The sequence below is a fragment of the Hemitrygon akajei genome, unplaced genomic scaffold (assembly GCF_048418815.1).
Source record: "Hemitrygon akajei unplaced genomic scaffold, sHemAka1.3 Scf000085, whole genome shotgun sequence".
NCBI lineage: Eukaryota > Metazoa > Chordata > Chondrichthyes > Myliobatiformes > Dasyatidae > Hemitrygon > Hemitrygon akajei.
Window position 1 is genome coordinate 1416027 of NW_027331971.1, and position 72089 is coordinate 1488115.

Genomic DNA, 72089 nt, shown 5'->3' on the forward strand with positions numbered 1-72089 from the left:
GACATCTGTGGAGGCCGGGTTATTTGATATATAAAAGGCAGAAATTGATAGATACTTGATTAATCGGGGCATGAAGGGTTACGAGAAGACAAGATTGGGCTGAGAGAGATCGGAGCAGACTCGATGATCCAACTGGCTTAGAGCTTTTTTCGTATATTTTACGGTCTTATTGTCTAAAACAGAGCTAGACCGGAAGGGTCAGTTGGGAGACAACCCGACAGGACGCGTCTGATCGCAGAGTGTCAGCAGAGGATGGAAACCGGAGGGATTCGGCGAAAGGTATTTGCCGGGGAGGGAGTTGAGTGATGATTGCAGAACACAGCAGAAATTGGACAAGGGGCATGGATAGCGAGGGTGACACTTCACATTGGTTTAGAGCGGAACAAGTTTCAGGCTTGAGCGCGGCACGGGGTCATTTGTTCCCTCATGTAGCTGCATCCACTAGTTAAAGTGGAGACGAGTGCATACTTAAATGATGGAGGAGCTGTGAGCGATGGTGTCCGGCATAGGAGTGGATCTGAGACATGGGAGGATTAACCATGGTCATGCAGATTGCCAGCGCTAATTTTAGGGGCCGTTTGGCCTCCTGTGCTGTGCTCTGCTGCGAGTACCGGAACAACCACAGGGTCGGTTCATTGCAGTTCGCAGGCAGCCTGTGTGCTCCGCGTCCCTCACTGTGTTAACGAGATGGGTGGACAGTCAATCTCCCAGAACTGCTACTCCTCGCTGAACTCTCAGTGATCAACCCTCCGACGCTCCACCCATTCCTCAGGGGGCCACTGCGCAGGATCGGAAAGGCTACAGAAAGTTGCAGTCTCAGCTAAATTGATGTCGGGCATTGTCCTCTCGCTCCAAATGCATCTTCGACAGGCGATGATCAGAGATAGGGCATCGATCACTATGTATGCCCATCACCCAGGACACGCACTCTTCTCATTGCTACCGTCAAGGGGGAGTTAACGGTGCCTGAACACCCACATTCAACATTTCAGATACAGTTTCTTACCCTACGCCATCAAATTTCTGAATAGAAAATGAGTCCATATGTACGCCCACATAATTTCCCTCCCTTTATGAACTACGTATACATTGAAAAATACGTAATTAATATATATTTCTCAATGTAATTTATTCTTTTATAACTTTGTATTTTCTGTCTTAGTGCCATAAGACAACAAATGTCTAGATATGCGCCAGTGATATTAAACCTGATTCTGACATCCCCACCGTCAAACACACGGCGCTCCCTCCCGGGACCCTCGGTCATAAGACTCTCCGAACTCATCCACATCCCCCCCCCCATCACTTCCACAGTCACGCCCAGCCACAGCTCCCTTCTCAGATCTGTTACTGATTACGTCTCCGAGCCCCTCGTCCACCCCAATCCTTTCTCTCTAAACAATTATCACCCCGTCCGACAGCAACATCACCTCCAACGGTATCCACACCAAGCCCCTCCCTGGCCCCAAATCGAATGTCCCCTCTCCACACGCAGATTCTTAATATCACTGTTCTCTCATTCTCACACCTCCCATTCCAGATGTTACTGTCTCTCTGCAAGATACCGTTATGGGTTTGGTGCTTCTTTCAGAGTAGATTGACAACCATGCGAAAGGATGGAAGTGGTTAAGAGGGGGAATGTTGTGGGTATGGCGTCTGTCCAGTGATAGCTGGTAAGTCTGGCATTACCCCACGGACAGGTTATCCTCCTGCGCTCTGACTATCCGAGCCATCAACTCAGAACTATCTAACCTCACGGCATGTGATACCAATATGGTGGGAGAGACCATTTGGGCTGTAGGCCCACGTTAGTAACGTGACTGCTCGCATTTTCCCTGACGGTGTACCGCTCCGATTCCACACGACCCTCCCCGCACCCCAGGCGGCGTCACTATCAGCTAACAGTTTTCCACAGAGTGGCTCAGTGTTGGAAGGGAAGAGGGGTGAGCTGTTAGTGTGGGTGTGTCAGCATGCTGTTTTCACTGCCCTAGGAGCTGGTTATTCCCGGTGGGGCTGAATGTACCTTCCCAATGAACAGTCGGATTTGACAGCAGCGAGCGTTTGACAAGAGATGCAGACCAAGTTAATGCAAACAGCGTTGACTTTATTGATTCATGCAATTAGTTTGGGAAATGGTTATACCACCGCGGGACAGATGTCAGAAAGGCAGTGTGGTCAGTAGTGAGCTCCGAGAAGGAGCTGCCACATGCCGTGGAAAAAGAAATATTAGAACCCCTGCTACCATCAGAGTACACGAGAGTGTTTACAGCTACATCAACACAGGAAGTGGATCATATCAAACATCCGCCGGCTGTTCTGCCCAGTATTTACACAGCTCTGGTGCCGAAAACCCGTGCGGTCCGACAAAAGTGGCCCGTGTCTCTTGACTTTCCGCCGTGCACTCGCATAAGAGACACAGACATCCACTCGAACCTCAAACGTCAGTCTGGGATTCCTCGCAGTTTTGGACGTGTTCACTATCGTACTGTTACGCCGGGAATGAAAGAGATCCTAGGAAACGTCCAATCTGTCTGGTAATCGTGACAAATCGAACCAGGCCGACAAGGTAATATCATTTCTGGGCCACATCGCATTACAAAGGTCAGATAGTCCTGGGTCAGCCGAAGGACCACAGTTGCCAACGTCCCAGAACTGGGCTCCGAATACAGCCACTCTGCGGCCCCTGTGAGAGTAGGTGATGATCCCACACGGGTTGGTCACGGGTATTCGATGTCTGGCATTACCCCACGGGTGAGCAGGCCAGTGCTGAGATTACTGAGTGACGGTGTTGGGAGTGAATTAACAGTGGAGAGCATGTAGAAAGCGGCGGTTAACAGGAAGCAAGCGGAGGATCCAAAGCGTCCTCGTTGGCCTCACGGGACCGGGCAGTCGAATCCACCGGTGGCAACGAACCATATCTCATCACTGAAAGATATAACAGAGAGTTGAGGGGAATGTTTCTGAGTGTGGAAGAGCAGTGCCTTTACTGAAAGTATTGTTCAATTCATCATTAAACCAGTCCCCCTCCAAAGAAAAAAAACAGCGGCGTCACAGAAGCAACGGGTGACTTATTGCTAGAATTTTCTAATCTAGAAACTCCCGTGTCTGTAGTATGACTTCCTACGCCCATGGGATTCTTTGTTTCCGGCCTTTCAAGCAAAATCACATCCCTTCAATATTGTAGTGACCACAGGTGTACACAATCCTGCAGGTGAAGTCTAAACAATATGATGAACAGTTGTCAGGTGACCTCCCAACTTAGGGTGCCAATGATTTTACAGCTGCAGGGCAACAGGTCAGACATCTTCACCATCTCTCTGTCTGTGTCTCCAATCCCACCGATCCACCTATATTTATCCTGAGGGATCCGTTGTATGTCACCTTTCAGCTATCTTACAATTTGGGACCGTGTCAGACCTCTTGTTTGCCTGTTCCAAACACCTGATCAAATTTATGGAACGTGATTTTCCTCCTACAAAGACACCCTGGCTATGCCTAATCACTCCAACCTTTCCAAATAGAGGTGGATCCTGAATCCCAAACCCTGCTTCGGTAATTACTTCGCCTCATGAACTGGAGGGAAATCTTGCAGACAGGTTAATAGAGGTTGCTGGGAACGGAAACATAATCCGGGAGGGGAATGGGATATGTCAGAGGTAAAATCAGAGTCGTATTGGGACATTGTGAGGAAGGAGAGATGGTGAACCTACAGACAGTAGGTTAGATTGCACTGCGCCTATTTTAATGCGAGATATGTGGGAACAAGGGAGCTGTATTTCAAGAGCAGCTCAGTACATGGAACTACGGAGTTATGGCCATAACTGAGGCTTTGTTGTTACAAGGGCAGAAATCGCTTCTGGATGTTCCAGAGCTTCTATGATTCAAACGGGACTGGGGGAAAAGTGCAAGAGTCGGAAAATCTCACAGCAGCACAAATAGAGGAGTCGTGATCGGATCATTCAGTGAGTCAATGTGGATGGAGGCAGAATCCGGAAAAGTAGATATGCTACTGGAAGTATGAAGTTGACGGACCAGTTAAATAGCCAAATAACGACCGAGGAACAATTCAGGAGATTAGTTTTGGAAATATGTAAGCATAAAGACGTTTAGTATTGTGACATTAACTTCCCTTATTTTGATTGGAACCTCCGTAGATAAAAAAAAGTTTAGATTGGTAGAATCTGTTCGAGGAACCCATAAGTGGTTTCTGACTCATTAGTGGCAGTACATCTGAAGGAAACGCCATATTAGACCGATGAACCAGGTCACCTGCCATATTTCCCGATGCGATACTGCCAGACCTCCTATCACAGACAGTGACCACAACTCCTATTCTTTACCCTGGCATTGAATGAGGATTGGAAGAGACGGTATTATAAATCAGTTGATTGGTGGGAGAGCGAATTACAATGCTATTAGTCAGGAAGTTGGAAATGTAAATTGGGAAGAGATATACACAGGGTAATGCACAACTGAACTGTGGAATTTTTTTTAAGGAAGAGCTAGCATGTTCTTCTGGATAGGTTTGTCCCATTGAGACAGGGTCGGCGATGGTAGAGTAAAGGAGTCATGGTTGACAAGAGATAGTTCAGAGAGAGGAAGAAGCAGACTTAAGATTTAGGAAGCAGGGATCAGAGAGGTTTCAAATGAACTACAAGTTAGTCAGGCAGGAGTTTAGAAACCTGAAGATCATTTACACCTATGTGAAGATCAGACGGATGACTGCGTAGGACCGATCAGGAATAATAGAGGAAATATGCGCCTGAGTTCGGCCCAGATAGTGAAGGTCTTTAATGTATATTTTCTTTTCAGTGTTCTCAACTGAGAGGGAATTTTTCAAATGTGAGCATGATGTAGAAGAGGCTGATATATTTGAACATATCGATGTTTAGAAGAAGGATGAGCTGAAATTTTCGAGAACATTAGGGTACATAAATTCCTATTGCCGGAGGGGATGTATCCCAGTTTTCTACAGGAAGGGACGGAAGATACTGCTGCGCCTTTGGTAATGACCTGACTGTGTCATCTGGCTATTGCAATAGTGTCACAGGATTGGACATTGCCAGCTGTTATTCGTTTGACCAAGGAAAGAAACAGGGAAAACGCTGGGAATTACAGACAAGTAGGCCCAACGTTCGTGCGGTCAAACTGTTGGAGGATATATTTCGACAGTATCTCTGGACAGTTGAAGAAACATAGTCTGATCATGGCTGTGAGAGGGGCAGGACATGTCTCAGGAACTGAATCAAATTCTTAATTATTAGACAAAGTACACTGATGAAGATTTTAGGAAAACTTTCTCAGCTATGGGCGGCAGACAAACGTGGCTACTGTAGCTAGAACATAGAGGTCTAGTGTTCTATATTTTCTGTTTCTGACCGACCGTCAGCATGAGCACCCAAATGATACCGCAGCGTCTCTGATTCATTAACTGACCCGATCACAGTCACAACATTCCCCTGCACTTACCCTTCCGAGAAGCGACTGAACGCCATTGACTTCCTAATCGTGGTTGTGGGAAAAACAAATAAAGAATTAGAGACCGCACATCAACCAGTTAACTGTGACCAACTCTTCCCTTATCACTGCCACCCAACGCCGAACCCTTCCAATGATGCTCAGCGGCAGCTCCGGGATACCAGCCCACCTTCCCTCTGGGCACACTGACCCCTTAGAAGTCAACATCAAGTTCAACAATCCCACCAAATTCCTTCCCTCTATTGATGCCGGAACTGTTGAGTTCTCTGGAACACTGACCGAGCTTCTCTCTCGGGACAAACAGTGTAGCCTTTCACACCGTTTCACCCCTCGGAGGAGCAGTGTGATAAGCGAGTCTTCTCTCTGACGGCGCCAGAGCGTTCCCACCATTCCGTAGGGACGGACACTCAACCGATACTGCAGCGTCTCTGGTTCATTCACCGCCCCGATCGCACACAGAACATTCCACATCCATTTGCACTCTTTTACCTAAAGCTACAGTCTGTTTCAAGGATAAGATGAAGGTATAAAATTAGCGAGAGACTCTCAGCTCAACGATAGATGTAGTTTTGAAGAATGAGCTGGAAAATCATGGACCATTGAACGGCCTGGTTAGAGTAGCTGGAGAGAGGACGTTTCCTATGGGGGATTGGGGATTGGAGCAGAGTGCGTAGCCTAAGAGTGGATGAAGAATTCCTTTCGCTAGAACATAGAAGATAGAATAGTACAGAACAGTGCAGGCCCTTCGGCCGCAATGTTGTTGTCGACTCTTAAACCCTGCCTCCCATATAACGACCCACCTTAATAGAACATGCTGTAGTACAGCACAGCATATGAGGATCAGAAGATGCTGTATTTGAAGAATTCATTGCCATGGATGTGGAGGCCATGTTTGTGATTTTATTTAAGGTGGAGTTTGATCGGCTTTTGATTAGTAAAGGTAACAAAGTACAGAGATTAAAACAGGAGAAATGAGGCGAGCGGGATAACAAATGAGGCAAGATAACATGGTGGAGAGTCTCGATGGGCCGAATGGTTCAATACTTCTCCCACATCTCATTATCTTATCGAAAACTAATTGTAAATCGTCCGTGTACCGCTACCCGCTGATGAGATTTTTGAGTCATTATTGAGGATGAAACTTTGGAGTATCTTGTGATAAAACAGTCTCAAGCCAGCAGTGTTTTGTACTGGGGAGATCTTGACTGAGAAATCTGTCCGGAAAATTTGAAAAGCTTAAGAATTTATTGCAGAGCTCTGTGAATGAACAGCATTCAGCCATTCACTTTTAGAGTTGAGGACAGTCGTTCAAACAGTCCCTTCCCTTTGAAAGATCAGCGTGAGGAGATGGGGTTCACCACGGGAGAGTTTCCACCCCTCTGTCAGCGTGAGCACCCTAATGATACATTGCCTCTGATTTATTTATCACCTCGCTCACAGAGACAATCTTCCTCATGCATTTAGTCGCCAATTCCGAGCCTTTTGCCGCTGATTGTTTTTTGGCGCCAGAATCTGAAGAAGCCTCAGTCGTGTGCAGCGAGGTGAACCCAGAGACGTGGTTCACTGCTCGCTCAGCAGGACGTGCACAATGCAGCCTCGCACAACACGGGGATTCATGGTGCCTTCATGCGAGGTGTTGTCTTTAGATGGGACAGTGATAATGGTCTGATTCTGACAGTGCATGAAGTGACTTTGCAGGAAGGTGGGACAAAGATGCTGACTAACTGTGTCTGGGCATCCAAAATGGGACACTACATGGTGGCTCTGCTTTATGCTCTCCGTTGTCTCTGAGCACCAGCAATGAAATTCAGATTTTTTGCCCGGGACAGGGATTGGGAGAGGGAAGAGTGGTTGTTGGTTAACCTTGGTGAAATCTCGTGTTTCACTTTCCAGTGCTGTATCTGCATGGGGTTAAGATATGTGCTATTGGTGACGTGGTGAGAGTAATGGATTCACCCTCGGAGTAAGTGTTCCTCACACCACGGGAGTGGGGTTGTCCTGTGTGGAGGCATGCTGCTGTCATTGGATATTGGGAAACTGTGGGTTCTGATGAGGAAGCTGTGCACATGATCTGTTAGCTCCGGAAACATGGCGAAATCCTGCGAGCGGCCCCAGTACATTCTAGGAAAGCCCGTTGGCCACTGATCGTAGAAAAACCTAAATAAACGTGTCGCTGTATGACCTACCTGAAGCAGGAATACACGAAGAAGTTGGAATTGTTGACATGGACATTCTGCGCAGTGAGCGTGCGGTTGAATTCAACTGCATCGGAAAAGTGAAACCGATGGGTTTTCCTGGCGAACACATCCATCATTGGTAAACGAGTGACGAACACCTGAGAGATGCAAACAGCGAAAAATGGCAACAGGGAAATTCCGATTCACCAGCACCCCGCTTTCCACCCTGTTCTTCCATTCAATCAGTTGTCAAGTCATATCTGAGATGACTTTGCAGTTCCACTCACCGCCCAGATTCCAGACCCGTGATACTTCCCCCTACACCTCCTCTCCCTTCAGTATCCCGGAACAGAAATAATCGGTTAGAAACGCACCCACCATGACTCACTGCATCTACCTCAGGTTCAGATTCAGATACACTGAATTATCACACTTGCTCGCCTTTTTTCAGACCGGCCTGTCGTTTCCTCAAAGAATACCTGCATATTTGTCAGGCATGATTTCCCGTTAAGATAATCATGCTCTGTTCGTCCTTTTGCACAGTGTGCATTTAAGTAACCCCAAACTCTTCCTTCATATTGGACAGCAAAAGCGTCTTGAGGTGTCGAATTCCACACCCTCCTGGAAAACATTGACATTGTTCGGTGCTGACAGATCTCTGGGACTTAATCTCAAACACCTGAACCAACTCCAGTTTTTCCTCCTGGTCAAGTACTTGTGTCTGATTACAGATGCTGATAAAGAAGTTACATTCAGACGATTCTGCAGGACTCCTTCCTGAACACCTGCCTCTCTAGAGATTGAAGGGGATGGGGGTCAGAAACAATACAACGTATTGTCCGCTTTCAGCTGGTACTCACTCCTGGGTCGGTTGCTGTTGGAGAATTGTCCCAGAGCTCTTCGGGAAGCATGTAGTTAATTGCAGGCCCTCCATGCCCGGAGAATGAAAGGGGAACTTGTCCAGTCAATTGGATATCCATCCCTAAAAGTGTTGTAGAATATTATAATCCTTAATACATGTCTTTGGAAACACTAATATACTAAAGTGTTAGTTTCAATACAAACCCTACGTTCCGCGGTGTTGTGACTACATTACAAGCTATTTTAAGATCAATCTGAATATTCACTCCCACACAGACCTCCAAATGCTTATCAAGGAGTTTCCTAAGTGATCTATTGTGCCTGCCTCTGACACCACCCCGGGCAACATACCACACGCGTTCTCAATAACCATGTCAATTTCTGCTGCAGGTTTAATGGATCTGTGGTGCGGATCCCAAATTTCCTTCTACAATCTAACTTCATACTTGTCGGGGTTGATCAACACCTACTCTTTATTAGCCTACCGCCACATCCTGTCTCTGTCCTGCTGCAGCCTACAGCAATACTCCACATTATCTCCAAGTCAGCAAAGCTTCTTGTCATCTGCAAGCTTAATATTCCAATTTACACTGGCTCATCCAGTTCAATCTGAGTCATGGAGTCATCGAATTATACAAGAGAACAGAACAGAAACAGGCCATTCGGCCTATCTGCTCCGTGCTGAACGAGTTAAAGTGCCCGATTCCTTCAATCACCACTGGGATCCTAACCCTTCATATTCCCCCCCCATCTATGTTAGTATCCAAACTTCGCTTAAACTTTGAAGACGAGATCGCATGCACCAATATTTGCTGCCAGGTCTTTAAACGTTGCCAGAACTTTTGAGTTAAGACGGATCCCCTCAAACTTTTCACCTTTCACTCTTAACCTCTGCTTGTATTCCCACCTAGCCTCAGTGGAAAACGCCTGAATGGTTCAACCTATCTATACCCATCATAATTATTAAAACTCTGTGAAATTTCCTCTAAATATTCTGTATTCCAGAAATTAAAGTCCTAACCAATTCAATATTCCCTTATAGCTAAGGTCCTTAAGACTCAGGAATTCCCTATAAAAATTCTTCTGTCCTCTTGCAAACTTGTTTATTTCTCAGTTTTGACAACTTAAACATAACTTCGCATCTCCTTTACTCAATAATTTTAGTTAAGACCAATCTACAAACATCTTTTATTACGACCCGATCAACCTGTGACGCTATTTTCAGTCAATTATGGACCTGTATTCCCAGATCTCTTTGCTCTGCCGCACTCCTCAGTGCCCTGTCTTTCACTGTTTAAGATCTACCGTGGCTGGTCCGACCGAAGTTGCAAATCCCGCACTTGACTGAATTAAGTTCCATCTGCCGTTTTAAGCACAATTTCCAGCTCGCCCAAATCCCGCTGCAGGCCATGACAGTATTCCTCACTGTCTACTACATTCCCGATCTTAGTGTGGTCCCTGAATTTTACTAATCGAGTTAATGACGTTATCATTCAGTTCCCTTATATAGATGGCAAACAACAACAGACACGGCATCAATCCCTACGGCTCTCTACTAGTCACAGGTCTCCAGCCAAAGAGGCAACAATGTACTTCGCTTCTCCACAAAGCCAGTGTCTAATTCAAATTCCTACCTAATCTTGAATGCATCGAAACTTCTTGACCAAACGCCCACGCGGGCCCTTCTCAACTGGAATACTGAAATCCATGTATACAATGTCCATAGCCTTGCTTTCATCATCTTTAGTGGCAACGGCCTCAATAATGTATAGGCAGGAAGCTAAGCTGATTAATCCTCATCCATGTTAAAACAGATACTTATGTATCCATTTGATTAGAATACCTTCAACTAATTTTGCCACTATTAGTACCCGGCTGACCGCCCGATAGTTTCCTGCTTCATGATTACAGCAACAACATTGCCTATACTCCAGTCCTCTGATACATCACATACTGCTGCCTATCACTTTTAACACGCCGGTGATGTTTCCACTTGCATCCCTAAGTTGCGACAGGGCAACAAACACGTCCTCCTCTGTGAAGATGTTGCCGCCTTGCCTCTGTGCTATAGATGCTGTAGCGGTCTACTGACTGAATACAGATGAAAAAGAAAAATCATTTATGACCTCCCCACTTCTTTTGACTACACACATGGAATACCATTCAGTTTTTCCAGAGGAATAAAATTTGTCCTTTGCAATGCTTTTGTTCTTAACATATATGTAGTATCCCCGATCATTCCCTTTACTTGTATTTTGGGGGAAACTCATGCCTTCCTTTGGCGCTCATGATTCCTTTTTATGTGTTCCATTGCATTAGGGTTACTCCATAAATACATATGTTGCTCCTATCTGCTTATACGTGATATACATCTCCAGTTCTTCTCAGCCGGCGCCTCCACATCTCTAGATAACCACGGTTTTCTACACTTGTAATTTTTACCTTTTACATACAAGCATTGTACTCCCATAACGACAATTTTCAAAGCCTCCAACTTAACAAATACATAAGTGTCTGAAACAGCCTGTCCCAGTTGACAGACCACAGATTATTTCTGATACCATCAAAATTGGGCGTTCTCCTACCTTCCGAGTTTCGCCGTTTGAAATAGTGGTACAGCTGTGACACGTAAGGTCTGTGAATGATGACCCGGCTGACGTCTATTCCAACCCAGACCGATTCATTGTAACGGCGGAACTGTTGACAGAGGATGGAGTTCTTACTGGACGGATTTGTAAGAGGGTTTCGGTGATGTGCGTTTCGGAATTGAGGAGGAAGGCTAGCTTACGCGGAGACAGAACGATATGAGCATAGAAACGAACAGAATGTCTTGACACTGACCAGCATAAGGGTTTAAAGTGACAGAAGTTCCTCTGAACCATATATGGCCTGCGAGATAATATCTAATTACTATTAAAGCTGGCCCCAGTAATCGAAGCGCCTATGGCGTATGATATGGCTAATGCTGAGTTTATTCAGGTACCAGGTTTTCAGGGTTTTTAGTGTTTATTCGGCAGTCTTCTACATAAGAAACGGAATTTGTAAAGTGAAACACTTCGTAGTTATAGCAGAGACTGAGACACATGAGAGCAGGCTGAAAAAACGGAGGCAACGAAAGCTGCGTTCGCACGTGTCCGACTGATCCGGCCCGCATGAAGCTGCATTTTGCCCGTGACCTAAAATGAGTTTGACACCCCTGCTCTGAACAGACACACTCAGTAACGCGCACATGGGTCAATAGTCCCTTCGTGGTCCGAAGGTACCCTGGCAAGGCGGCAGCGTATTGTAACAACCAACGTAGAGTTTTATAGCACTCGCAAATCGGTTCAATTCCCCGCCGTCCACATCATCATTGTCGGCTGTAAAGAATTCTCCGTTCTCCCCGTGATCACGTGGGTTTCCTCCGGGTGCTCTGGTATCCTCCCATATTACAAGGATGTATTGGTCATGGAGAGTCATTGGTGGGAAGATATGTTGGCACTCGAAGCGTGCCAATCCTGGCGAACTACCGCAGCACCTCCTCAGAATGTGTTGGGAGCAAATGATAACGGCGGATTTACTGTCTGTAACAAGGTAGCTGTTGTATGAAGAAAGTCTGGCAGCTCTTGGGCTGTATTCCCTGGAGTTCAGGAGAATGAAGTGGGATCTCCTAGAAACATTTAGAATGTTAAAATGCCTGATCAGAGTAGATTTTGCAAAGTTATTTCCCGTGGTAGAGGATTTGAAAACAATTTGCTCCGACTTCAGAATTGAAGATCGTCCTTTTAAAAACTGAAATGCGGAAAATTACTTTAGGTCATAGGGTGATAAATCTGTAGAATAGGTTGCCACAAGCAGCTTTGGAGGCAAAGTCATTGGGAGTATTTAAGGTAGAGATAAATACGTTCTTGATTAGTCAGCGCATCAAAGGGTATAGGGTGAAAGCAGGGGAGTGGGGATGAAGGGAAGAATTGGATCAGCCCACGTTTGAATGATGGAGCAGTCTATATGGGCCTAATGGCGTATTTCTACTGCTATATTTTATGGCCTTATGGTCTAACAACACAGGTCGCACGCTCGAAGCATTCAGCTCACTCGGGGTGAAAAACCTTGTCTGTAAAATCCCATGGAGACATAGAGAAGTACAACACAAGCCCGTCAGCACATCTAATCCATGCAGTGACCAGTTGAACTGTTACTGCAGTCGATCTGCACCGAGACCAAAGACTTACATACCCCATCATCCATGTAATGATCTAATCTTCGCTTAAACGATCAAATCCAGTTCGCATGCCTCACTTGTGCGGGTCGCTCATTCCACACTCTCATGATCCTCTGAGTGAAGAGGTTTTTCCTCATGTTCCTTTTAAACTTTTCAACTTTCACACTGGACCCAGGATGCTGGTTGTAGTCCCACTCAACCCCAGTGGAAAAAAGTACTCCACTCGTAACATTGTAAACATCTTTCAAAACCACTCTCAATCTTTTAAGAAATACTGACGAAACTTTTTACAATATTTCCTTGTAATGCAGATGTTCCGGTCGCGGCAATATCTTTGTAAATTTTCACTGTACTGTTTCAATCTTAATTACATCTTTCCTTTATGAAGGTGACCACAACAGCAGACAATACTCTAGATTGGGCTTAACCAATGTCTGAAACATGTTCAGCTAAACATCTCAGCTTCAGCACTCAATGCATTGATTAATGAAGGCCAATGTGCTGAACGATTTTTCTACGACCGTAACTGCACATGACGACACTTTCAACGAACTATGGACCGTATTCCAGATCACTTTGCTCTACCACATTCTTCAGTGTCCTGATGTGTGTTTAGTCCTGCCAAAGTGTAAAGCCTGGAACTTGTCTGCATTATGTTCTACCTGCCATATTTTAGGCGATTTTGCCAGCTGGTGCATATCCCACTGGAAGCCAAGATAGTCTTCCTCGCTGTCCACTACACCCCCAGACTTGGTGTCACCGACATTTTGCTGATCCATTATCATCGGTCGTGTTGATATAGATGAAAGAAAACAACAAAGAACACAGCACAGTCTATAACACATCGATACTCCCCTGCCCCAGTCTGAGAGACAAACATCTACTGCCACTACCTGGTTTCTCCCACAATGCCTTGCCTTCATCCATTTATTTTCCTGGTAACTTCCTGATAAACTTACAAATTGGTTAGAAATCAACTACCAGGCACAAGCCCATGCCGATGGTACTTAATTAGTCAACGTCTATCCAAATACTTTTACATCAGGTCCCTTGGAACAATTTCCAGTCACGTTTCCTCAACTGATGACAGAAATTCCTGTTTATAATTTCGTGCTTGACGTTTAAAGCCTTAAAAACAGCAGAATAACATTGGTTATCCTCTCATCCTCTGGTATCTCTCCAATTGCAAATGATGTTTTAAATGTTTCTGCTCAGGCCCAAGCAATGTCTGAGCTGGCTGCCTTTGGCTTCCGAGGGATCGCATTATTAGTTCCTGGGTATTTATCCACTCTGGTATGCCTCAGGTTAGAAAACACCTCTTCATCTGTAATCTGTACAGAACCCATGATGTTTCTGCCGCTTCGCCTCACTTCCATAGAATCCGTGCGCAAATCTTCAGGAAAAACAAACATCCCCCCCCCCCCGATCTGTTTTGGCTCTACACATGGATTCTAATCTTCCAGCAGAGCAATTCTGGCCCTTGGCAATCCCTTTGCTCTTACCATTTCTATATACTTGCTTAGGGTTCACCTTGCCTACTTGTTATTCCTTCCTTTAGCCCTCCAGAATTCTTTCTCAAGTGCTATCTTGCAATTCCTGTACTCCATAATCACCTCATTGGTTCCTACGTGGCTATACTTGTGAAGTACATTTTTTTTTCCTTTTTCTTAATCATGGCCTCAATAACTTTTGAAAACCAAGTTTCTCTACACTTGTTACTCTTCACTATTATTCTGACATGCTCATAGAAGTTTTGTAGTCTCAACATATTGTTTCTGAAGCCCTTCCACCGACAGAGAAAAAAAAACTCACAATTGACGGCCTCCTGCATACTTCTTTGCTATTACTGCCTCTCACGTAAAACACATGTCAGAGTTACTTCTCAAATATTTAAACCATTAATGACCTCGCCTCAGCTACCGCCGCTTCAAGAAAGCATTCCGAGTGTGCGCAAATTCCTACTAGAGCACGGACCCACTAATTCAGTAAACATCCTAGTAAAGCTCCTTCATACCCTCTCCAAAAGACACAACAAAATTTACCCTTTATCCTCCCCTCCTTGGGTGAAGTGGGGCCAGGGTGGGTAGTCAGCTGGTTGCAGTTCTCCAGCTGTGTCTGATTCCCCGGTGTTGATGGATAAGCAATTCCAGGGTTCAGAACCAATGACGGAGGAGCGGAGACAATTCGTCCCTACGGCCTGAGGAAGAATGACGTGGACGTGAATCTGCACGTGGCGGTGTCGGGTAATTATAGGCTCAGGTGCCAACAGTGAACAATGACCTGTGACAGGGACGTTCTCGGGAGAACGGATGTGGCTGACGGAGTAATAGTCAGCGATCATATTACCTCATAATCCGCCGTGGTGCAGAGGACATCATATCCCAAGCAATGACTGGAAGCAAAAACACAATGAGAAAATCAGAAACTCAATAGACAATGCAAACAAGCATCCCACACTTACCACAAAACAGTGGATTCTCTGATGTGTGCCATCAGAAGAGAAGGGCTCTCAGATCAAACCCAGCAGTGTAACAAGGTACAACATTAAGAGAGCCGTGCGCTAAACATGGGGGATGTTATCTGGTGGGAGGCTGGTTTGCAGAAAGACGCCGTGCTGGATAGGGGACCGCAAATGAATTTTGTTAAAGGAACTCGGTTCTTAGCTCTCATATTGTATGTTGCGGAGAGTCTACAGTTACTGATGTGGCTCGGTACAAATGTTTAATCCAACTACTCAGTTGTGGTTCTTGCCTCGGTTTCCGTCGCAGGGAGAATCAGGATTTAAGCGATATGGATTGAAGAGGGGGAGTTTTTGAATGGAAACCGGGTTGGGGAGGGCGGCTGTCCCGGAAAACTGATTGAAGGAGGGAGGCGAGGCAGGCAGTGCCTGGTCGGAGGCAGTGCAACACATGGAGGCAGCACTGGCAGGGATACAAGGAATCGGGATAGAGCGGCAGATGGTGGGACTGCGGCAGGAAAGGAATTTGACTCTCGTCTTACTCTTTGCTCAAGCCTTCCACGCTGGCCAGCGAGGCGACAAGCAGAAACACGGGCAGCATTGTTACCCTATGAGAAACAGAAACAGTCACTATCCAGTATTTGCCATGGACATAAGGCCATTCACAGGGTTATACAGCAAACAGCCCATCAGCCCGCCAAGCCAGGTCTAGTACTCAACATCATTGTATTGGGAAATAATTTGTACTTTGGCTATAATCCCAGAAATTTAACTGGCTCATCTCGATACAGGGGATGGAGTGTCAGTGTATCTCTACCCAAGCACTATCCTTCCCACTGCACAGCAGAGGATTCTCGTTAGCATCCTCGACACCAGGAGAGCCAGCCCCAGTTGATTCCGGTCTCGTAACAATCCTGGTGAGCCTCTCACTCCGCCTTTTAGATCTATATTGTGTGCTACTGAAGCCTCTGCTACATGGGATAACGTTCCCGCCGTGTGAACTATGCATGCCCTTCATCGGTTAGAACACCTCAGGTAGCCTCCTCCACTCCAGGAAAAGACAGAGTTTCTGTCACAGAGATGGGGAAAGAGGGAGTGCGAGAGAATAGGCGGGAGAGGAAGAGTGATTGAGTGGAATTGGATGAACACGGTAAGGAAGGTGTGAGAGTGGGTTGAGGGTAGGGCTGGTCGGACAGAAGGAGGGGGTTTGGTGTGGAATGTAAAAATAAGCTTTGCACTGTATCTCGTACATCAGATAAACCAATTCAGTCAAATCTCAGCCGAGCAGAGATGTTTCATTTCTAAAGCGCCTTCCCACCTTCGCTGCTGCCCAGACCAACTTACATTTCTCTCCCTCCTCAGTTCTAATGAAGTGTACTTCATCTAATGTCTCTCCCCTTCCTCTCCTGACAGCTCCTGTCTGCCATAAGTATTTTTTATTGCAATTTACAATTTTTCACTCTCACGCCGTGCTGTTGGGACAGAAGAAGAAATTGCACCAAATATGTGAACGATGATACACTTCATTCTGAGATTGATTGCCAATGTAATCCCTTGATGATGGAGCAGGTCCCTGATCCAAAACATCTGAGTCAGGGAAAACATCCTCGCTGACTCCATCCTGCTGAGACTTTGCCCATTGGAGCGTGTCCATCTGTTTATCCAATTATCTATCGATCTATTGATCTACCCATCAGTCGGTCGGTTTATCTATCTATCTATCTCCCTTTACATGTACTTATTGGGAATTTTCTGTCTTTGCACTGTATTGCAGCTACAAAAACACGTTTCACGTCACACAGTGAAAGTCAGTGATAATAAATATGATCCCGAATTCTCAAACAAGACAAAACCTGCAGAAGCCGGAAATCAGAACAACACACACAAAATGCTGGAGGAACTCTACAAAGCAGCAGCATCTATGGGGGGATAAAATGTTTGGTGCAAGAGACAGATGGCCATAGAAGAAAGAAAACAAAATTGGGGAGGAGCACTAGAGGGAGGTGACAGGCGGGCAAGGATATTAGGTGAGAGGGGGAAAGGGGGATGGGAAATGGTGAAAAGGGGAGGGGGCGTGGGGACATTGGTTTTGGTGCCGTCAGGTTGCACCTACTCAAATGGAATATAAGGTGTTGTTCCCCCAACCTAAACGTTGCCTCATCACGACAGCGGAGGAGGCCATGGATGGACATATCGGAATGGGAATGTGAATTGGAATTAAAATCAGTGGCCAGTGGGCGATCCCGTTTGTTCTGGTGGACGGAACGGAAATGCTTGGCGACGCTGTCTCCCAATCTACGTCGAGTCTGGTCAATATACTGGAAGCCTCACCGGGAGCGACAATGGTCTTCATTCTGAGACAGATGTCCATGGAAGAAAGAAAAACAATGGGGTGTGGGGGACGGGGGGGGGGGGGGGGGGCTACCAGAGAGAGGCGATTGGCGGGAAGCAGATAAGTTGAGGGGCGGGGGAGGGGAATAGGAAATGGTGAAAAGGAATTAAGCGTGGCCTCATCACGACAGTGAGTGATGGACATATCGGTACAGGAATTGGAACAGGAATTAAAATCGCTGGACACTGGGAGATCCCACTTGTTCTGGCGGACTGAGCGCAGGTCTTTTACAAAGCCGTCTCTCAATCTACGTCGAGTCTTGTTGATGTACACGAGGCCAGACCGGGAGCACAGAACACAATAAAAGATTCCAACAGACTCACAAATGAAGTGTGGCCTCATATGAAAAGACTGTTTACAGCTCTGAATGTTAGTGAGGGAGGTGTAGGGGCAGGTGTAGTACTTGTTCCGCTTACAAACGTAAGAGCCGGTAGGGAAATTCAGTGGGGAGGGACAAATGGACAAGGGAGTTACGTAGGGGCGATCCCTATGGAAAGGGGGGGGGGGGGGGTTAAGGAACTATTCTTCGTTCAACCCTGCTACATGTAAACACTCCATCCCCTTCTCTCAATTCCTACGTCACCGCTGCATATGATCTCAGGATGAGGCTTTTCATTCCAGTGGTCATCCATTTTAATTCCGCTTCCCATTCCCATTGCTGTATGTCCATCCATGGCCCCCTCCGGTGTCGTGATGAGGGCACACTTAGGATGGAGGAACGCACCTTATATTCTGTACGGGTGGCCTCCAACTGAAAAACTGAAAATCGATTTTTCAAATTTCCAGTAATGCCCTCCAAACCGCCGACCCTACTCCACCGCGCCCCCCCCCACTTTCTATGTCCCACCTCCTTTTCCCTCTCTCACCATATCTCCTTGACCGCCCATCGCCTCCCTCTGGTGCTCCGACAATTTTTTTTTGTCTGTTTTAAATGGTCCTGGCTCTTTCACATTCCAAGCTGATTACTTCATCACCACTGCCTCCCCTCCAGGTTTCACCTAACACCTAGTGTTTCGCTTTCCCCACGCGGCGCCTTTTAAATCTACTCCTCAGCTGTTTTTTTTTAAATCTCCAGTCCTGCCGAAGTGTTTTCGGCCCGAATCTCGGACAACACTTCTTTTTTTCACTGATGCTGTTTGGCCTGCTGAGATCCTCAAGCATTTTTTTGTGATTCTCATTCTGGTTATCAATAGAGGAGAAACCAGTTTCCATCCCTCAGGAATTTTCACCAAAGCTGTCAACGATACGACAGGTACATCAGCAAAATACAATGCGCGAAATTAGACGCGTTGACGTGCCCGGGGAGAAGTACTAGGTATAGACTGGGTTAGCGACTGTTCCCCTATGGTGATCTTTATTCTCTGGGTATGGTACAACAGCTCCACTAACTGGGCATCACCAGCAACAGATCTCTTTTCATTTGATAATGACTATGTCTTCTACACCAAAGACGATGCCCTTATAGCGATCCACAGGGTTTTCCATTGCCACCTTCCCACACACTCACTCAGACGCTCCGTATCCCCTTTCATCATCCCACGCCCTGCCCTTCGCTCATACCGTCACTCTGGTGAGTGTGGTCAGAAACCTTGGTAATAGAACCTGTGACACCCCTCAGTTCATGGGCTGACGTCGCTGTGACCTGAGCACCACTGACCGTGATTTCTCTCTTCTCATAGACTGCGCACATGATAGAGATGCATGTAGACTCACTGTTCGTTGTGTGGTTATTAACCAAGCCCCAGGTATAATCTCACCAACGTCTCCCACAGGCTGATTTGTCTGAAACAGAGTCTCTTTGGATGGGATGAAGACGATATTGGAGGGTAAAGATCGAGGTGGATACATATATTCTAGTAGAAACGGAGGGCTGCGGTGCGGAATATTGCATAATGGGGACAGAGACGGAGGGACGAATGGCAGAGAGAGACAGAAAGAAAGAGAGATGAAATTGTAAGACGGATACTGGAGGAAGTAGGAGAGAAAGGAGCCGGAACAGAGATAGAGAGGTAGGAGACGGTGTGAGTAAGAGAGAGAAAGAGAGGACAGAGAGACATAGAGAGAGAGGGGGAGGGAGAGTGGGTGAGAGAGAGAGAGAAAAAAAACACAATACGTACAGCATAATCACTTGTCTACTGCCAGACGCTAAGTGCTACGGCTTACCTCAGTGTCGACTTGCTGTACTGGGTGTGCGCTTGTCCAGAGCCTCTATATATGGAGGGATGACACGTGCTGTTGCTATCCAGAACAGCCAATGCAGGAGAAGAAAAAACAACTCGTGATTTTAAGTATTCCAACCGCAATATTGCATCATCGAATGGAGCGACATTGTGCAAACCGAAGCTCATTATTTAACTAGGACACCACATCAATATCACAAACATGAGCGGATCCAGACAGCAGCTGAACCCGCCACCTACTTTGCCTACTGTGAGAACAGTATGTGAGACCCCTCACAGTTTTCCACAAAGCTTCCAAATTAACCTGAATCACTTAAGCAAATGAGAGAAGGCATCAACATCGTTAGAGTCCCAGGTTGGTCGTCATTGCTTTTCCGCTGCACCTGTTCTGATGTCCAGGTAATGACGCTCAGTGTCTGTTATTGGAGTAGAGTCCAGGGTAGAACTGTCCACCCACAGGTCGGATCCAGTGGCAGGAGTTGAGGAAACGACCTCAGATAAAAACCCTCTGTGCAGCAATGCCGACTGCGTAACTGTGCGCTCATGCAGACTCACGGTGAAGAATGACCCCGGCACGTTCGACCCCACAAAAGACGATGGCGCAGGTTCCCCATGCGTTTCAAATTAAACCAAAGCATTTTTCCCGGCGACACTCAGTGCCGATTAGGGTTTGGACTGTCTGCGAACAAGCACTGTAATTGACTGAATCAGAGAAGCATAGGGCTTCAGATCAGAAACAACCAAGCGATCTTACCATAACAGACTTTCCTGGACGATTTGAAATTAAATGCTACATCACCAATAAAGCTAAAGCAATTAATACAATAGCAGATCCCTTTTCGAAAATTAGGAACATATGCGTGAGTGCGTACAATGCGCTGCCGGCAATGGTGGTGGAGGCAGATACGGTAGGGTCTATTAAGATATTTAGGTAGGTTCATGGATCTTAGGAAAATAGAGGGCTATAGGTAAGCCTAGTAATTTCTCAGGTAGGGACATATTCGGCACAACTTTGTTGGCCGCAGGGCCTGTATTGTGCTGTAGGTTTTCTATGTTTCTATGTTACTCTGGACAAAGTAAGTACAGAACATTAAACAGTGAGAAAGAAGTAATAGAGTTAGTTGAATTTAAAACCGATTAGCGTGATACCATACAACAGATAGATGACACTGAAATATATAGGTATCTAGGTGTCAAAGCAAACAAAAAAAAATCCGACTGCTACAGAGTCAAAACTTTCCACAGAATTTGCTTCAGGCTTAAGAAAACCTGGCAAACAAAGCTCAATAGTAAACATAAAACAATTGCAATAAACACTTCCGGTATATTCTAAATAACGTCTTCGTTTGGCAACAAATTTTGGCTTGATATCAATCTGGAAAACTTACAAAGAAAATTAAGACCTCAAAGGAGAAACTTTTTGAAAGAAAAGTGTACACTCTAGCACACTTAGATTAACATTACCGAGGACAGAAGGGGAAGAATAATAACAGACATTAAACAATAGCATGAAACCCCGCTGGTTTCCCTGGCTGCGTAGGTCTAGATTAATATACACTCCGGTCTTGCCGAACCCGTGATACTCAGAGAGCTCTCCCACCGCAAACCCCGTTCAGTGTGGATGCTGTGTACTTTGCTGCCCTGTTATAAAGTCAGTGCCAAGAAATAATAGACAGCACGCGGCATAAAAGGAATTATATTTATGGATCTTAACTAAAGGTTTAGAAAATAAAATAAGGATAGAAAAAAACACAAAAGGGCCAATTATAATTAAACTTAACTCTTCCAAGTGACATATTGACCAACTGTGAACCCTTGCTCCATCTAATCATGATTACCCTAACAAAAGATCCAGTTCACTTTCGAAAACACCCTTTATCGCTAACCATAATCCAAATTCACTTGCTACAGAAGAACCATTACATTAGCAGTGGAACCTCTTCCAGGGTGTTAAATACTAAACACTCAGATAACACTTCTAATAATATAGTTTCATCAAAAAAAACGGAATTCATACCTGATGTGCACATATACATTCTGACAAGAAGTACACGCCATTACACCTAAAGGAAAGAACAACTCAGAAATCTTATGACATAGTCACTACAGGAGAAGAAGTTAACAAATGGGGGAACATGACCCTCCCTGGAACACTAGTTCGTCATCTGAGCAGACTAGATGTCTACAACGAAGCTTCCAAAGCCTGGCTCACATCGGGAGACCTCATCCCAGAAACAGAGGGGCCCCTTGTGGCATTACAGGGCCACCCGGTGAATACAGAAATATCAAAAATACAGAATAAACAAACAAGAAATATGTCAGAAATTGCGTGTGAAGTTGCCATTGGAAGAGAGAAGGTTCTTTGGATATCGAAGCCTGAAGTTTTAAAAGTCTCCTGGACAAGATATTATGCCCCACCAGGGTCCTAATACGTGGAGCACGTGATTGTGGAAGCAACAATAGTTGCTTGCTTCTTTCAAGTGTCAATTGAAACTGGCATGGATCCGGAATAATGGAAAATTGCAAACGTCACTCAAACTGTCAGGAAGGGGGAGAGCCACAAGAAAGGACAGGACAATTAGGCTGATTTCAGTGTCTAGGAAGATGTTTAAATTCAGTATTACAGTCAACATATTTTCTGACAAATGTCAGCAAGTTTTCCTCAGGGGAAGGTTTTGCTTGACAAAGCTTTTGGAACTCCTTCAGAGATTATCAAGCAGAATAGGTAATGTAGAATCGGTAGCTGTTCTGTTCTTTGATTCTTAGAAGACCTCTGATAAGGCATCAGACATGAGGCTGCTAAAAACGTCAAGATCCACGGTATTACATGATAGATGCTAGCATTGAAAAAGCAATGACTGTTTAGCAGGTAGGAAAGAGTGAGAATAAAGAGAGCCTTTTCTGGTAGGCTGTCGGTGACTAGTGGTATTCCACAGCGGTCTACGTTGGGATCGCTTACGTTATACGTAAGAACGTTTTGGATACTGTTGGTCGAGACGAGCTACCAGGGACAAGTTGCAGTGGTTGAGACTGGACCCTCGGCTCAGAAGGGAAGGAGGGAAAAGAGCAGAGCAGTAGTGATTGGGGATTCGATAGTTAGGGGGACAGATAAGAGGTTCTGTGGAAGAGATCGAGAATCCCGGATGGTCTGTTGCCTCCCAGGTGCCAGGGCGCACCATTTCTCGGATCGAGTTCTCAGTATTTTCAGGAGGGAGGGTGAGCAGCCGGATGTCGTGGTCTACGTAGGGACCAATGACGTGGATAGGAAGAAGGAGGAGTTCCTACAAAGTAGATGAAGAGAGTCAGGTGCAAAGTTGAAGGACAGGACCAGCTACATTCTAGTAAGGCCAGAAAAAGGAAGATAATGCAGCTAAATACGTGGCTAAGGAGTTGGTGTAGGAGGGAGGGCTTCATGTTTCTGGACAATTGGGCTTTGTTCCAGGGAATGTGAGACCTATTCCGACGGATGGGTTACAGCTGAACTGGATGGGGACTAACATCCTTGTGGGAAGGATTGCTAGTGAATCCCCGGGGGGTTTAATCTAGATATGCAGGGGGAGGGGAACCAGAATATTAGAGCAGATAGTGAGGTGGAGCAGGATAAAGGTCATGCGAGATCTGCAAGTATAGTGCATGGAGTAAAGCCAGCTCTGACATATAAAGAGGCTTTGAAGAAAGAGAAGCAGAATAAAACGTGTAAATGTAGTAAGGTAGAAGAGGGGAAAGTGGCTTACTTCAATGCAAGAAGCATCAGGAACAAAGGTGATGAACTGAGAGCTTGGATACATACATGGAATTATGATGTGGTGGCCATTACAGAGATTTGGCTGGCACCAGGGCAGGAAGGGATTCTCAATATTCCTGGATTTCAGTGCTTTAAAAGGGATGGGGGGGAGGGAGGGATGAAGGGTGGCATTACAGGTCAGGGATACTATTACAGCTACAGAGAGGGTGGGTAATGTAGCAGGATCATCTTCTCTGTCAGTATCAGTAGAAGTCAGGAACGTGAAGGGAGCAGTTACTCTACTGGGAGTATCCAATGGACCCCCTGGGAGCAGCAAAGATACGGACGAGCAGATTGGGATTTTGGGAAGGTGCAAAAATAACAGGGTTGTTATCACGGGTGACTTTAACTTCCCTAATATTGACTGGCACCTGATTAGTTCCAATAGTTCATAAAACATAGAACAATACAACACAGTACAGGAAATTCGGCCTACAATGTTGTGCCGACCCTTAAACCCTGCCTCCCATATAACGCCCCACCTTAAATTCCTTCATATACCTGTCTAGTAGTCTCCTAAATTTCACTACTGAATCCGCCTCCAACACTGACTCAGGCAGTGCATTCCACGCACCAACCACTCTCTGAGTAAAAAAGCTATCCTCTCATATCCTCTTTGAACTTCCCTCCCTTTACCTTAAAGCCATGTTCTCTTGTACAGAGCAGTGGTACCCTGGGGAAGAGGCGCTGGTTGTCCACTATATCTATTCCTCTTAATATCTTGTATATCTCTATCATGTCTCCTCTCATCCTCCATCTCTCCAGAGAGTAAAGCCCAGTCTCCCCTAATCTCTGATCATAATGCATACTCTCTAAACCAGGCACCATCCTAGTAAATCTCCTCCGTACCCTTTCCAATGCATCTACATCCTTCCTATAGTGAGGCGACCAGAACTGGACACAGTACTCCAAGTGTGGCCTAACCAGAGTTTTATAGAGCTGCATCGTTACATCGCATCTCTTCAACTCTATCCCTCGACTTATGAAACCTAATACTCCAAAAGCTTTCTTAACTACCCTGAACTGAACTGGAAGGGGACTACAATCTTGCGGGAAGTTTTGCTACTGCTGCTCCGTGGTGTTTAAAATAGATTTGCAGGGAGAAGGGAAACAGAGTGTGCAGATAGTGAGGTGGAGGAGGATAAATGTCATGCGAGAGCTGCAAATATAGTGCTTGGAGTAAAGCCAGATCTAGCTTACGAAGAGGCTTTGAGGAAAGAGAAACAGAATAAAGGGTGTAAAGGTAATAAGGTAGAAGGGCTAAAGTGCATGTACTTCATTGCAAGAAGCAACAGGAACAAAGGTGATCAACAGAGAGCTTGGATACATACATGGAATTATGATGAGGTGGCCATTACAGAGACTTGGCTGGCACCAGGGCAGGAATGGATTCTCAATATTCCTGGATTTCAATGTTTTAAAAGAGATAGAGAAGGGGAAATGGAAAGGAGGGGTGGGCATTACTGGTCAGGGATACCATTACAGTTACAGAAATGGTGGGTAATGAAGCAGGATCCTCTTTTGAGTCAATATGGGTAGAGGTCAGGAACAGGAAAGTAGCAGTTCCGCTATTTGGAGTATTCTATAGATCTCCTGATAGCAGCAGAGATACCGAGGAGCAGATTGGGAGCCAGATTTTGGAAAGGTGTAAAAATAACAGGGTTGCTACCATGTGTGACTGTAACTTCCCTAATATTGATTGGCAACTGATTAGTTCCAGTGGTTTAGATGGGGCAGAGATTGTAAAGTGCGTCCTGGACAGATTTCTGTCACAGTACGTTGACATTCCTACTAGGGGTAATGCCATAGTAGATCTAGTATTAGGTAACGAAACGGGTCAGGTCACAAATCTCTGTGTGTGAACATCTGGGGGACAGTGACCACCACTCCCTGGCTTTTAGCATTATCATGGAAAAGGATAGAATCAGAGAGGACAGGAAGATTTTTAATTTGGGAAGGGCAAATTATGAGGCTATAAGTCTAGAAATTGCGGGTGTGAATTGGGAAGATGTTTTTGCAGGGAAATGTACTATGGACATGTGGTTGATGTTTAAGGATCTCTTGCAGGATGTTAGGGATAAATTTGTCCCGGTGAGGAAGATAAAGAATGGTAGTGTGAAGGAGCCATGGGTGACAAGTGAGGTGGAGAATCTGGTCAGATGGAAGAAGGCAGCATACGTGAGGTTTAGGAAGCAAGGATCAGATGGGTTTATTCAGGAAATAGGGTAGCAAGAAAGGAGGTTAGGAAGGGGCGGAGGAGAGCAAGAAAGGGGCATCAGAAGGACTTAGCGAGTTTCGTAAAGAAAAACCTCAAGGTATACTTCAATTATGTGAAGAAGAAAAGGTTGACAAGATAAGGCCGGTTAGGGATAAAGGTGGGAAGATGTGCCTGGAGGCTGTGGAAGTGAGGGAGGTCCTCAATTAATACTTCTCTTCGGTATTCACCAATGGGAGGGAACTTGATGACGGTGAGAACAATATGAGTGAGGTTGATGTTCTGGAGCATGTTGATATTATGGCAGAAGAGGGGTTGGAGTTGTTAAAATACATTAGGACGGATCAGTCCCCGAGGCCTGATGGAATATTCCGCAAGCTGCTCCACGAGGCGAGGGAAGAGAATGCTGAGCCTCTGGCTAGAATCTTTATATCCTCGTTGTCCACGGGAATGGTACCGGAGGATTGGAGGGAGGCGAATGTTGTCCCCTTGTTCAGAAAAAGGTGGTAGGCATAGTCCGGGTAATTATAGACCATTGAGCCTTACGCCTGTGGTGGGAAAGCTGTTGGAAAGAAAATTTAGAATAGAATTTATGGGCATTTAGAGAATCATGGACTGATCAGGGACAGTCCACATGGTTTTGTGAAGGGCAGATCGTGCCTAAGAAGTCTGATAGAGTTCTTTGAGGAGGTGACCAGGCATAAAGATAAGCGAAGTGCAGTGGATCTGATCTACAGGGATTTTAGTAAGGCATTTGACAAGGTACCACACGGTAGGCTTATTCAGAAAGTCTGAAGGCATGGGATCCAGGGAAGTTTGGCCAGATGGATTCAGAATTGGCTTGCCTGCAGAAAGCAGAGGGTCGTGGTGGAGGGGGTACATTCAGACTGGAGGGTTGTGACTAGTGGTGACCCACAAGGATCGGTTCTGGGATTTTTATTAACGACCTGGAAGTGGGTGTAGAAGGGTGGGTTGGCAAGTTTGCAGACGACACAAAGGTTGCTGGTGTTGTAGATCGCATTGAGAATTGTCGAAGATTACAGAGAGACATTGATAGGATGCAGAATTGGGCTGCAAAGTGGCATATGGAGTTCAGACCAGTGAAGTATGAGGTGGTACATTTTGGAAGGACAAACTCCAAGACAGAGTACAAAGTAAATGGCAGGGTACTTGGGAGTGTGGATGAGCAGAGGGATATGGGGGTACAAGTCCTCAGATACCTGAAAGTTGCCTCACAGGTAGATAGTGTCGTTACAAAAGCTTATGAAGTGTTAGCTTTCATAAATTGAGGGATAGAGTTTAAGAGTCGCTGGGGAATGATGCACTCTATAAAATTCTGGTTACGCCACACTTGCTGTACTGTGTCCATTTCTGATCGCCTCACTGTAGGAAGAATGTGGAAGCATTGGAAAGAGTACAGAGGAGATTTACCAGGATGCTGCCTGGTTTAGAGAGTATGCATTATGATCAGAGATTAAGGGAGCTAGGGCTTTAATCTCTTGAGAGAAGGAGGATGAGAGGAGACATGATAGAGGTATACATGATATTAAGAGGAATAGATAGAGTGGACAGCCAGCGCCTCTTCCCCAGGGTACCACTGCAAAATACAAGAGGACATGGTTTTAAGGTAAGGGGAGGAAAGTTCAAGGGGGATATTAGAGGAAGATGTTTCACTCAGAGAGTGGTTGTTGCGTGGAATGCACAGCCTGAGTCAGTGGTGGAGTCAGATACACTAGTGAACGTTAAGAGACTACTAGACAGACATATGGAGGAATTTAAGGTGGAGGGTTACATTGGAGGCAGGGTTTAAGGGTCGGCTCAGCATTGTGGGCCGAATGGCCTGTAATGTGCTGTGTTGTTCTCGTTCTATATTCTATGTTCTAGCATTCTGCGGAAGTGGAATAGATGGTTTTGTGGCAAAACCTTCGGATGATGCGAAAATAGGTAGAGGGGAAGATAGTTTTGAAAATGCAGACAGGCTCCACAATGATTTAGATGGATTGGGAGAATGGGCAAAGAGGTAGGGAATTGAATGCAGTGTCTTCTCCTGTATGATTAAATAAAAGCACGGAATATTTTAGAATTCCTTAAACGTTTATTGGCCGGTTGAGTCGCTGCTGCGAAATGCCAATGCGATATTACCATTCATTTCAAGAGGAATAGAATATAAAAGCAAGAATGAATGAAACATAAGAAAACTCTGGGCAGGCTGTTTTTGGCGTACTGTGACCCGTTTTGGTCTCACTAAGAAGGGATGTGCTAGAAGGTGAGTGCGGTATCATTTGTAAAGGAGGGGAATTATATTTAATTAATTAATTTTGAAGGATTAAAATGCAGGAAGAGCTCAGAAAATCAGGCAGCAACTGTGGAAAAGAGTGCAATATGTATTTAGGGCCACAGAGAGAAGGCAGCTCTGATCTGGAATGGAGGCCCCATTCTTGGAGCAGATGCAGATGAGATGAAGGAAAGGAGAAAAGGGAATGGTATTTTTAAAGGAAACTGCAAGGGAAGAGATATGGACCAGGTAACAGTTGGAGCCGGTATGTTTCTAATGAACAGGGTCGACAATTTATCTCCAGTGATGGAGACACAGAGATCGAGCAAGGGAAGGGAGTTGTTAAAATGGACCAAGTGTGGTTAAGGTCAGTGTGGACGTTGGTGGCAAATGTGATGAAATTCACGGCCTCAGAGCAGGTGCATGAAAAGCATCAATGCTGTCATCAGTGTTCTGGAGGACAAGATGGGGAACATTTCTGGGGAAAGTTTGGCACAGGGACGAAGCCCATAGACAGCCTTCGTGCCTGGATAAAGTAGAAGGAGCCGAAAGAAAAATATTGAGGGTGAGGCTGAATTCTGCCAGACAGAGGAAAGTGGTGGCGGATCAGGGTAGAGGCGTATTGAGAGTGGTTATTCACGCTGAAAATGAGGCAATCGTGGTCAGGAAATTGATCATTAGAGAGGAGATCACGAGCATGATAAGCTTCGCCAATGTAGCTGGGAAGCGACTGAACCTGGGAAGACAGAATCGGTTTGAGGTACGAGCATTGGAGTACAGTGGGTCAGGAACAGGCAGCAAATAGGCCTACCCGGAACAGTCGCGATTATGGATCTTGGGTATTGGGGCAAAATAAACAGATCTGGGCGAAGGATCTGTGAGTTTGGTGACAGTGGATGGGAGCTCTGCAGAACTGATGAGGTCACTAACAGTGTCTTAAACAGTTTTGCGACACTGCGGAGCTGGGCTTTCTTTATGTGGTAGGGATAAGGAGGTGTTGGACTCCACAAATTCAGTCCGAAACATTACAACAGCACAATCTTTGTCTGGGGTTTTTTTGGTAAGTTTGGGATAGGCGCAGAGAGAGCGGAGTTTAGAGTGGGTAAGACATGAGGAGGAATGAGGCGTGGTAGTGTACCTGACTGATGTATTGTTGGGAATTAGGGATTAAAAGATCCAAAGCAGGGCAGCGAAACAATGCGATATGTGGAAGGAGTTTTGCAGAAGGGAGAAGTAGAAATCTGTGCGTCGGCTAGAAAGAGCAACACCTTGTATTTATTACTGTTAACACTGACTTAGACAATTTGGACGTTGTGTGATAAAAAAAGTATGACTCTCCCTTCTCAGGCTCAAATTGCACAAACAAATAAATACGAAAAACAAAGTTTGTTTGCAGCATTCTACGGGAACATTTTACTTTAGAAACTAGCAATATTGCACAGTCGACTTTTATAGCAGAGGCACTTGGTTCTCGGACCGAGGTGTTGACTGTAGGAAGGGTCGCATCATGTTTAATAAGTTATTGTGTTTTTTTTTAATCCAAAAAAGTGGCCAGGAAACTCAAAATAATCGAAAAAATTAAATATGTGGGCAAACTAGCCAATGACATGAAGTAGGATGCTAAAAGTCTGTTTTTCAGTTACGTAAAGAGCAAAAGGGAGGTGAGAGCTGAAAATAGACCACTGGAAGTGATGCTGGTGAAGTAGTAATAGGGGGAAAAGAAATGGCATATGAGCCGAATGAGAACTTTGCATTAGACCTTACTGTGGAAGACATTACCACTGTGGCTAAGGACCGTGCGTGCCAGGGAGAACGAGTGAGAGCCTTTGCTATTACAAACGAAAAAGTGCCAGGGAAACGAAAAGGCATACATTGTACAACACGAAGCTCGTAAAGATGTTGCGGAAGAGATAGTAGATGCATTTGTTATGATCTTTCAAGAATCACTCGATTCTGATACGGGTTCGGAGGACAGTAAAATTTCAAATGTCTCTGCACACTTTAAGAGGGGAGGAAGGCAAATAAAGAAAAACATTTTAAGACTGATAGACTAACATCAGCAGCTTTGAACGTTTTGGTGTCCAGTAATAACAATGATGTTTCTGGTAATTGGAGAAGAATGACAAAGCTGTCAAAAACAGCATGATTTCTGTCAACGGACATCGTGCCTGACAAATCTGAAACAGTTCCTTAAGGACGTAACAAGTAGGATGGAGAAAAGGAAAGGCAGTGGATGTCCTTTACTTGGATTTTCGAAAAGCAGTTGATATGGTGCTACTCATGATGCTTCATAACAAGATAAAATCACATGGCATTACAGGAAAGATACTGACGTGGTTGGAGGGATAGTAGAATAGCAGGAGTCAGCAAGTGGAATAAAGGAGGCATTATCTGGTTGGCTGCCAGTAACTTGGCAATCTTCCTCAGGGGCCAGTATTTAGAATGTTACCTCTCATATTGCTTGTCAATGATTGAGATAATGGAATTGATAGCTTTCTTGCAACGTTCAGAGATGCTGTGAAGATAGTTGGATGGGTCGGTAGTGCCGAGGAAGCAATGCGATTGAGGAAGGAAATTTGAGCATCAGGGTATATGGTGAGAGGGCAGGTGTATGGAGTTGAATCGATCCGGGATCAGCCATTACAAAATGATAGACGGAATCATTGGTTTGAATGGATTAATTCTACTCCTTTGTCTAATGCCTTCATGGTCTAAGGAATATACAAATTGGCAGAATGGTCGAAAAAAATAGCAGATGGAGTACAGTTTTCAGAAAGGAATGAAAATGCATTTTGGCAAAAGGAACAAACGTGCAGAATGTTATCTAAGACAATTGAAACATGAGAGGAGCAGAGGGCCTGAAGAGACGACTTGCTAGACTCCGTGAAGGTTGATTTACAGATTAAGCTTGTCATAAAGAAGGAAAGTGCAATGTTGTGATTCATTTCATAGTGGAATATAATATAAAAACAACAAGATGTTGCTGAGGTTTTATAAGATACTCTTCTGCTTTTGGAAATATTGCCAATAGGTTTGGCCTTTTAAGTTCTTCCAGTATTTTAATCCTTCAGAGATATGTTTTCCCTTCCTCTGCGATTGATGCTGCACTGCCCTTGTCTGATGATAGCACATCCGTTCATAGTGGGACCAAAACGGCTCACTGTACTGCATGAGCGGCTTCCCCAGCGCTCGATAAAGCTTCATTCAAAATTACGCCTTGCTTTGATATTCTATTCCTTCTGAAATGAAGGTTACACTGCTAATGTAATGGCCATTCTGTAGAAGCTGGGTATGGGATATGATTAGAGATAACGGGTGTTTTGGAATGTGATCCTTTTCAGTTCTTACTGTTCTTTGTAAATTTTCGAGAATGATTTCGGCTGAAATATGTTGCTAAAACCAAGACGTTAACACGGATATCATGGAAGCGTTCTTTGCATTTGTTGTAAGTTTACTATTGAACTTTGTTTGGCAGATTTTCGAAAGCCTGAAGTAAATTATACGGAACGCTTTTTTCATTTGTCGGAATATGATCCATTTTGCTTGTTGTAGACACCTAAATACCTACTGTATATATTTCAGGTTCATCTATCTGTTGTATCATCTCATGGTACTCATTTTTGAATTCAACTAACTCTACTACATCTTCCCCCCTGCTTAATGTTCTGTGGTTATCTAGTCCTATCTATATGTCAGATTTTTTTTTTCGAAAAAAGTTCTACTATTTGCATTCATTGCTTTAGCTTTAAAGGTGAACTAGCATTTAATTTCAAATCATCAGGAAGGTGTTTTAAGGTGTAATTGGTTTGGTTGCTTCTGATCTGAATCTCTATATTCCTCTGTTTCAGTTGAATTAGAGAGCGGGTTTGAAGACTGCCAAAACACCAGTAGTCTAAGAGTGTGGCCCGGAATTGCATGGGTAACCTGCACTGCCGTCTTAGGGGGCGGAACAACATGCTGGGACCATCTCTTACAGCCACTCTACATGAGCGCACAGTTCTGCAGTATGGGTTGCTGTACGAAGTGATTTAACCTGAGGGCGGTGCCCAGAACTGCTGCAACTGGATTTGACCCGTGATTTTACTGCTGTATTCCAGACTCACCCTGCTCGAATTAGAGACAATGACGGTCAATAGCTCGACAACAGATGTTACGTACCCGTGACACGTGACAGTGATACCCTTGTCACGTGACTGGGGTTGAAGTTATACTGGACATGAGGTAATGGTGGAGTGATGTCATTTTCCCGCCAGTAGAGGTCATGTGACAGGTTTTTTCTACAGGGTATAAAAGGGAGACCCACCCTGTCAGGTGGGGCAGTTCGTGGCTAGATTTGCCAAGATGACTTCATGTTACTGTGTGATTTAATGTGATGATGCAGTTTAGTTAAAAATGAAGTTTTATATAATGCCTAAAGTTTAAAAGGTCAGAGCCAACGGTTTCTTTGCTAAGGGAGAGTGAAGTTTGGAAAATGGAGATCGAGGAAAGTCGATTTTCGATGGATTGACTTCGACCTTGTGTGATCCTCATTCGGAAGGATTTCGTTTACTATTCTCATGATAGTCTCCGCTGGAAAAAGCGGGAGATTGAGAATATTGTGGAAGGAAGGTCAGTCACTTTAAGTTGTTATATTTAATAAAATTCGACGTGGGAGTTCGACGCTGGGAATCGAAGGACATCGACGTGGAAGAGAATTTACATCGTTTTAAAAAGTCTCTCCTTTTAAAAGTACCGTGAGCTTTTGAACTGTCGGCATATCGTTTTAAAAAAACTGAGTTCTTTTCAATACTGCTTTAAAGACTGTTTGGGACTGCAAAGCTATTAACGACTGTTTGAGCAGCTGCCAGCAGCTGAGCTCGGATCATTGTTTGGGTTTGTTTACATTTGAAGGGGGTTTGTTATCAGTGTTTAATAAACGTGTTATTTGTTATAAAACCCTTCGTCAAACTCATCTATAATTATTGTTGCCTGAATACGTAACATAAATATGGGGGCTCGTCCGGGATTGAATTGTTTGAGTTTAATACGTTTTTTGAATTTTGAATCGGTGTTTTGGTAACGGGGATTGCTCGATTTTTTTTTGTTTGATTGGCTTGTGAGTGGTATTCGGCAACGATGAATATTGATGAGTTTCTGGATTCGCCAGACGCGGATTTGTTAGCGAAGGCGAAAAAAACTGAAGTCTCTGAACTTGCTAATCGGTTGCATCTTAAAGGGATTTTGCCAACTACATCAAAAGCTGTAATACAGAGAAAAATCGCGTCTCACTATGTGGCTTCGGGTCATTTTGAAGAATCGATTTTAGAATCGTTTCCAATAAGTAATCTGGAGATGCAGTTGCAAATTGAACAAATGATGTTAGAAAGGTGTAAATTGGAAGCTGAGCAAAAGCAAAGAGATTTTGAATATGCAATGGAGAAATTAAGGTCTGTAGAACAGTCTGCTGATTCTAAAAAAACGCTTTTTGCTAGCCAAGAAATTAAATTGGTCCCTCCATTTAGTGAAACAGAAGTGGAAAGATATTTTCAACATTTTGAAACTATTGCTCAGATGTCAGAGTGGCCGAAAGATAAATGGTCAGTGTTATTACAGAGTGTAATCAAAGGCAAGGCACAGCAAGTTTACACAGCTTTAACTGCTGCGCAAGCATTAGATTATGATATTGTGAAAGAAAATATTCTCAAATCGTATGACTTGGTCCCAGAAGCGTATAGGGAAAGATTCAGGAGTTTGAAGAAGTCTGTGGAAAAGACTTATGTGGAATTTGCCTATGATAAAGCTATGTGTTTTGAGAGATGGGTTTCTTCTAAAAATGTAAATGAGGACTATGAGACATTGAGAGAGCTGATTTTAATGGAGGAATTTGAAAGAAGCATTCCTGTTGAAGTAAGGACCTACTTAAATGAGAGGGATACTGATAAATTGCAGGACTGTGCTAGATTAGCTGATGAGTATGTTTTAATCCATAAGAATAAATTTCCTCAGGGTAGAATTTTTAAGAGGAAAAATAATATGGAGACTCAGGGTAAATCAGAAATTAAATTAGAGGTTAATGAGAGAGGTAAGGAGGAAGGAAAACCTGTGAAGGAAAGACAGTTTGGTCTTATTTGTAACTATTGTAAGAAGCCTGGCCATGTAATAGCTAACTGTTTCAAATTGAAAAAGAAAGAGAAGGAAGCAGTTCCGGATGCTTGTGTGCAACATATTAAAGCACCTGTAAAGTTACAGGGTTTGGTAAACACAAATGAGGATTTGTTAGAGTCTGACCAAGTTAGAAAGGGATATGATCATTTTATAACTGAAGGGTTTGTATCCTTGAAGGAAGGATCTACTCTGGTGCCAATAAAAATTCTTAGGGATACTGGAGCTTCTCAATCACTGATGTTAGATAGTGTGTTGAAGTTTAATGAAGAGAGTGATACTGGTGAGGTAAATTACATAAGAGGTGTTGGAAGTGATTTTATGCCTGTACATTTACATGAAGTAAATTTAAAGTCAGGGTTAGTTACAGGATTTGTTAAGGTAGGATTACAGCATAGCTTACCTGTGAAGGGTATTTCTTTATTGTTAGGTAATGACTTGGCAGGTGGACAAGTTTTTCCTGAAGTGCATTTGACAATGGAGTCAGAGGAACCAGAGGTGAATTCTAACATAGATTCTTCTTGTGTTGTGACTAGAGCGATGGCTCAAAAAAATTGATGTGCAGAATGAGGTTGTTACTCATGACTGTTCGACTCAGGATTTGAGTTTTGAGGATATGTCAGAGACTTTCTTACCTTCGTTGTTTGAACAAGATTCTGGGAGTAAGTCTGACTATGAAGATTTATCTCTGTCTCGGAAGGAGATGATAGCAGAGCAGAATAGAGATCCTGAGATTATAAAATTAAGGGAACAAGCTTTACTAGGTAGTGAAATTGAGAAGGTGTCAGTAGGATATTACTTGGAAAAAGGAGTGTTGATGAGGAAGTGGAGGTCGCCTACAATTCCTGCAAGTGAGGAATGGAATGTTGTTTATCAGGTAGTTGTTCCTAAAGTTTATCGGAATGAGATTTTGACTTTAGCTCATAGTGTGCCTTTAGGTGGACATCAAGGGGTAAGGAAAACTGTGGACAAGATTTTAAAACATTTTTACTGGCCTCGTCTAAGAAAAGATGTGGCGATGTTTTGTAAGACGTGCCATACTTGTCAAATTGTGGGTAAACCAAATCAGGTTACACCAGTAGCTCCATTACAACCTATTCCAGCATTTGGTGAACCGTTTTCTAAAGTTATTGTAGATTGTGTTGGTCCATTACCAAAGACAAAATCTGTTTATCAGTATTTGTTGACTATCATGTGTACTTCGTCTAGGTTTCCAGAGGCAGTACCACTTAGGAATATAAAAGCTAAAACTGTGACGAAGGCTCTTATAAAATTCTTTACTTATTTTGGATTGCCTAAGGAAATACAAACTGATCAAGGTAGTAATTTTATGTCTGGATTGTTTCAACAGATAGTTTATAAATTGGGAGCTAAGCAAATTACTTCGTCTGCATACCATCCAGAATCGCAAGGTGCCTTGGAGAGGTTTCATTCTACTCTCAAAAATATGATTAGGACATATTGTGTGGAGAATGAAAGTGACTGGGATGAGAGTATAAACTTACTTTTATTTGCAGTAAGGGAATCGGTACAGGAATCTTTAGGTTTTAGTCCATTTGAACTTGTGTTTGGACATAGAGTTAGACGACCTTTAGCTTTGTTGAAGGAACAATGGATTAGTAAGGAAGTGCATACTAATTTGTTGGACTATGTTTTGAAATTTAAGGACAGGTTTCATAGAGCTTGTAGCTTAGCCAAGGAAAATTTAAAGTTGGCTCAGGAGAAAATGAAAACTTGGTATGATAAGGAAGCTAGGATGAGGATGTTTAAGCCTGGAGATAAGGTGTTGGTTCTTTTCCCAGTGCAGACAAATCCTTTACAAGCTAGATTTCATGGACCTTATGAAATTGTGTCTAGAGTTAATGATGTGGATTATGTAATAAAAACTCCAGATCGTAGAAGGTCAACACAACTTTGCCACATAAATATGATTAAACCATATTTTGAGAAACAATCTGATACTGTGACTGTTGTGGTTAGTGAGAATGAGTTGGATTTAACTGGGAACATGATAGATGATTCATCTGACTTTCATTCTAAATCTAACATTGTTTCTGTTAGGTTACCTAATTCGACTATTTTGGAAAATATGGATGAGAAATTAGCACATTTACAGCTAGAGCAGAAACAACAGATGAAGGAATTGATTTTTAAGTATAAGGATTTGTTTCCAGATGTTCCGAGAAGGACTACTATAGCTTCACATGATGTAGATGTTGGAGATGCCAAACCTATTAAACAACATCCATATAGGATGAACATGGAAAAATGTGAACTTGCTGAGAAAGAAATTGAATACATGTTAGAGAATGATATTATTAGACATTCTAACTCGAATTGGAGTTCGCCATGTGTTATGGTGCCAAAACCTGATGGTAGTATTAGGTTTTGTACGGACTATAGGAAGGTGAATGCTGTAACGAAAACAGATGCATATCCAATTCCTAGAGTAGATGATTGTGTAGATAAAGTTGGGAAAGCAAAGTTCCTTACAAAGATTGATTTATTGAAAGGGTATTGGTGTGTTCCATTAACGGACAGAGGTAGAGAGATTTCTGCATTTGTAACTCCATCTGGGTTATATGAGTATAATGTTCTTCCATTTGGGATGAAGAATGCCCCAGGTACTTTTCAGAGGATGATTAATTCTGTGATTCAGGGTTTGAAAGATACTGATGCTTATATTGATGATTTAGTGACAGGAAATGATACTTGGGAAGCACACATTATTGCGGTGGAGAAATTGTTTGAAAAGCTTTCAAAAGCTAACTTGACTATTAATTTAGCCAAGAGTGAATTTGGACATGCTACTGTGACTTACCTTGGTTATATTGTGGGTCAAGGTAAGGTAGCTCCTGTTCAGGCAAAAGTTCAGGCAATTTTAGAGATTCCCACTCCGACGGGGAAAAAAACTCTCAGAAGGTTTTTGGGAATGGTAGGATATTATCGAAAATTTTGTAAAAATTTTGCTAATGTTGCCCTTCCATTAACTAACCTTCTGCAGAAGAATGTGAAGTTTGTGTGGACAGTGTTTTGTCAGGAAGCATTTGAAAAATTGAAAACAATGATATGTGAACAACCTGTGCTTAAGGCACCTGACTTTGAAAAACCTTTTTCATTAGCTGTGGATGCTAGTGATGAAGCTGCGGGAGCAGTATTGATGCAAAGGAATGAGGGTGATGAGGTTGATCATCCAGTAGCATACTTTTCTAAGAAATTTAATAAGCATCAAAGAAACTATTCAACAATAGAGAAAGAATTGTTATCTCTTGTTTTGGCTTTAGAATATTTTGAGGTATATGTTGGTACAACTCAAAAACCACTTATTGTTTACACTGATCATAATCCGTTAGTTTTTCTGAGTAAGATGAAAAACAAAAACAGAAGATTGTTAAATTGGAGTTTGATGTTACAAGAGTACAATATTGTGATAACTCATATTAAAGGTAAAGATAATGTGGTTGCTGATTGTCTATCTCGATGTTGAATGTACAATGTAATTTTTTTTTTGGAGTGGTTTTTTTTATTGTAACACTCCTACTGTATTGTATATTGTGTATGTTATATAATTTATACCTTTGTTTTTTTTGGGTTTTTTTTTGTAAGTAATTGTTAAAAATTTTTGTTCTTGACAGACCAAAAATGTTTTTTTTTTGGAGGGAGGTGTTACGTACCCGTGACACGTGACAGTGATACCCTTGTCACGTGACTGGGGTTGAAGTTATACTGGACATGAGGTAATGGTGGAGTGATGTCATTTTCCCGCCAGTAGAGGTCATGTGACAGGTTTTTTCTACAGGGTATAAAAGGGAGACCCACCCTGCCAGGTGGGGCAGTTCGTGGCTAGATTTGCCAAGATGACTTCATGTTACTGTGTGATTTAATGTGATGACGCAGTTTAGTTAAAAATGAAGTTTTATATAATGCCTAAAGTTTAAAAGGTCAGAGCCAACGGTTTCTTTGCTAAGGGAGAGTGAAGTTTGGAAAATGGAGATCGAGGAAAGTCGATTTTCGATGGATTGACTTCGAACTTGTGTGATCCTCATTCGGAAGGATTTCGTTTACTATTCTCATGATAGTCTCCGCTGGAAAAAGCGGGAGATTGAGAATATTGTGGAAGGAAGGTCAGTCACTTTAAGTTGTTATATTTAATAAAATTCGACGTGGGAGTTCGACGCTGGGAATCGAAGGACATCGACGTGGAAGAGAATTTACATCGTTTTAAAAAGTCTCTCCTTTTAAAAGTACCGTGAGCTTTTGTACTGTCGGCATATCGTTTTAAAAAAACTGAGTTCTTTTCAATACTGCTTTAAAGACTGTTTGGGACTGCAAAGCTATTAAGGACTGTTTGAGCAGCTGCCAGCAGCTGAGCTCGGATCATTGTTTGGGTTTGTTTACATTTGAAGGGGGTTTGTTATCAGTGTTTAATAAACGTGTTATTTGTTATAAAACCCTTCGTCAAACTCATCTATAATTATTGTTGCCTGAATACGTAACACAGAATAGGTGCAGTTCTGTGTAACGTTCGAAATGTGATGATGATCAAACTAGGATTCTAACTACACAGATGTCTTCATCCATTTGCATAAGTGGCTCAGCTTCATTTGGAAGCATTGTGGAGAACGGTCAGGTGTCTCACATACTGTCCTCCTCGCAGGCAATGTAGGTCAGCTGCTGTCTGGATCCACTCATGTTTGTGACATTGCGGCGGTGTCCTAGTTAATCAATGAACATCTGTTTGCACAAAGTAGCTCCATACGATCAAAAGAACATCAAAAAAATAAGAAATAGGAGCAGGAGTAGGCCAGCCGTCCCATCCAACCTGTCTCGCTATTCAATAAGTTTATGGACGATCTGTCTGTAAACTCAGCTCAATCGACCTGCCTCTTCTCCATAACCCTTAATTGTCTTGCAATGTAAAAAAAAAACTATCTGTTTCTTAAATATAGTTAGTGAAGAAGCCTCAACTGCTTCCCTGGGCAGAGAATTCCACAGATTCTCCTCATGTCCGTGCTAAATCTTCTCCCCTGAATCTTTAGGCAATCTCCCCGAGTTTGAGTCTCACCTACCAATGGATACAACTTTCCTACTTCTATCTTATCTATCCCTTTCAAAATGTTGCATGTTTCTATAAGATCCCCTCTCATTCTTCTGAACTCCAGAGAATATAATCCCAGGCTAATCAATCTCTCCTCATATGTTAACCCCTTCATCCCTATGCAACATTTGCGGGTGGAGTACTTAAAATCACGAGTTTCTTTTTTTTTCGTCTCCTGCACTGGCGGTTCTTCACAGCAACAGCCTGTGTTATCCCGCCGTATATAAAGGCTCTGGACAAACACACAACCAGTACAGCAAGACAACACTGAGCTAAGCCGTAGTGCTTAGTGTCTCAGCATTGGAACAGTAGTCAGTGGATGTTAGAAACAAGGGGTTATTCTGTACTTATCGCCCCCAATTTCCACCTCTCTCTCTCTCTCTCTCTCCCTCCCTCTCTCGCTCTCTCTCTCTCTCTCTCTCCCTCCCTCTCTCTCTCTCTCTCTCTCTCTCTCTCTCTCCCTCTCTCTCTCTCTCTCTCTCTCTCTCTCTCTCTCTCATTTTCTCTCACTCCTCTCTCTCAATTCCATCTCTCTCACTCTTTCTCCTTCTCTCTCTCGCTCTCTCTCTCTTTCTGTCAGTCTCTCTCCCTCCCCTTGCCTCGCTGCCTCTTCAACTATGCTTTCTCTCTCTAATTCACACACTCTTACATCTCCATCTCTGTTCCAGCTGCTCTCTCTCGCAACTCCTGCAGTCTCTATTGAGCAATTTCATCTCTCTTCCCCATCCGTCCCTCCGCCCCTGTCCACATTTCACCATGTTCCATCCCATTCCCTTTGTCTCCATCTGGATTATGTGCATCCACCTCGCTCTCTACCCTGCCATATCATCTTCAACCCACCCGCAGAGACTCAGTATCAGACAAAACACTGTGCCAGAGATGTTGTTGAAGTTAAGCCTGGGTCTGGGTTATTGATCACACAAGAAACACTGGGTCTAAATGCATCTCCAGCATGTTGGCAGTCTGTAAGAGCGGGAAATCACGGTCAATGGCGTTCAGGACACAGCGACGTCACTGAGGAGTGCCACAGATCCAAGGACCAAAGTTTCTGACGACATTCACCATGTGTAGGAGTGAGCGCAGAGCAGGGCTTGGGATGATGAAATGGAATATGCAGCGGCCGGCTAAGTGTGTGGGAAGGTGGCAATGGAATATCGTGTGGATGGCTGTAAGGGCATCTACCGTGGTGCTGAAGACAATGTCTTTATTAAATAGAAAGTGATCTGTCGGTGCTGATGCCCAGTTTGTGGAGCAGGGCCCCACACCAGAGACTGAAAACCAGCCTGGGAGAACAGTCGCTAACTCTCTGCACTGATGGCGCTGGGCTTTCTCCCCAAAGAGCTTGCTCAGTGAAGAGGGAAAAGTTCGTTCGAATTGTGCGCAACGTTTTTGCAGATGTACCGAGTGTATTGTGGACAGTGTTAGTCTTGGAGAGGGCAGTGAAGATTACCTAGGGAAGGGTACTGGTCTGTCCTGTGGAGTAGATATTAACAATTAGAATCAGAATCACACAAAATGCTTGAGGAACTCAGCAGGCCAGGCAGCATCTATGAAAAAGAAAAAAGTACAGTCGTAGTTTTGGGACGAAACACTACTCTAAGTGTGGAGAAAAAGAAAAAGCTGAGGCATCGACATAAAACGTGGCGTGGAGGAATTGAGAGAATGGGATGGTATTTTACAAGTAGCAGTGCCAGACGAGGTATAGAACAAGTACGAGAGTAGAACGCCATCCCCTTCTCTCAGTTCCTCCGTCTTCCACAACCAAGCACACCTCTCCTTATCTCCTTATCCACGTTCTGCTCTCCATACGGATCGCCCAGTGTTCGACTTTCTTATCTTTGCAAGTAGAAGAAGTGCCACAGATCCTTACCTAAACAGTCCTTCCATGTGAGCCAACACTTCCCCTTGAGTCTGTTACGGTCACTTATTGTGCCCGTTGCTCCCGGTGTGGCCTGCTGTATATCGATGAGACTCGATGTAGATTGGGAGACCGCTTCGCCATGCATCTACTATCCATCCGCCAGAACCAGCGGGATCTTGCAGTGGCCACCGACTTTAATTCCAATTCCCATTCCCATTCAGATTTGTCCATCCATGGCTTCCTCCAAAGTGGTGACAAGGAACAACACCTTTTATTCCATTTGGATATCCAGCAACCAGATGGCATGAACATCGATGTCTAAAACTTCCTGCAATGCGCCCAGGCCCTTTCCCCTTTTCTCCAATTCCTATCGCCTTGCCCCTCTCTCACTTCATTTGCTTGTCCGCCCGTCGCCTCCCTCTGGTGTTCCCCCCACCTTTTATTCTTCTTTCTACCATGGCCTCCATCCTCTTTCACCAATCAACTTCACATCTATTTACTTCATCACTCCCCCTTCAGGATTCACCTATCACACGGCGTTTCTATCTCCCCTCCACCGAACGTTATATTCTACTCCTCAGGTTTCTGTTTTCCAGTCCTGCCGAAGGGTTTCATTCGGAAAACTCCAGTGTATTTGTTTTCATAGATGTTTCCTAGATGGGAAATATAAAGGTTTGCGTGTGTTGGAGAGCATTACTGGAAGTTTCAAAGATCACTGTTCATGCCATCGGGTTGGAGGCGAGCCAATCAGAACATCAGGCGCTCTTTCTCCATCCTAAGTGTGGCTTCCTCACGACAGAGTGGAGATCAGGGATGGCCATACCTCAATGGGAATGGAAGTGGAAGACCACTAGAACGAAAAGCCTCACCCTGAGAGCATATGCGGCGGCGACCGAGGACTTCAGAGCAGGGGATGGCGTTTTAACATGCAGCAGGGTTGAACAAGTTATAGTTGCTCTCGCCCTCCGCCCCTTTCCATACGGATCGTATATTCGTCTCTGCGCACCGATCTTCCTCCTGGCAAACGGAGCAGTTGCTACACCTGCCCCTACACCCCCCCACCCCCCCCCCCCCCCACTGACATTCGGTGGTCCCGGTGTGGCCTGTTGTATATCAACGAGACTCGACATACATTGGGAGACATATATCTGTCCGACCACCCCACCCCTCTATCCGCCCTTAAACCTTGCAAATCCGCCTCGGCAGATTTCACCCAGTCACTCTTCCTCTCCCGCCTAATCTCTAGGAACTCTCCTTCCCTTTATCTCTAAGAGAGTTCCCAGCAGGTTTTATGTCTTTTTCTGGAATGGAAGAGGCTGGCTGGGGTGTTCTAACTGTTGGAGGGCATGGATAGTCCACACATTGGGAATGTTATCCCATGTTGCAGATGTGTTTCTAAGGTACACCATACAGATTTAAGAAGCGGGGTGAGAGGTTCACAGGTTCACAAGCCGTAGGGCTAGCTGTGGTGGTGCTGGGGTTTCTGGAGCTGGATTGCGGTGCCCTGGTGGGGGAGGATGGATATACCTGCAATCCCTAGTATCGAGATGAAACATGAGAATTGTGGCTTTTTTGCCACCATACGTAATCAATACGAAGCTGTTGGGTACCAGAATTGAACCAACGGGCCGAAGGGCTGCCTGCTGTATGACCCTATGCTGATGGCAAATACTGGGTAGTGATTGCTTCTGTTTACACAGGGTGACCATGCTGCCCGTGTTTCTGCTTACTGGTCTTCGAAGCTGGCTTGAGTGAAAGGTAAGCTGTGAGCGAAATCGCTTTCCTTCCGCAGTCCCACATCTGCCGCTCAGTCCCGATCCCTGCCTAGCCCGGCCTCCCTGCCCTGTACCACCTCCGACACGACCCTGCCTGACTCGCCTCCCTCCTTCCATTCCCTCTTCCTGCACCAGCCTGCCTCCTCAACCCTGCTTCCCTGCACCAACTCGCATCTCCAATACACAGCGCGTAAACCCTGATTCTCCCTGCTACGTAGACCGGGGCGAGGACGACAACGGAATAGTCGGTTTACACAAATGTATTCAGCCACGTCAGTAACGGTCGACACTCGGCAACAGCCAATATAAGAGCTACAAAGCGAGCTCCTTTCACAAAATATATTCTCTCTCGAAAACCAAGTCAAAACATGTGTAACTCCTGCACGTCAAAGCATTGGTTTCACCCGCATGGGCACTCACCACATCATCACTATCAATATGATGCAGTACTCTATCCAGTCTCACCACTTACCAGCCCATTTCCTTCTTGGCTTCATACACATTTCTGTGCTGATACTCAGCCCATCTTAGCAACTTTCTACACCCAGCGCACCTCCCCTTTCATACCTACTCTCGAGACCATCCATTCCTACTCACCAATCTTATCTCCTAGCCCACCTTCCGTGTTTCTCTCTCCAGGACCCTCTCCTCATGATTGCTCTATGTACAATGTCCTGTGTTTTCTTACAGGCCTTGCTTCCATTATTGTGTTCTGCATCGCTACCCATCGGGACTAAATACCAGCCCGATGACCCTCTGCAAACGTGGCTCAGTATAAATGTTTAATTGGACTGTTCCCTTTGCGGTTTTGGCCAGGCATATTTATCAGGGAGAAACCGGAAATAATAAGTATGGATCGGAGAGGGGGACTTTGTGCAACAAAGCATGATTGGGTATGGAGACTGGTCCAAAAAGACAGGACGGGAGAAGGGAGGCGATGGAGACAGGGCCGGTTGTGGGGTGGGGCAGACCAGGGCAGTGAATAAGGAATCACGTCTTTCTGAAATTCTGTGACTACAGTTCCACTGCAGAGACGCTAAGTGTGACGGTTTACCTAAGTGTTGACTTGCTGTACTGGGTCTGCGCTTATCCACAGCCTCTAAATACGGAGAAATGACAGAGGCTACGGCTATGCAGAACCCCCAGTGCAGGGAGACAAAGACAACTCATGATTCTAAATACATCTGCCGCAAGTGTCGCATCATCGAATGGAGCTACCTGTGCAAACCAAAACTCATTATTTAACTAGGAAACAACATCAATATTACAAACATGAGTGGATCCAGACAGGAGCTGAAACTGCCACCTATTTTGCCTACTGTGAGGACAGGATGTGAGACATGTCACTGTTCTCCACAAAGCTTCCAAATTAACCTGAATCACTTAAGCAAATAAGAGAAGGCTTCAGCATCGTTAGTGTCCTAGGTTGGTCGTCATTGCTTTTCCGCGGTTACACAGAGTTGCACCTGATCTGTTGTTCTGGTAAAGACGCTGAGTGAGTGTTAATGGAGTAGAGTCCAGGGTAGAACTGTCCATCCACAGGTCGGATCCAGTGCTAAGAGGTGAGGAACCGACCTCAGGTTACAACCCACCATAGAGCAATGACTACTGCAAAACTGTGTGCTCATGTAGACTCACGGTAAAGAATTACCCCGGCACGTTCGACCCCACAAGAGACGATGGCGCAGTTTCCCCATGCATTTGAAATGAAACCAATGCATTTTCCCGACCATATGAAATTAAATGCTACTTCACCAGTAAAGCTAAAGCAATTAAAATAATAGTTGTACTCTTTTTGAAAATTAGGAACATATAATCTAGACGAATAAGTACAGAGAGAAAGATTTTATAGAATTCGTCGAGTTTAAAACCGATTAGCATGATGAGATACAACAGATAGATGACTATGAACTATATAGGTATTTAGGTGTCAAAGCAAAGACAGATCAGACTACTAGAAAGGCAAAATTTCCAAATAATTTAATTCAGGCTTAAGAAAATCTGCCAGATAAAGCTCTTTAATAAACTTAAAAAACGTGCAATTAAGACTTCCAATATAACCAATGTATCACAATGCCATTAGTTTCAATATAATTATGGAGAAGGATAGGTCTGGACCCAGGGTTGAGATTTTTGATTGGAGAAAGGCTAACTTTGAGGATTTAGATGGAGTGGATTGGGGCAATTTGTTTTATGGGAAGGATGTAATAGAGAAATGGAGGTCATTTAAAGGTAAAATTTTGAGGGTACAGATTCTTTATGTTCCTGTTAGGTTAAAAGGAAAGGTTAAAACTTTGAGAGAGCCATGGTTTTCAAGGGATATTGGAAGCCTTTTTTCAGAAAATGAGAAAGAACTACAATAAAAATAGGCAGCATGGAGTAAATGAGGTGCTCGAGGAATATAAAGAAAGCAAAAAGAATATTAAGAAAGACATTAGAAAAGCGAAAAGAAGATATGAGGTTGCTTTGGTAAGTAAGGTGAAAATAAATCCAAAGGGTTTCTATAGTCATATTAATAGCAAAAGGATAGTGCTCCCTTAGAGAATCAGAGTGGACAGCTATGTGTGGAGCCAAAAGAGATGGGGGAGATTTTGCACAATTTCTTTTGACAACCAGGGGTGAGCAGGATAAGCAGGACAACCAGGGGTGAGCAGGATAGACAAGACAACCAGGGGTGAGCAGGATAGGCAGGACAACCAGGGGTGAGCAGGATAAGCAGGACAACCAGGGGTGAGCAGTATAGGCAGGACAACCAGGGGTGAGCAGGATAGGCAGGACAACCAGGGGTGAGCAGGATAAGCAGGACAACCAGGGGTGAGCAGGATAGGCAGGACAACCAGGGGTGAGCAGGATAAGCAGGACAACCAGGGGTGAGCAGGATAAGCAGGACAACCAGGGGTGAGCAGGATAAGCAGGACAACCAGGGGTGAGCAGGATAGGCAGGACAACCAGGGGTGAGCAGGATAGGCAGGACAACCAGGGGTGAGCAGGATAAGCAGGACAACCAGGGGTGAGCAGGATAGGCAGGACAACCAGGGGTGAGCAGGGTAAGCAGGACAACCAGGGGTGAGCAGGATAAGCAGGACAACCAGGGGTGAGCAGGATAGGCAAGACAACCAGGGGTGAGCAGGATAGGCAAGACAACCAGGGGTGAGCAGGATAAGCAGGACAAACAGGGGTGAGCAGGATAAGCAGGACAACCAGGGGTGAGCAGTATAGGCAGGACAACCAGGGGTGAGCAGGATAGGCAGGACAACCAGGGGTGAGCAGGATAGGCAGGACAACCAGGGGTGAGCAGGATAAGCAGGACAACCAGGGGTGAGCAGGATAGGCTGGACAACCAGGGTGAGCAGGATAAGCAGGACAACCAGGGGTGAGCAGGATAGGCAGGACAACCAGGGGTGAGCAGGATAAGCAGGACAACCAGGGGTGAGCAGGTTAGGCAAGACAACCAGGGGTGAGCAGGATAGGCAGGACAACCAGGGGTGAGCAGGATAGGCAAGACAACCAGGGGTGAGCAGGATAAGCAGGACAACCAGGGGTGAGCAGGATAAGCAGGACAACCAGGGGTGAGCAGGATAAGCAGGACAACCAGGGGAGAGCAGGATAAGCAGGACAACCAAGGGTGAGCAGGATAGGCAGGACAACCAGGGGTGAGCAGGATAGGCAGGACAACCAGGGGTGAGCAGGATAAGCAGGACAACCAGGGGTGAGCAGGATAAGCAGGACAACCAGGGGTGAGCAGGATAGACAAGACAACCAGGGGTGAGCAGGATAGGCAGGACAACCAGGGGTGAGCAGGATAGACAAGACAACCAGGGGTGAGCAGGATAGGCAGGACAACCAGGGGTGAGCAGGATAAACAGGACAACCAGGGGTGAGCAGGATAAGCAGGACAACCAGGGGTGAGCAGGATAGACAAGACAACCAGGGGTGAGCAGGATAGACAAGACAACCAGGGGTGAGCAGGATAAGCAGGACAACCAGGGGTGAGCAGGATAGACAAGACAACCAGGGGTGAGCAGGATAGACAAGACAACCAGGGGTGAGCAGGATAAGCAGGACAACCAGGGGTGAGCAGGATAGACAAGACAACCAGGGGTGAGCAGGATAGGCAGGACAACCAGGGGTGAGCAGGATAAGCAGGACAACCAGGGGTGAGCAGGATAAGCAGGACAACCAGGGGTGAGCAGGATAAGCAGGACAACCAGGGGTGAGCAGGATAGACAAGACAACCAGGGGTGAGCAGGATAAGCAGGACAACCAGGGGTGAGCAGGATAGACAAGACAACCAGGGGTGAGCAGGATAGGCAGGACAACCAGGGGTGAGCAGGATAAACAGGACAACCAGGGGTGAGCAGGATAGGCAGGACAACCAGGGGTGAGCAGGATAAGCAGGACAACCAGGGGTGAGCAGGGTAGGCAGGGCCACCAGGGGTGAGCAGGATACGCAGGACAACCAGGGGTGAGCAGGATAAGCAGGACAACCAGGGGTGAGCAGGATAAACAGGACAACCAGGGGTGAGCAGGATAAGCAGGACAACCAGGGGTGAGCAGGGAAGGCAGGGCCACCAGGGGTGAGGAGGATACGCAGGACAACCAGGGGTGAGCAGGATAAGCAGGACAACCAGGGGTGAGCAGGGAAGGCAGGGCCACCAGGGGTGAGGAGGATACGCAGGACAACCAGGGGGGAGCAGGATAGGCAGGACAACCAGTTGTGAGCAGGATAAGCAGGACAACCAGGGGTGAGCAGGGTAGGCAGGGCCACCAGGGGTGAGCAGGATACGCAGGACAACCAGGGGTGAGCAGGATAAGCAGGACAACCAGGGGTGAGCAGGATAGGGAAGACAACCAGGGGTGAGCAGGATAGGCAGGACAACCAGGGGTGAGCAGGATAGGCAGGACAACCAGGGGTGAGCAGGATAAGCAGGACAACCAGGGGTGAGCAGGATAGGCTGGACAACCAGGGGTGAGCAGGATAAGCAGGACAACCAGGGGTGAGCAGGATAGACAAGACAACCAGGGGTGAGCAGGATAAACAGGACAACCAGGGGTGAGCAGGATAGGCAGGACAACCAGGGGTAAGCAGGATAAACAGGACAACCAGGGGTGAGCAGGATAGGCAGGACAACCAGGGGTGAGCAGGATAAACAGGACAACCAGGGGTGAGCAGGATAAACAGGACAACCAGGGGTGAGCAGGATAGGCAGGACAACCAGGGGTGAGCAGGATAAGCAGGACAACCAGGGGTGAGGAGGATAAGCAGGACAACCAGGGTTGAGCAGGATAGGCAGGACAACCAGGGGTGAGCAGGATAGGCAGGACAACCAGGGGTGAGCAGGATAAGCAGGACAACCAGGGGTGACCAGGATAAGCAGGACAACCAGGGGTGAGCAGGATAAGCAGGACAACCAGGGGGGAGCAGGATAGGCAGGACAACCAGGGCTGAGCAGGATAAGCAGGACAACCAGGGGTGAGCAGGGTAGGCAGGGCCACCAGGGGTGAGCAGGATACGCAGGACAACCAGGGGTGAGCAGGATAAGCAGGACAACCAGGGGTGAGCAGGATAGGCAGGACAACCAGGGGTGAGCAGGATAAACAGGACAACCAGAGGTGAGCAGGATAGGCAGGGCCACCAGGGGTGAGCAGGATACGCAGGACAACCAGGGGTGAGCAGGATAAGCAGGACAACCAGGGGTGAGCAGGATAAGCAGGACAACCAGGGGTGAGCAGGATAAGCAGGACAACCAGGGGTGAGCAGGATAAACAGGACAACCAGGGGTGAGCAGGGTAAGCAGGACAACCAGGGGTGAGCAGGATAAGCATGACAACCAGGGGTGAGCAGGATAGTCAGGACTACCAGGGGTGAGCAGGATAGGCAGGACAACCAGGGGTGAGCAGGATAAGCAGGACAACCAGGGGTGAGCAGGATAGGCAGGACAACCAGGGGTGAGCAGGATAAGCAGGACAACCAGGGGTGAGCAGGATAAACAGGACAACCAGTGGTAAGCAGGATAAACAGGACAACCAGGGGTGAGCAGGATAGGCAGGACAACCAGGGGTGAGCAGGATAAACAGGACAACCAGGGGTGAGCAGGATAAGCAGGACAACCGGGGGTGAGCAGGATAGGCAGGACAACCAGGGGTGAGCAGGATAAGCAGGACAACCAGGGGTGACCAGGATAAGCAGGACAACCAGGGGTGAGCAGGATAAGCAGGACAACCAGGGGTGAGCAGGATAAGCAGGACAACCAGGGGTGACCAGGATAAGCAGGACAACCAGGGGTGAGCAGGATAGGCAGGACAACCAGGGGTGAGCAGGATAAACAGGACAACCAGGGGTGAGCAGGATAAGCAGGACAACCAGGGGTGACCAGGATAAGCAGGACAACCAGGGGTGAGCAGGATAAGCAGGACAACCAGGGGTGAGCAGGATAAGCAGGACAACCAGGGGTGAGCAGGATAGGCAGGACAACCAGGGGTGAGCAGGATAGGCAGGACAACCAGGGGTGAGCAGGATAAGCAGGACAACCAGGGGTGAGCAGGATAGGCAGGACAACCAGGGGTGAGCAGGGTAAGCAGGACAACCAGGGGTGAGCAGGATAAGCAGGACAACCAGGGGTGAGCAGGATAGGCAAGACAACCAGGGGTGAGCAGGATAGGCAAGACAACCAGGGGTGAGCAGGATAAGCAGGACAAACAGGGGTGAGCAGGATAAGCAGGACAACCAGGGGTGAGCAGTATAGGCAGGACAACCAGGGGTGAGCAGGATAGGCAGGACAACCAGGGGTGAGCAGGATAGGCAGGACAACCAGGGGTGAGCAGGATAAGCAGGACAACCAGGGGTGAGCAGGATAGGCTGGACAACCAGGGTGAGCAGGATAAGCAGGACAACCAGGGGTGAGCAGGATAGGCAGGACAACCAGGGGTGAGCAGGATAAGCAGGACAACCAGGGGTGAGCAGGTTAGGCAAGACAACCAGGGGTGAGCAGGATAGGCAGGACAACCAGGGGTGAGCAGGATAGGCAAGACAACCAGGGGTGAGCAGGATAAGCAGGACAACCAGGGGTGAGCAGGATAAGCAGGACAACCAGGGGTGAGCAGGATAAGCAGGACAACCAGGGGAGAGCAGGATAAGCAGGACAACCAAGGGTGAGCAGGATAGGCAGGACAACCAGGGGTGAGCAGGATAGGCAGGACAACCAGGGGTGAGCAGGATAAGCAGGACAACCAGGGGTGAGCAGGATAAGCAGGACAACCAGGGGTGAGCAGGATAGACAAGACAACCAGGGGTGAGCAGGATAGGCAGGACAACCAGGGGTGAGCAGGATAGACAAGACAACCAGGGGTGAGCAGGATAGGCAGGACAACCAGGGGTGAGCAGGATAAACAGGACAACCAGGGGTGAGCAGGATAAGCAGGACAACCAGGGGTGAGCAGGATAGACAAGACAACCAGGGGTGAGCAGGATAGACAAGACAACCAGGGGTGAGCAGGATAAGCAGGACAACCAGGGGTGAGCAGGATAGACAAGACAACCAGGGGTGAGCAGGATAGACAAGACAACCAGGGGTGAGCAGGATAAGCAGGACAACCAGGGGTGAGCAGGATAGACAAGACAACCAGGGGTGAGCAGGATAGGCAGGACAACCAGGGGTGAGCAGGATAAGCAGGACAACCAGGGGTGAGCAGGATAAGCAGGACAACCAGGGGTGAGCAGGATAAGCAGGACAACCAGGGGTGAGCAGGATAGACAAGACAACCAGGGGTGAGCAGGATAAGCAGGACAACCAGGGGTGAGCAGGATAGACAAGACAACCAGGGGTGAGCAGGATAGGCAGGACAACCAGGGGTGAGCAGGATAAACAGGACAACCAGGGGTGAGCAGGATAGGCAGGACAACCAGGGGTGAGCAGGATAAGCAGGACAACCAGGGGTGAGCAGGGTAGGCAGGGCCACCAGGGGTGAGCAGGATACGCAGGACAACCAGGGGTGAGCAGGATAAGCAGGACAACCAGGGGTGAGCAGGATAAACAGGACAACCAGGGGTGAGCAGGATAAGCAGGACAACCAGGGGTGAGCAGGGAAGGCAGGGCCACCAGGGGTGAGGAGGATACGCAGGACAACCAGGGGTGAGCAGGATAAGCAGGACAACCAGGGGTGAGCAGGGAAGGCAGGGCCACCAGGGGTGAGGAGGATACGCAGGACAACCAGGGGGGAGCAGGATAGGCAGGACAACCAGTTGTGAGCAGGATAAGCAGGACAACCAGGGGTGAGCAGGGTAGGCAGGGCCACCAGGGGTGAGCAGGATACGCAGGACAACCAGGGGTGAGCAGGATAAGCAGGACAACCAGGGGTGAGCAGGATAGGGAAGACAACCAGGGGTGAGCAGGATAGGCAGGACAACCAGGGGTGAGCAGGATAGGCAGGACAACCAGGGGTGAGCAGGATAAGCAGGACAACCAGGGGTGAGCAGGATAGGCTGGACAACCAGGGGTGAGCAGGATAAGCAGGACAACCAGGGGTGAGCAGGATAGACAAGACAACCAGGGGTGAGCAGGATAAACAGGACAACCAGGGGTGAGCAGGATAGGCAGGACAACCAGGGGTAAGCAGGATAAACAGGACAACCAGGGGTGAGCAGGATAGGCAGGACAACCAGGGGTGAGCAGGATAAACAGGACAACCAGGGTTGAGCAGGATAAACAGGACAACCAGGGGTGAGCAGGATAGGCAGGACAACCAGGGGTGAGCAGGATAAGCAGGACAACCAGGGGTGAGGAGGATAAGCAGGACAACCAGGGTTGAGCAGGATAGGCAGGACAACCAGGGGTGAGCAGGATAGGCAGGACAACCAGGGGTGAGCAGGATAAGCAGGACAACCAGGGGTGACCAGGATAAGCAGGACAACCAGGGGTGAGCAGGATAAGCAGGACAACCAGGGGGGAGCAGGATAGGCAGGACAACCAGGGCTGAGCAGGATAAGCAGGACAACCAGGGGTGAGCAGGGTAGGCAGGGCCACCAGGGGTGAGCAGGATACGCAGGACAACCAGGGGTGAGCAGGATAAGCAGGACAACCAGGGGTGAGCAGGATAGGCAGGACAACCAGGGGTGAGCAGGATAAACAGGACAACCAGAGGTGAGCAGGATAGGCAGGGCCACCAGGGGTGAGCAGGATACGCAGGACAACCAGGGGTGAGCAGGATAAGCAGGACAACCAGGGGTGAGCAGGATAAGCAGGACAACCAGGGGTGAGCAGGATAAACAGGACAACCAGGGGTGAGCAGGGTAAGCAGGACAACCAGGGGTGAGCAGGATAAGCATGACAACCAGGGGTGAGCAGGATAGTCAGGACTACCAGGGGTGAGCAGGATAGGCAGGACAACCAGGGGTGAGCAGGATAAGCAGGACAACCGGGGGTGAGCAGGATAGGCAGGACAACCAGGGGTGAGCAGGATAAGCAGGACAACCAGGGGTGACCAGGATAAGCAGGACAACCAGGGGTGAGCAGGATAAGCAGGACAACCAGGGGTGAGCAGGATAAGCAGGACAACCAGGGGTGACCAGGATAAGCAGGACAACCAGGGGTGAGCAGGATAGGCAGGACAACCAGGGGTGAGCAGGATAAACAGGACAACCAGGGGTGAGCAGGATAAGCAGGACAACCAGGGGTGACCAGGATAAGCAGGACAACCAGGGGTGAGCAGGATAGGCAGGACAACCAGGGGTGAGCAGGATAAGCAGGACAACCAGGGGTAAGCAGGATAGGTAAGACAACCCCCCAACTCCACTCAGTCCCAGAGGCCCCTCTATACACCGCCAGCCAATGGGTATCAGGAGCGCAACCTTGAGCCCCAACAAGCCAAGATGATCCACAGGTGTGACTAATTAGGCTCAAGTGTGAAAGGCAGACTGCTACAAGACCCGGAGTCCGCTGCCCGGACCAAAAACTGGAACGGCGGCTCGGACCGGAGCATAACACATCAATGTTCTGGAGGAACAAAGTAGGGAACATTTCTGGCGAAGGCTTTGAATAAGGACGTAGTCAATGGCCAACACACGAACTTGGATAATGCGGACGGAGCCAAAGGAAATATTGTTGAGGGTGTGGACTAATTCTAACAGACAGAGGAAAGTGGTAGTCGATCGGGGGTAGAAGTGTATTGGGAATTATCATTCATGGTGTAAATGAGGTAATCGTGGCCAGGGAGTTGAACGTTAGAGAGAAGATCGCGAGCATGAGAAGTTTCACCGATACAGATTGGAAGGGACTGACCGAGGAAGACAGAATCGAGTCGAGCTATGAGCATAAGAGTGCAGTGGGTCAGGAGCAGGCAGAGATAATATGCCTACCCAACCCAGTCGGGATTGTGGATCTTGGGTATTGGGTCAAGGTAAGCAGTTGTGGGCGAAGGATCCGTGAGTGGATGGGAGATCTCCAGAACTGATGAGGTCAGTAATGGTGTCAGAGACAGTTTTATGTAGTTCTGGAGTAGGGTCCTCCTCATGAGGTACGGATAAGGAGAAGTTGGATCTCACATGTTCACTCGGAAACAGTCCAACAGCACATCCTTTGTCTGGGGGTTTGATTGTAAATTTGGGATACGCACAGAGAGTGCGGAGTTCAGAGTCGGTAAGGTTTGAGGAGGAATGAGCTGTGCCAGTGTGGCTGATTGATGTCTCGTCGGGAATTCCGGATTAAAGGGAGGTGGATGGCTTTGGCATAAATGTAACCCTCAGGCTCGCCCAGCTCCTGTTCGTCTAGAGGGGTCGGACTTCGTCTAGAGGAGTCGGACTTACGCCAAAGTGGGTAACAACGTTGTGTGGATGTTGTGCAATGTACCCCCAGCTACAAACCCACAACGCAAAATACCAGATAGTACACCATATGCAATTAAATGATAGAACATTATGAATCTTAATCTGAATATAGTACTGAAAATTTTTTAAAAAGTGCCCAAGTCAAGTCAAAGTCACGTTTGAGCTCACTCAGTAGTCATTCTTCCACCATCGGTCTCCTCCGAGCGTCGCCGAGCTTCGGACTTCCACATCCCAGTCCACTCCGCCTGGTGGTCTACCCGCTCTCTCCACACGTGACCTTCTTCTTCATCTCTCCTCGACAAAAACCATGAAGACAACGTCCTTCCTGATACACAAGACAAAGCAACAATCTCCGATGGGCTAACAGGCATAACCCAAACATTGCTGCTACAGAGAAACAATTACTTCAGCAGGGAACATTACTTTTGCCTTAGGGATGAAACATTTGAAAGAAGCCATTACTTAGAAACATAGAAAGCCTATAGCACAATACAGGTCCTTCAGCCTACAACGCTGCACCGAAAATGTCCTTACCTTGGAATCTACCTGGGGTTACCCATAGCCCTCTAATTTTCTAAGCTCCATTTACCTATCCAGGTCTCTTAAACGACACTATCGGTTCCACCTCCACGATCGTCGTCGACTGCCCATTCCGCGCACTCACCTTCACTGTGTAAATAAACGTACACCTGGCATCTCCTCTGTACCTACCTCCAAACACATTACAACTGTGCCCTCTCGTGCTGGCATTTCAACTCTGGGAAAAACCATTTGCTATCCACACGCGAAATGCCCTTCATCATCTTATACACCTCTATCAGATCACCTCTCATCCTCCGTCCCTCCAAGGAGAAAAGGCCGAGTTCACTCAAACAATTCTCATAAATTATGCCCTCCAATCCGGGTGATCCAAGTAGCATTACCTCTCGGCTCCTAAACTTGATCCCACGATTGGTGAAGGCCAATACACAGCCTGCCTTCTTAACCACAGAGTAAACCTGCGCAGCAGCTTTGATTTCCCTATGGACTCGAACGCCAAGACCTCTCTGATCCTCCACACTGCCCAGAATCTTACGATTAATACTATATACTTCCATCCTACCAAAATGCTTATCTGGGATGAACATCATCTGTCATTTTGCAGCTCAGTTTTGCATCCTATCAATCTCCCACTGTAATCATTGACGTCCCTCCAAACTATCCACAATACCACCAAACTTTGTGTTATCAGCAAATTTACTAACCCAACCCTCCACTTCCTCATCCAGATCATCTATAAGCATCGTGAAGATTAGGGGTCCGACAACAGATCACTGAGACACACCACTGGTCACTGGCCTGCTTGTAGAATGTGACCCACCTGCAACCACTCATTGCCTTCTGCGGGCAAGCCAATTCTGAATGCTCAAAGCAATGTCCCCTTGGATCTCATGCATTCTTATTCTCTCAATAAGCCTTGCACAGGGTATCTTGATGAAATCCATATACACTACATGTACTGCCTTGCTTTCATCAATATCACATGGTCAAAAATTTCAATCAGGTTCATAAGACACGACCTGCCTTTGATAAAGTCATGCTGACTATTCCTAATCATATTATACATCTCCAAATATTCATGAATCCTGCCTGCAAGGATGTTTTCTATCAACTTGCCAACCACTGAATGGAGACTCACTGGTCTATAATTTCCTCGTCTATCTCTACTCCCGTTCTTTAATAAAGGAACAACATTCACAACCCTCCAATCCTTTACTTGTATTTCCAGAAGGCATTTCACACGGTGCCACGCATGAGGCCACTTAACATGATAAAATCACATGGAAATACAGGAAAGATGCTGAAATGGTTAGAGGGATGGCTGACAGGCAGGGACCAGCGACTGGAAAAAAGAGGGGCATTTCCTGGTTGTCTGCCAGTGACTAGCAGTGTACTCCAGAGGCCAGTATTAGAAATCTACTTTTTATACTTTTGTCAATGATTTAGATAAAGAAATAGATGGCTTTGCAGCAACGTTGTCAGAAATTATGAAGATAGTTGGAGGGGAATGTAGCTCTGAAGAACCAATGCGATTGCAGAAAGAAACTGGGGCATCAAGGGAAATGATGAGAGGGCAGGTGTATGGGGTTGAATTGATCGGGGATCAGCCATTATGGAATTCTAGATGGACACTGGTTTGAATGGCTTAATTCTACTCCTTTGTCTAATGGTTTTATGGTCTAAGGATATAAAAATTGGAAGAATGGGAAAAATTGGCAGGTTGAATACAATGTTCAGAAATGAGCTGGTCGTAAAGAAGGCAAATGTTGGTATTCATTTCAAAGTGGAATATAACATAAAAACAGCGAGATTCGTTAAGTACTTATAAGCAACTGTTTGCACTTGGCGTACTGTCAACAGTTTTATACCCCGTATCTCAGAAAGCATGCGTTCACATCGGGGGGAGTCCAGATTATGAGGATGATTCCGGGAGAGAAGGGTTAAGATGTAAGAGCATTGACCCTGTACACACTGGAATTTAGAAGAATGTGGGTAGGTCGCATTGAAATCTACCAAAAGTTAAAAAGACTTGTTTAGGCGGATGTGGAGATGATGTTTCATATACAAAGTCTCCAGAAATTGCAGGCGCAACCTCAAATTTGAGAGGGACCACTTTAGAACAAAGTTAAGTAGGATATTGTTTTACCGGAGAGCGGTGAATCTGCGGAATGCTTGGCCACAGACAGGTTTGCAAGCCAAGTCCGTGGAAATATTGAAAGCAAAAAAAAAGATAATTTCCTGATTCATCAGGGCATCAAAGGTGATCCGGGATTCAACATAATTGATTGACAAAGCAGCTTTGATGGGCTGAATGGACTGTCTTAATGTACCACACAGTGACTGCCATTTGGTTGCCAGAAAGCCAGGTGTAGCTCTCCGTAATCTCATAAATGGGAGGGTGATTGAATCACCGAGTTAGCAGATGCCTTGCCAGCTTTGCATATGTGATTCATGCTGAGTTGGAAGCTTTGAGCAGAATGGCCAGGTGCTTCAGAAACAGTCTTCCCAATAGGCAAAGTAGGTGGTGGCTTCAGCTGTTCTCTGGATCCACTAGTGTACACACCTTGTACAGCAAGGTGACACAGAGGGAATGCGGACCACTCATGGTCTTTGCAGTGAAACTGTGAACTCTGGAGATGAGAGCTTAGAGAAATTGTAATCATTCGGTATGAGAGACAAGAAATCATACTACATCTATTGTTCTTTTCCCCTTTCTCTCTGGGTTTCGCGCTTCACTGTATCTGTCTAACACACACTGCAATATCTCGCTTTCAGCTCCTCCTCCCTTCTCTTTCCCACTGTCCCTCCAGTCTCTATTTCATCAATGCTGCCTCGCTTTTCCCTATTCTCTCTCTCTCTCTTCCCCCCTCTCTCTCCTCTCTCTCTCTCTCTCTCTCCCTCTCTCCTTCTGTCTATCTCTCACACATATCCCTCAGCATTAGTCTGTTAATATGGATATCTGTCGCGCTCTTTGCCCTCCACATCGTCTTCATGTCAGTCCCAGGAACTCAGTATTTTACAGAACACTGTGCTGGAGATGTTGGTGAGGTTAAAAGCGGAGACTCGGTTAATAATAACACAACAGACAGTGGGATTAATTTAATTTCTGGAAAGGTGACAGGCTGAGAGTCGTGGGAAATCACGGCGGTTGTGCTTAGTTCCCAGCGATGACAGCCATTGAACTGAGGGGGCACATGTCCAGTTCCCGTGGTACGGAGGGTGAGTGAAAAGTTTGTTTTGAATACCATACAAAACACGGTCCCCTTCCTGCACGGTCTCTCCCACCAGCTCTTTCCCCTCCACCTCCTTTACTCCCGATCAGCTTCTCCCCATTCCACACTCTTCCTCTTCCTCTCCAGAACCTCTTTCGAGATCATCCATTTCCCTTCTTTTTAAGGCAGACTACTCAGGCTGGATTGATCCTCGTAGTCCGGAACAGACTAACTGGGGTGTTCTGACCGATAGGTGTGGAGGAGTATGGATGGGTTACACAGTGTGAACGGTCACCCTTGTAGCACAGTTCTCAATAGTCCAGAGGACAGATTGACGTGGTCGTGCAAGAGGTTCAGAGGGACTGTGAGCAATGTCACCCAGGTGTGGTGGTATGGTGGCGAGGGGTGCTGGAACCAGGAATACGCTGTCATGGGGTGTAGGTCGTGGATGTATGCAGTGATTCTGACTGTCCATCACCATTATCCAGGTGAACATACAGAAACAGTGGCATTGCTGCCTGCGGACAAAGTGTTTCTAAATAGAATGGTATTGTGTGTGTGCTATGGTTAATGTTTATGCTCCAAATGTGGATTGTCCCGATTTTTTTAAGTCCTTATTTACTTCTTTACCTAATCTAAATGAATATAAGTTAATAATGGGTGGTGACTTTAATTGTTGATTAAATCCTTTGATGGACAAATCTATATCTATTCAGACTTTACCTAATAAGTCGGCCACTTGTATTAACTCTTTTTTGACTGATAATGGAATTTTTGATATTTGGAGATTTTGTCATTCTATGGACAAAGAGTTTTCATTTTTCTCACGTTTAATATTCCTACTCGAGAATTGATTATTTTTTTATTGACTCTTGTTTTATTCCATTGGTAATTGGTTGTAATTATGATATTATAGCCATTTCTGTCCATGCTCCATTAAATCTTTCTATTAAATTTACGGATACAGCTTCTAGTGCTAGACAATGGCGATTTGATTCTACCTTATTGCAAGATCCGGATTTTATTAAATTTATGAAGGAACAGATCGATTTCTTCTTTTCAACTAATTCCACGAATGATATTTCTTGCGGAACACTTTGGGACACTTTTAAAGCATATATACGTGGACAGATTATCTCCTATTCTGTTGGTCTGAGAAAATGCATTAAGATGGAAACTCTTTTATTGGTTGATAAAATTAAGGAGATTCACAAGAAATATTCGATTACTCCTAGCAAGGAGCTGTACAAACAAAGGGTTGAACTTCAAATGGAACATAGTTTATTACTTACATCTTCGATTGAAAATCAATTAATGAAAACCAGATCTGATTTTTATATACATAGTGATAAATCGGGTAAACTGATAGCTAGTCAATTGAAGAATGCTTTGGTTAACTGTCAAGTTACTAAGATCCGTCAGCAGAATGGGGATCTGACAGTTAACCATGATGAAATAAATAAATCATTTCAAGATTTTTATACCTCCCTGTATCAGTCCGAATTCCCTAATGATCGTAATACCATGTGTGATTTTCTTGGGAAATTGAATTTTCCAAATTTATCATCAGAAGATCTGAAACTCCTATTACGGATGCAGAAATTAAAGGGGTTATTTCCTCTATGAATTCTGGGAAAGCACCAGGTCCAGATGGGTATACAGTAGAATTTTTAAAATGTTTTTCCACTACTCTTTCTCCTTGGTTATGCAGGGTTTTTGAAGAGGCAATTAGATTCGGCAATCTGCCACAATTTTTTTATATAGCTTCCATTTCTTTAATACTGAAGAAAGATAAAGACTCTACTGACTGTGCATCCTATAGACCAATATCTCTATTGAATGTAGATTCCTAGATCTTTTCCAAGTTACTGGCATCCATGCTGGAGAAGGTATTACCCCAAATTATTTCGGAAGATCAAACCGGTTTTATTAAAAATCGCTATTCTTTTTTCAATGTTAGGAGATTGTTGAATATTGTTTATACTCCTTCACATAGCACTTCAGAATGTGTTATTTCATTAGATGCGGAGAAAACATTTGATAGAGTTGAATGGCCATACTTATTTTATGTGCTTGAGAAGTTTAATTTTAGTCCGACATTCATTTCCTGGATTAAACTGATATATCATACTCCAGTAGCCTCGGTGCTTACTAACAATTTAAGATCTCCCTCTTTTCGTTTATTTTGGGGTACTAGACAAGCTGTCCTCTTAGTCCATTATTATTTGATATTGCTTTAGAACCCTTGGCAATTGTTATCAGAGAATCACAGAACATTTTTGGCATTAATCGTGGGACAGATATACATAAGTTATCATTATATGCAGATGATTTATTATTATTTATTTCTGATCCTGAGAAATCCATTCCTGCAGTTTTATCATTGTTGGTTCAACTTAGTGATTTTTCCGGGTGTAAATTAAATCTTAATAAGAGTGAATTGTTTCCTTTAAATAGACAGGTTCCAATTTATGGAAATTTACCTTATAAATTAGTTAATGACTCTTTTATTTACTTAGGGATTAAAATCACAAAAAACTATAAAGACTTATTTAAGGTTAATTTTTTACCCTTAATTGATCAAATTAAATGTTTGTTGACTAAATGGTCACCACTATCTTTATCTCTGATAGGTCGGATTAATGCTATTAAGATGGTTATTTTACCTAAGTTTTTATATATATTTCAAGCGGAACCAATTTTTATTCCGAAATATTTTTTTGCTAATGTTGATTCAAAAATTTCCTCACATATATGGCAGAATAAAAATCCTAGGTTAGGTAAAATGTATTTACAGAAGGCAAAGAAGGAAGGTGGATTGGCATTGCCTAATTTTAGATTTTATTGTTGGGCAGTTAATATCCAATATTTGATATGTTGGTTAAAGTATTGGGATATATCTTTTAGCCCTCATTGGGTGAACTTGGAAATAAAATCTGTACAAGGATTTGCATTGGGTTCTATTTTAGGGACTTCGCTTCCCTTTGCTCTTTCTAAATTGCCAAAACGAATTGACAACCCGATAGTTAAACATACTTTATGTATATAGTTTCAATTTCGGAAATTTTTTGGGTTGACTCAGTTTGTTTTAAATATTCCTATTGTATCCAATTGCTTTTTTTATCCTTTTATTATAGACCAAGCTTATTCAGCTTGGAAGACTAAAGGATTATTACGATTTTCCGATTTATTTTTGGATAATTGTTTTATGTCTTTTGAGCAATTATCTAATAAATATAATTTGCCTAGATTTCATTTTTTTAGATATTTACAGATTAGGAATTTCTTAAATACTGTACTTCCTACTTTTCCAAATTTTGTGTCTTCAGGTATTTTGGAGAATTTGTTAGAACTATATCCTTTTCAGAAAGGGCTAATATCAAAACTTTACAATATAATTATGAAGATACGTTCAGAGCCCTTTTATAAGACTAAAAATGATAGGGAAAGAGAACTTAACCTTATTATCCCTATTGAAAATTGGGATAAAATTCTTCAATTAGTTAATACATCATCTATATGTGCTAAACATTCATTAATACAGTTTAAAGTTGTGCACAGGGCTCATATGTCCAAGGATAAATTGGCTCATTTTTATTCCTATATAAATCCTATTTGTGACAGATGTCATTCTGAGATAGCGTCTTTAACTCATATGTTTTGGTCGTGTCCGCTTTTGAAAAAATATTGGAAAGATATTTTTGATATTATTTCTGCGGTATTGAACATTGATTTACAACCTCATCCTATTACTGCAATTTTTGGTTTACCGATGATGGACTCATTCCATTTTTCCTCTTCCGCTTGTCGAATGATTGCATTTCTTACATTAATGGCTAGAGGATCTATTTTGTTGAATTGGAAATAAATTAATCCTCCTACCATATTTCATTGGTTTTCTCAAACTATGTTATGTTTAAATTTAGAAACAATTAGAAGTGTTGTATTTGATACTTCTATCAAATTTGAAAAGATATGGAGACCATTTTTTCAATATTTTCATATGATGTAATATGACCCTGTTCCAAGCCTATTTGTTTTTCCAGTTTTGATTGTATATATGTTGAGAGGATCGGAGTTGGCGACACTGATGATTTTCTATTGTTGTGAGATATTATAAACAGCCCTTTTTTTCTATTTTTTCTTTTTCTCTTTTTTCTTTTTTTGTTTTTTTTCTCTATTAGTTATTAGATTATTAGATTAGGTTTTTTATGCATAACTTTTTTTCTTTTTTTAAAAAAAATATATATTATGATATACCTAGGATTGACTTGTTTATTTGTATATTGTATTGTTCATGATTTGCGAAGTCATTTATACTGTAATCATTGCTTATGTATTCTCTCATGTTTAGTTGTAAAGTGTATGTTTGTAATCCCATTATCTATGTATCATTTTATTTTGTTGATATTAATAACAATAATAAAAAGACTGGGGGAAAAAAAGAATGGCATTGTGTACTAGAATGGGCATGGTGGCCCGAAGGGGAGCTTGATCAACAACCTGTGAATCACCCTATACCTATGGCAAATATAGGGTAATGGCCGGCACAGCACAACTGTGTGTGCTTAACACTGCTCTACTTTCTCTAAGCCCATGACTATGTGGCTACGGACATCTCAAATATCAACTAAAAACTGCTGTAAATGTAATCATTGTTGGCAGAATTTAGGTCTGTGAGGAAAGGGCGTACAAAAGCAAGATATACCAGTCAGTTGAGTGGTCCCACAACAACAACCTTGGACTCAACTTCAGCATGACCAAAGAGCTGATTGTGGAGTTCAGGAAGGGCTAAAAAGAGGGAGCAAAGTCAAACAGCATCGAGAGGTCAGGAGTGGAAAGAGCGAGCAATTTAAAGTTCCTGGGTGCCAATATCTCTGACACCCTAACATGGACACAAAATATTGTATAAGTATAAAGAATGCAATTCAGGGACTTTATTACATTCCGAGTTTGAGGAGATTTGGGTTGTCAACTAAAATACTTGCTAACAACCACTGGACACTGTGGGGAGAAACTCACCTTTGTCAAGCTTCGCACGTATAGCGTGATGCAACTGTTGTACCGCGAAGTCTATGAGGTTGGGATGGCTCGCTTGCCCACCCACACCCCGGTTTGTGTGAATGCTGTGTGATTTTCTACCCCCGGCAATCGTCCTTTGGCAAGACATAACATTTCTCACACTGAATACAAATTATAAAGAAGTATATTTACTAATGTTAACTTAAGCACCCAGTTACCAAAGGAAGGGCTGGAAAAAAATGACCTATTATACTTAAGCAGTCACCTGTGCACAGTGGAGATAAAATTATCCAGAAACATTTGTTTCCACTTGAAATCCATGACAAACAAAAGGGCTCTACTTCCAGAGTATTGGTCCTTCCTCCTGAAGACATTCATTTGCATAAAGCACCTTGTGTAAGAGGGACGGCATCTTCATCCATCTTCCCTCCTGCATTCTCCCAGCTCCCACCAACAAAGAGCTGCCCTCACAGCATTCTGTAGAAGCCTTTGTCAATTCTACCATCCTGACTGGATGACACTACATTCTTAAGTTGTACAGTAAATCCCCATTTCTCAGATCAAACCCTACAAGCTTATAATAAAACAGACTTCTCTCACAAAATTGATAAACTGAAATGCCTACAGCATAGCAGACAGAATGTTAATCAGGGTGTTACACTTACATGACTTTATTTCTTAGAACAAGATTTTGATGATTGATAATTGCCACTTAATTGTACCTGTGTAAATTGTCAGATTGAGTGAACCTGCAGCAGTATCCGGCGATGTGCTGTACGGTGGGGGGGGGGGGGGGGAGGGGTGGTGATTGATAAGTTCCTGGCCTGATGTAGAAAGAGTCAATTTTAGAGAACCGAACACATTTAATTTTCAACATAGTCCCGTCCTACATTTACACACTTTGCCCAGCGGCCGTGGAGCATACGGATCTTGCTCATCTGCAGGGGTGATTGATAGGTTTGTCGCCTAAGAAACATAGAACAATACAGCAGAATACAGGCCTTTCGGCCCACAATGCTGTGCCAACCTATAAACCCTGACTCCCATATAAACCACCCCCCACACACACACACACATTAAATTCCTCCATGTAACTGTCTAGTAGTCTCTTAAATTTCACCAGGGTATCTGTCTCCACCATTGACTCAGGCAGTGCATTCCACGTACCAACCACTCTCTGTGTAAAAAACCTGAATCTAATATCCCCCTTGAACTTTTAACCCCTTACCTGAATGCCATGTACTCTTGATTTGAGTGATGCCCTGGGGAAGAGGCGCTGGCTGTCCACTCTATTTATTCCTCTTAATATCTTGTATCCCTCTATCATGTCTCCTCTCATCCTCCATCTCTCCAGAGAGTAAAGCCCAGTCTCCCCTAATCTCTGATCATAATGCATACTCTCTAAACCAGGCAGCATCCTGGTAAATCTCCTCGGTACCCTTTCCAACGCTTCCACATCCTTCCTACAGTTAGGTGACCAAAACTGGATACAGCACTCCAAGTGTGGCCTAACCAGACATTTATAGAGCTGCATCATTACCCCACAACTCTTAAACTTTATCCCTCGACTTATGAAAGCTAACACTGCATAAACTTTCTTAACTACCCTATCTACCTGTGAGACACCTTTCAGGGATCTGTGGACATGCACTCCAGATACCTCTGCTCCTCCAAACTCCGAGGAATCCTGCCCTTTCTTTTGTACTCTGCCTTGGAGTTTGGCTTTGCGAAGTGTACCACCACACATTTCTCTGGTTTGAACTCCATCTGCCATTTCTCAGCCCACTTCTGCATCCTATCAATGTCTCTCTGCAATCTTCGACAATCCTCAGCACTATCCACAACACCACCATCCTTTGTGTATCTGAAACTTGTCAACCCACCTTTCCGCCCCAACATCCAGGTTGTTAATAAAAATCATTGTGGAACAACACTGGTCACAATCCTCCAATCCGACTCTCTCCACCACGACCCTCTGCTTTCTGTAGGCAAGCCAATTCTGAAACCTGGTCAAACTTCACTGGATACCATACCTTCTGACTCTCTGAATAAGCCTACCGTGTGGTACCTTGTCAAATGCCTTACTAAAATCCATGTAGATAATATCCACTACAGTACCCTCATCTATATGCCTGGTCACCTACTCAAAGAACTCTATCAGGCTTGTTAGACTCGATCTCCCCTTCACAAAGCCATGCTGACTGTCCCTGATCAGACCATGAATCTCTAAATGCCCATAGATCCTATCTCTAAGAAGCTTTACCAACAGCTTTCCCACCACAGGCGTAAGGCTCACTGGTCTATAATTACCTGGACTAATTCTACAAACTTTTTTGAACATGGGGACAACCTTCACCCGTCCCCCCCAATCTTCCGGTTCCATTCTAGTGGACAATGAGGACATAAATATCCAGGCTGATCAATCTCTTCCCTCGCCTCATGGAGCAGCCTGGGGAATAAACCTTCAGACCTCGGGGACTATCCGTCATTTTTTTTTAACAAATCCAACAGCTCTTCTCCCTTCATATCAACATGCTCCAGAACATCATCCTCACTAATATTGTCCTCACCATCATTAAGTTTCCTCTCATTGGTGAATACCTAACAGAAGTATTCATTGAGCACCTCACTCCTTTCCACAGCCTCCAGGAACATCTTCCCAACTTTATCTCTATTCCGTCCTATCTTCACTCCTGTAAACCTTTTCTTCTTCGGATAATTGAAGAATGCCTTGGGGTTTTCCTCTAGACTACTCGCCAAGGCCTTTTCATACACCGTTCTTGCTCTCCTCAGCCCCTTCTTAAGCTCCTTTCTTGCTACCCTATATTCCTCAATAGACTCATCTGATCCTCGCTTCCTGAACCTCACCTATGCTGCCTTCTTCCAACTGACTAGACTTTCCACCTCACTTGTTAACCATGGTTCCTTCACTCTACAATTCTTTAACTTCCTCACCAGGACAAATTAATCCCTAACATCCTGCAAGAGCTCCCTAACCATCGACCACATGTCCATAGTACATTTCCCTGCAAAAACATCTTCCCAATTCACACCTGCAATTTCTAGCCTTATAGACATAATTTGCCCTTCCCCAATTAATAATTTTCCTGTCCTGTCTGATTCTATCCTTTTCCATGATAATGTTAATGGCCAGGGAGCAGAGGTCAGTGTCTACCAGATGCTCATCCACTGAAAGATCTGTGACCTGTCCCGGTTCATTTCCTAATACTAGATCTAATATGGCATTCCCTCCAGTCGGCCTGTCAACATACTGTGACAGAAACCCGTACTGGACACACTCAATAAAATCTGCCCCTTCAAAACCCCAATGCATTCTTCAATTATGTGATGACAGGACCGACTAGAGATAAAGGTGGGAAGATGTGCCTGGAGGCTGTGGAAGTGAGCAAGGTCCTCAATGAATACTTCTCTTCGGTTTTCAGCAATGAGAGGGAATTTGATGACGGTGAGGACAATATGAGTGAGGTTGATGTTCTGGAGCATGTTGATATCAAGGGAGAAGAGGTGTTAGAGTTGTTAAAATGCATTAGGACGGAGAAGTCCCCGGGGCCTGACGGAATATTCCCCAGGCTGCTCCACGTGGTGAGGGAAGAGATTGCTGAGCCTCTGGCTAGGATTTTTATGTCCTCGTTGTCCCCTTGTTCAAAAAAGTTAGTAGAGATAGTCTGGGCAATTATAGACCAGTGATTCTTCCGTCTGTAAAAGATTCTTAGAGATAGAATCTAAGGGCATTTAAAGAATCATGTTCTGCTCAGAGACAGTCAGCATGGCTTTTTGAAGGGCAGATCGTGTCTAACAAGCCTGATAGAGTTCTTTGAGGAGGTGACCAGGCACATAGATGAGGATCGTGCAGTGGATGTGATTTACATTGTTTTAATGAGGCATTTGACAAGATACCACATGGTAGCTTATTCTGAAAGTCAGAAGGCATGGGATCCAGGGAAGTTTGGCCAGGTGGATTCAGAACTGGCTTGCCTACAGATAGCAGAGTGTTGTGGTGGATGGAATACATTCAGATTGGCGGGTTGTGGACTAGTAGTGTCCCACAAGGATCGATTCTGGGACCTCTACCTTCGTGATTTTTGTTACCGACCTGGATATATGGTGAGAAGGTTGGGTTGCCAAGTTTACAGACGAAACAAAGGTTGGTGGTGTCGTGGATAGTATTGAGGATTGTCGATAATTGCAGAGACACATTAATAGGATGCAGAAGTGGGCTGAGAAGTGGCAGATGGATTTCAATCCGGAGAAGTCTGAGGTGGTACACCTTGGAAAGACAATCTCCAAGGCAGAGCACAAAGTAAATGGTAGGGTACAGGGGAGTGTGGAGGAGCAGAGGGATCTGGGGGTACATGTCCACAGATCCCTGAAAGTTGCCTCACAGGTAGATCGGGTAGTTAAGAAAGTGTATGGAGTGTTAGCCTTCATAAGTCGAGGGATCGAGCTTAAGAGTCGCGGGGCAGTGATGCAGCTGTATAAAACTCTAGTTAGACCACAGTTGGAGTATTGTGTCCAGTTCTGGTCTCCTCACTATAGGAAAGATGTGGAAGCATTGGAAAGGGTACAGGTATGATTTACCAGAATGCTGCCTGGTTCAGAGGGTATGCATTATGATCACAGATTAAGGGAGCTCGGGCTTTACTCTTTGGAGAGAAGGAGGATGAGAGGAGACATGATAAAGATATACAAGATATTAAGCGGAATAGATAGAGTGGACAGCCAGCGCCTCTTCCCCAGGGCACCACTGCACAGTACAAGAGGACATGGCTTTAAGGTAAGGGGACGAAAGTTCAAGGGAGATATTAGATGAAGGTTTTTTACACAGAGAGTGGTTGGTGCGTGGAATGCACTACCTGAGTCAGTGGTGGAGGCAGATACATGAGTGATATATAAGAGACTACTAGACAGGTATATTGAGGAATTTAAGGTGGAGGGTTATATGGAGGTAGGGTTTAAGGGTCAGCACAGCATTGTGGGCCGATTGTCCTATACTGTGCTGTATTGTTCCATGTTCTATGTTCTATGTCCTTTCCCACCTTCCCCTCTGAGCTGAGGGACCAGTCTCGGTGTCGGGAACGCAACCGTCCCCAGCAACAGTATCCAAGACGGTATACTTATTATTGAAATTAGTGTTAGGGGTTTGGAAAGTGGTCCAGAAGAGACCCTATGAACTGTGCTGTTTTTAAGAGAGAGGGGGAGGCATCCCGAGCAATGAGAGAGAGAGGGAGAGACAGAAATTGCCTGAAAGGATGATGATGTTAAGGTTCCTCTGCTGATTGTTCACCTTCCACCTTTCAACCGTACTTGCCAGCTTGTACGGTTTCTGCAGAAAGTGATGGGAGGAGCAGGTTGATGGACAGCTGATGTCCAGCATGTGGAGATAAGAAGCAGATCCGCTGGGCCACAGACAGACACACCACGAGACACACTGTGTCGGACACTGAATGAGCTTTGTGCACCCACGTGAAGGTGGAGTTTTGGAGGATCATTTCGGGGAAATCGATCAGTGGCTCACAGTGTGAAAAAGTGCGACTGGTGGGGAATTATTTTTGTGTCCACCCTTGCCTGGGTGATAATTTCACCACTGAAGAACGGTTGTACGAATCATGGTCATAGTCGGTGACCACAACAGGACTTCGGAAGACAACGAGAAGACGGCATCACCTCTCTCTCTCTCTCTCTCCCTCCCTCCAACGTTACTCAACTAAATATGATGAAGTGAACTGAACTTTCTTCATCATCGTAAGATTGTATCCAATTACCCCTCGGTTTGAAAGAGTCTAGTTTTGTTCCTATTTCCACACATACATATATATCTATATCTATATCATTGCTAACCTGTTTGATATATTTGCATTTATATTACTGTATTGCGTAATTTACTAATAAACATTATTAGTTTATAGCAATACCAGACTCCAGTGTGATTTCCATTTCTGCTGGTTCTTTAATCCTATCCATGTGGACGCGTCCAAAATTGGGGCCTACGTCCGGGGCTTTGAACAAAATTGTGTGGGGGATTGTTTGAATTGAATGAGGTACATTCCCTTATTTTGATTTGGTTGTGTGGAAAAACAGCAGAAATGGAGTTTGAGTGTACTAAGTTTATGGTGCATCCAGCCCCTGACGCATTGGATGAGGCTAAGAGGGATGTAGTGATGGAAATCGCTTGTAAGCTAAAGATTGCACGAGGAGGGCACAGGTACAGCTGTTAGAAGCACAACATAATGTAGCCGAGGGGAAAATCGAAGAGGAGGCATTGGAGATGTTTGTTGAGGGTAAATCACTTACTGAGGCTGAGGTTCAGCTTCAAGCAGATAAAATGAAGTAAGAACATGAGTTTTGAGTAAAAAAAAATAAGAAACTGGCGGCTGAGGAAGCAAAAAGGCAGAGAGAGGAGCAAAATAAAAATCCGGAAATTGTGACATTAAAGGAGAGAGCTCTCACAGAAGAGGAGGTTCAGAGAGAGTCAGTAGTAATTTATCTTAGAGGTGGGGTGTTGATGAGGAAGTGGAGACCACCTACTGTGCGTGCAGATGAGGATTGGGCTATTGAACATCAAGTGGTGGTCCCGGAAGTTTACAGGGTTGAAATTTTTTAAATGGCTCATAGTATGTCTTTAGGTGGACACTTTGAAGTGGAAAAGCCAATAAATGAAATTGTTGAAGGAATTCTACTGGCCTAATTTAAGGAAGAAGGTTGTGAACTTGTCCAGGACTTGCCATATCTTTCAGGGTGCAGGAAAACCTAAACAGGTGATCCCAAAAGCACCATTTAGGCTGATACCTGTTTTTGGTGAACTATTTTCCGGGGTCATAGTGGATTGTGTGGGCCCATTGCCAAAGACTGCAGCTGGCTACGAGTATGTGTTAACCATCATGTGTGCTGTGTATAGGTTCCATGGAATGGTGCCCCTCTGGAAAATCAAGGTAAAAACACTTATCAAATTCTCCACACCGGTAGACCTACCTAAATAAATCCAATCTGACCAGGGTATTAACTTTACATCGAGAACATTCCAGGGGATAGTTAAAGAGTTGAGAGTTAAGCATATTGTGTCACCTTTGACCTTACTCAGAGAGCAATAGTCAAGTCAGAATGTAAATGTGATCAGGTGTTGCCATGACTCCGACCTCACACTAGTGAGTACTGTCATGACAACGGAGGAGTTTGTTGTGGCTAGTACTGGAGGACATATCATTTTACTGAACTCCCTGTAGTTTTCACAAGACTCAGAAAGTCTGATGTTTTTTGAAAAATATTGATGGGAAAATTCAACATTTGCAGTCAAAGCAGCAAAAAAATTGAAGATTTTAATTAACCAGCATAAAGGTTTATTCCTTGATATTCTCAGACTGTGCATGACAGCAGTGCATGACATCACTGTCAAGTCAGCCCAGCCCATTAAAAAGCATCCCGACAGAATGAACTTGGAGAAAAGCAAGCTGGTGGAAAAAAGAAATTGAGTACATGCTTGCAGCTGGTATCATTTGACGACCTACCTCAGACTGGGCAGCGTCTTGTGTTCTTGTGCCAAAATCGGACGGTAAAGTGATATCCTGTACTGACTACAGGAAAGTCAAAGCCTTGAAAAAGACAGATGCTGATCCTATCCCGAGAGTAGATGATTGCATTGATAAAGTGGGGTCGGCTAAGTACCTTACAAAAATTGACTTGCTGAAAGGATATTGGTGATTTCCTTTGACTGAAATGGCTAGAGAAATCACAGCGTTTGTCACACCTTCAGGGCTATATGAATATAATGTTTAACCTTTTGGAATGAAAAATGCTCCAGGAACATTTAAAAGGATGATTGACTCGGTAATTAGAGGTTTAGAAAACACAGGGGCTTATATCGATGATTTAGTGGTCCGGAGTGACACGTGGGAAGAGCACACTATGGCTGTGGGGAAATTGTTTGAGCAACTGTAAACTATATTGTGTTATCATCCCATATTCAGAGCACCTGACTTTTCCAAACCATTCTCCATAGCAACAGATGCTAGTGACGAGGCTGCTGGAGCAGTATTATTGCAGAAATGTGCGGATGACATTGAACACCCAGTGACTTATTTCTCCAAGAAATTTAATGTACACCAAAAAAAAACTATTCCACTATGGAAAAAGAGTTACTGCCACTTATCCTGTCTTTGCAACATTTCAAAGTTTATATTTGACCTGCCCACAAGCCACAGATAGCTTACACAGATCATAATCCCTTAGTGTTTCTGGCTAATATGAAAAATAAGAACAGAATGTTGTTGAATTGGAGTCTGATATTGCAAGAATATGACCTCGAAATTAGACATGTCAAAGGTACTGACAACATCATAGCCAATTATTTATCTAGATGTTAAGTTTGAAACTGTACCCGCTTTACTCTGTTATCTGATGATTACTCATGTATTGTTATAAACTCTGTAATTCACATTTAACCTGAAATTTTCCCCCCATAAAAATTTCTTAAAAGGAGGGGGTGTTGGGGGTCACCCTAGGGGTCCAGAACAGACACTATAAATGGTGCTGCTTTTAAGAGAGAGAGGGAGAGGCTTCCAGAGCAATGAGAGAGAGAGCGAAACTGCTCGAAAGACTGATGTTATGTTTCCTCTGCTGATTGTTCACCTTTCACAAGGTTACTTGATTGCTTGTATGGTTTCTGCAAAAAGCGGTGGGAGGAGCAGGTTGATGGCCAACTGGTGTCCAGCATGTGGAGATAAAGAGCAGATCCACTGTTACACAGACAGACACACCAGGGGACACACACAGTGTCAGACACTGAACGATAATTGTGCACCCACGTGAAGTTGGGGTTTTGGAGGATCAATTGGGGGAAATCGATCAGGGGCTCACAGTGTGAAAAGGTGCAAATGGTGGGGAATTATTTGAATTATTTGTGTGCCCACCCTTGCCTAGGTGATAACAGTCTTATGTATCATGGTCATAGTCAGTGATCACAACAGGACTTCGGAAGACAACGGGAAGATCGACGACATCACCTCTCTCTCTCTCAAACATTACTCAACTAAATACCACGAACTGAACTGAACTCTCTTCATCATCTTAAGACTGTATCCAATTACCCCTAGGTTTGAAAGAGCCTAGTTTTGTTCCTATTTCCACACATACATATATATCTATATCTGTATCATTGCTAACTTGTTTGATATATTTGCATTTATATTACTGTATTGAGTAATTTACTAATAAACATTACTAGTTTATAGCAATACCAGACTCAAAAGTGTTTTCCATTTCTGCTGGTTCTTTAACCCGGTCACTGGGTACGTGACAATAGAAAGAGATGGGTTATTTACTTCAATCATTCTGCACAAGAGTTGTACTGCATGTACATGTAAAGACAGCCATATAACTGATCTCCTTCTACCTTAGGCCACAAACTAGTCTCCTTCTCCTTGTTCACAGGTTACGGGGGGAAGGCCGTGGAGTCGGGGCTGAGGCAGAGGGGGGGAAGATCAGCCAGGATTGAATTCCGGAGCAGAGTTGATGGGGCCAAATGGCCAAAATCTGCTGCTGTGTCTTATGGGCTTATAGATAGGTGTGTGGATCTGAGACTGT